The sequence below is a fragment of the Tenebrio molitor genome, chromosome 8 (assembly GCF_963966145.1).
Source record: "Tenebrio molitor chromosome 8, icTenMoli1.1, whole genome shotgun sequence".
NCBI classification, from domain to species: domain Eukaryota; kingdom Metazoa; phylum Arthropoda; class Insecta; order Coleoptera; family Tenebrionidae; genus Tenebrio; species Tenebrio molitor.
The window spans coordinates 7576452-7633963 of NC_091053.1; the positions used below are offsets into that span (position 1 = coordinate 7576452).

The following is a 57512-nucleotide window of genomic DNA, read 5'->3' on the forward strand; positions in this document are numbered from 1 at the left end:
TTAAGACTTGGGTGATTGCATTAATGGGATTTTATTCTTCACCGTCTAAAATATCAGCGTTTTAAATTTCACAAAAATCCGCTGGAAAATAACTGAGTTATTAGTCTCGAAAATCTTAGCTGAGACACCCTGTACATATGTCTTAATTAAAATCAATTACGAACGTCATAGAAGTTTTCACTTCTGTCGTGCGGTCTTAAGCACACACTCCTTTTTTATTTTGTTAATACGAGCTACAGCACCTTTGAGGGAAGTTGTATCGTTAGCACTCAAGTGTAAATATTTAGTTGAAATAAATGTAAGATAATGTGTGGTTTGATTCACCAGAAATTAATGAATTTTGTTGTTTGCTCGTGACAAATTTGAGAGATTCTAATTTTGTGTTGTCGCCGAACTGTGTGGCCAAAAAACCCCAACGAATCGGTATTTCTTGGCCCAGCAACAACCGAACAAATTTCCGAGACGGACTCCAAGCTAAATTACAAGATCTCGACGCAAATATATCTACACGACCCAAGCTATCCTGCCCACCCTATCACAAGTAGTCGTCGTCGTCGCCGGCACCGAGAACCCTCCGATCCCCCCCACGACGCTGACCCCAACGCCGGCCCCTTGGGGATCGGGGGGAGGCGCCGATCAGTCAGGGTCGTATTTACAGTCGATCCTCAGGAGCATGAAAACGGCGAGGAATGTGATGACGGAGAGCAACAACTCCACCGAGGCCAGGATCAGTAGATCGGTTTCTTCCTCGATGGGGTCCGCTTCGTTGATGCACACGTGGTCCTGGTAGCAGCTCAGCACTTTGGTCGATTGTAGCATCAGGATCGCCAGGAAGGAGCATGCCGTGGCCCAGAGGAACGTCAGAGGGATGGCGATCTTGACTGAGGGGCCGAGGAAGCGCAGGTGCGAGCCGGGCATACAAGTGGAGGTGCGGTAGCCGCCGAAGCCTTTGGTGGTGTGGATGCTGGCGGCTGGAAAACATAACAAAAATTATTTTTCAATTGTGAAACTATTACAAAATTATTAATTTGCAGATCTCTTAATTAAGGCTCTTAGGCCCATATTCACCAACGCCATTTAAAGTTAACTGTAGGTTAAAATGCTTTGTTACTTAGATACCTATTGTTGTAACAATGCTTTCGTATAATTTAACCTACAGTTAACTTTAACTGGCGTTGGTGAATACGGCCGTTTGAGGTGCAATAATGTAGGTACGGTTAAACTGTCACTTTTTTCAGAACGGAGTAGAAGTACTTCAAGTCCTAAGAGTAGAAGTCTCCCACAGACGGCTAGACCGGGTCAAATGTCAGGTCATTTGAAGTATTTGTCACAATTTCTTTATCAATTATACGAAATATTTAATAAATAAGTTATCCCCATTAAGATAAAGTCTCTAAAAAAGCGAAATAACGAAATGGATATCAGATCAGATGTCAAACAAATGTCAAAAATAGCCCAAGATTGTTCTTCACTGTTAATAGGTAAACAGTTGTGAGTTGTAATCGTTTGCTATTTACGTTTTGATAACTTTTGTTGTATTTAGCGACTATCTGAAGTAAGTGTGTACTGTTCTAAAACGAAATGCGCGGCGACGGCTCCAAAATTGATGCAGATCGCGGCAAACTCAATGTAGATCTAATCAGACCACAGTCCCGGACAAAAAGTGAACGATTTCTACGTAACTGCTCCTGATGCAAAGTTTCTGGCTACGTAGGTAAAATTTCTGAGTTCGCTAGAGGAAGAATTATAAATTATCATTGTAGGTTAGGTCTTACTTGTCACTAAGTGTGACCGCTTTCGATGCAATGAAATCACCAATTTGACACTGAAAGATATCGAAGATTTGGGCTCTGCTATCGTAGTAAAAGTTCAGGATACTAAAACTTACAAATCGCGATCATTCACTATTTTGGGAAAGTTTTACGTGTAAATTTGCAGAAAGTACATGGTATAGAATGGATAACATTGTAGACTTTACTAATATTTTCAAAACTTCAAGTACCAATAATAAGGGAAGTAGAAATTACTAGTGCCTTAAAATTTGAAGATTGTAACTGCAGGAAAAGAAAAATAAATAAGTGAGTTCATGTGATCCGCTTGAAGATAAAATAGTATACTCGTATCATTCAGAGTAGAAGTTCTTTTCGTGCTTCGCCTAGTTGTCGACCTCAACTACGTTTCGGTCTTCAATCTCTGGGCTTAACACAAAAAGAGATACTTCTACTCTTAATGATATTTCTAATCCTTATATACTATTTATTTACATTTCATTCATCACAATTAAAGTTGTAAAAAATGGTATCTGTAGGTAGCAGCTCAACAAATAGTAGAGATATTATTAACTTTAATGGGAGAATATCTTAGGGCGTCGACTATTTTGACATTTTTTCCTCAATAGTCCAGTCGTCAGCGAGGTCTAAAGCAGTTTATCCTACAAAGTGTGGTGGAGAAATGGTATTTGATAATTTTATTAGATTTGAACATGTGTATTCCTCAGAAATGGTGGATGCGCCGGAATATTTTTTAGCTAAAAATTATAATCCCTCCCTTGTTGTTTAACTTAAAGCAAATCTAAACACCGTGTTTTATCAACTTAATTAGGGCAAGCAGAATGCAAAAACCCGCATGATTTTATCTTTGTATTCCAGTTGCTAGGTTATTTTACTTAACAAAGTGTAGCCGAGAAATGATATTTGGTAGTTTTATAGACACAAATATGAATTTGAAGAGATATGAAGGTGCAACAGGAGTATTTTTGACAATAACCCTTTTAAGATTGTTCCTACGGTAAAAACTGCGCAGACCAATTTTGTAGCTTATTAAATTGTGAACGAAATCTTTTGTACAAAAGTTTCTGAACGACCGATAGTTCCTGAGATACGGTCGTTAATATGCTGGTTTGTTGACGACGAAGACGGCGCCCGTTGAATTCGCGTTACTATTGCTTTTATTAATTAATTTTTAACTACATGTTTTAAGATTCTTCTAGATGAAATCGTAAACATTTCATCAAGGAATCCAGACGGTATGTACGTTGTCGAAGAATTTCTTTAGTCGAAGGTATAAAATAACAAGACCTAATTTTTTTAATACATTTTTCAATTTTACGAAAACTTTTTGTTTTGATAATTTTACGAGTTGAATTTGGGCATTTTTATTCTTGTTAAAAATTTTCAAATATCAACGAGTAAAATTGTATAAAGCAAAAATGTTTAAGTGTAAATTGGAAAATGTATCAGATATAAAAAATTAAGTCGTGTTATTTTTCGCAAGATTAATTCCAGAATATGTACAAACTTTAACGTTAATTATTTATTTATAATATAGTTACTAAAAACAGAATTATTAAAACCAACTTGCGATTCCGACAGGAGTAGCATGCAATTTTAATCATTTTAGACAGGGGTAGTAGGACGTTTTTGTCGTGATAAGAATTTTTGATTTGATGAAAGCAAGCGCTCTGATTGGCTGAACACGCACATTTGATATATATGGAAATTAATCTCAGTTATTTTTCGAGCTTGTTATTAACAAATGATAAGTTTGTCATTGCAAACAAACATGTTATCTTCATAGTCATTGAGTTAAAAAATTTCCAAAGAAGATTCTTTTGGCAAAATTAATTTGCTACAAAACTAGATATATTTTGACTTATTATTATTGGAAAGCTCTAAACCTACCTAATGCAGTTTTACAGATGTCATCATATTAGTCACTCAAACATTAACAGGGACGAATATGATTTTAAATTCAATAATTTTTAAGTTCTAAACATCTAAGGACAACATGTTGATTATGATTTGTCTGACAAATTCTTCTTTGGTTGATTATTACTCAGAAAATAGTGGAGCCAAAAAAGTATTGAAATAAATTTTTTGTTCGAAACTGTCAGAATTTGAGAATTTTCTCCTGTGTGAACGGATTTTGATAAATTTGATAACTTGTCAAAACGAAACGTCAAGCTAACTTTAAACATTTTCAGCGATTTGGAGCCTTTAAGGGGCTCGTCGAACACAAAAACATTGTATTCAACTCGTTCTTGTGTAAATTGGGCTTTTTTGGCACCCGTTAAAACGAGTGTTTTAACTGGCCCACTCATGCCAAAAAAAGCCCAAATTACACACGAACTCGTTGAATAAACTACTATTTTAGCAACGTAGCATACCTTTTTCATTCCTTGACGGGTTTTTTCTCACTTACAACATTGTCGAAAGTGATTGTTAAATTGTTAAAAAAAAATTCCTAACTATAATACATTTTACCATTCTACAGGGTATTTCATGAGTGATAATGAGTCCGACGGAATTGAAAATGCAATACATTTGCAAAGTTAACGTGGATATTTGTTTTTTCATTTAAAAAACATAAAACTCTGTTAGATAGCTGTGCAGTTTTGTAAAGTTAGACATAAACGTCATTCGCTTGGTTAAATAAAATTGTGAAAAAACGAAGAGTTTTTGGAAAAATATTTATTGTCTGCATAAACGCGCACGGCAGGAGCATTTTTATTACATTCACCATAAATCAGGATCATTTCTGTTTTCTCATTGGTCGAATTTTAACTCTTTCATAAATGTCAACTGGATTCATAATTTCATTTTAAAACAATATGATATTTAAAAAAAACACCTTAACTTTGGTAATGTATTGTGGGTTGCATTTTCAATACCGCCGGGCTCATTATCACTCGTGAAATATCTTGTATACTTGTATCAAAACGTAATATCTTTTGTAATTTTTATGCAATTGTAATTTTAGAGGTATTATCCTAAATATCATTGTACAAGGTCATTATAAATGTTTCTTACATCTAGTTGGTGTAGCGGTGCACCAAAAACATAGCGCACAGCCACCTTCGATGTTAGAAACATTTATAATAATGACCTTGTATTTGGAAATAAAAATTGCATGTTGTTCAAAATTGATGAAAAATGCAACAGTAAGGCGAGAATACCAACGAAACAGAAACTATTGATGGTAAAGAAATTTTTATTACAGAGTTGTTCTAAATTTTATAAGAAAAAAAATGTGTAAGACAATTTTTACCGTAGGAATCATCCTAAATATATTATTGCTAAAAAATGTGTCCTTGCTCCTTCTCACCTGCATAATTCGTCAAATAGATATGTTTACGTATGTATGTACAGTCGCGAGCAATAAGTTTTGGTCGTCAAGGTCATTCGTTGACGACTTTTTGGAAGTCCCAACTGGGTTGCCACCCTAGCTTCTGACACATCTGTCTCAGTCGGCGAAATAATTTTTACTCTGTTAAATTACGATATTGGAGACATAATTTTCAATGTTTAGAATAAAGATTTGACAATTTTTTTTTTATTGACTTTTATTGACATTGCTCCTAATTAAGCAGGCAAAATTTTTAATTTGCGACAGTAAGTAGCGAAAAATTTCAAAATGACCTTCACGACCAAGATTTAATGCTTGCGACTGTACATCAGATTTACAAAATTGCTAAATATCATTATTTCTCGACTACACTTTGATCAGTAAAATTATCTAGCGACGCACAATTCGCCGAAATCCCAAAAACCTGGTCACGAAGGTTGTTCGCTGATTATTCGCGCTATGAATAGTTGGTTTTTGATGAAATCTTGTATGTTGAGGTTTTCAAGGTTGCTGGTTATGAATCTGCAATTTATTTTGCAAAAAAGCAAAATGGCGGACCCGAAATGGCGACAATTTTTTTTTTAAATTAACAGAATTTTATCAAAATCAGTATATGAGGATTTTCGAGGTCGCCCAATACGATTTGAATATTAACTTTTCGAAAAACAAAATGGCTGATCCAAAATGGCGAACCTTATTTTTTAAAAGTTAACAAAACGTCACCAAATTCGGTATTTGGGGTTTGCAATGTCGCTGAACACGAAATAAGCATCTACTTGTCAAGAAACAAAATAGCGGATTCAAAATGGCGTAGGTACATTTTTGTCCAAAAGTTAACCAAACCCCACCAAACTCAGTATTTGGGAGTTTTCAATGTCGTTTAATATTAATACGAAAAGAACATTAACTTCTTTTAAAAACAAAATGCCTACATTTTTTTAAAGTTAAGCAAATTCAGTTTATGGAGATAGGTATATAATGTGATCTATAGAATATACTGGTATTCCATTGACATATTCATTGTATTCTTAAATTGTATTTTACAAGCTTCTCGTTGTCTATTGTAAACTACTAAAAGTCAGTAAAATCGTATATTAAATCATTAGTTTACATTAAAAAAGGTTTCCTTCATCTCCTGCTCATTTCATTTTCAACAACTTTTTTCGCTTCATTGATTCAAACTATTTTTGAAAAGAAAAAAACTATCTTCTTTCCAAATAAACATCATCTCCCATAGTTTCTGTAATATCATACAAGTTATACAAAATATTAAAATGTTTTAAAAATAAAGTATTAAAAATAAACGGTGGATGTACTCGTAAGTATTTATTTATATAAAAAATTATCAAAATAAACAAATTATTATTCATTGTTTATGTAACACCGGGTTCCTGTTATCAGTATTTATTCAAAAATGCACTTTATATACACATACGATGTATATACATGCGAAAAATCATTTATATACATCGCCTGTTAAACGCACTTGAATATTCGTTTGTTACACGAGCGTGCAAAATTGTGGCTAGAAGGCAAAAAGGCAGATAAAGGCAGCGGCATTTTTGTATATCAAAAGGTAAACGTGTAATTAACATTAAGAAATTAGTTTGACCGTGGGACTCCGTGGGACTTTTGACTTAGCATCACATTTATCACAAGTACCTAACGCGCGCTCTCATCAAGTTACTGGACAGTGAATTGGTAATAACAAAATCTGTTCGGGTTAAACGTTTTTTTTTGTTACATAATATTATTCTACTTAACTTTAGGAGAAGAATCCATTTTACACGAAGTTCAAACAGTAATAATTAACAATTGTACGGCGTTTTTAAAACGTAATATTTTTGCGCGGCTAGCACACGAAATTCAGGGTGCTCGACGCTCACTGTCCAAATGGAATATAATAATAGAAACCCCAAATATTTGCACTGGTCAAAAGCTCAGAAAGATTCTAGGGGGGGCATTACATATATTCCATAAGTAAAAAGTTCATAAATGGGAAATTTTTTTTGGAGACCTGTGACCAGGTTTTCGGGATTTCGGCCCACTGTGCGACGGGAGTAAAGTTACCGCTAGAGAGTCATGCAGGTTTTTACATTCTGTCTGCCCTGATTAAGTCTATAAAACATTTTGTTTAGATTTGCCTTATGTTAGGAAGAGATCATTTAGGAAAAAAAAGGAAAACATTATCCCGGCGCATCCACCATTTCTGTGAATTTTTTCGATATACTCAAATGGTGTTAGATGTTAAGGGTATTTTGTATTCAATTCGTCACAACTACGACTGACATTATATCTTTCGGATTTAATAATAGGCATAATATACCGCGTCCCCACTCATATGAAAGCACTACAATGATTCGATCAGTTTGGATGAGAGACTGCCGAGGGAAATCGCATTCCGTTGTAACTTCAATACTTCATATTGAAAAAGCAATATCGCTTGACGAGGTACAATCTTTTTCATATAATGCAAATTACACTAGTCAAACCACACGATTTTCCGTAACATGCTATACACAATATATGATATAATTTCATTTACCTAAATTCTTATCTCTCATTCACTTTCTAAATAGTTCTTAAAATTCTTACAGCTTTATCAATATTTGACAAGCAACTTACAATTGAATGACTAATTAGTAATTATACAAATAATAATAAATTTTTTGTGCTGCCGTAGTTGCAATTGGCATTTTTATTGGACGATTAGCGTGCGGCAATGGAAATGAGAAAACTCTAGTGCTGCAATGAACAAACAAGAAATCTAAGGCAAGAAAAAATAAACTAATTGCGGCAAATCAAGTATTACTGAAAGACAATTATGTCTCTAATGTTATAAAACAAAAGGTGCTCGTAAATATTTAAAAAATGCTAAAATGTGTTAATTTTAGGTTTGGGGGGTTTATTTATAAAAATTTCGGTTGGTGACCTTGCAAGCTATAGAGTTGCGTTTGAATTTGAAATTCTAGCACTGACAGATTGACATTTGACATATTTAGTGCTAAATTGATTACCAACATAATTTTGTTTAAGTAATATTTATTATGTTAATGATTCAAAAATATGTTTTATTACAAAAGGCAGCACAAAAAATATTGTATGGTACTCTTGTGAAAACTCCATTGCTTTACTCACTCACATATAGCGCTCGACTGCGTCTCGCGCCATATTACCGTTCGTAAAGCAATGAATCGTTTTCAACACTTGTAACATAAATAACTATTATCTTCAAGCGGTCGAGAATCGCGCCTTTGCGTATCTCTGTAGAAACGGTTGAAGTGTTTTTTTTTTGTAAACCAAGTCAAATGTAAGGTAAGATAAATTAGTATACATCATTCAGAGTAGAAGGTTTTTTTGTGGTTCGCTCAGCGCCGCTCGACTTCGTCTCGATCTTCAATCTCTGGGCTCAGCACAAAAAGACTCACTTCTATTCTTAATAATATAATCTATATTGTTTTGACAGAAATTTGTTGTGAAATGGATTCTAATTCCGAATCAAAAACATCCTCAAATATTCAAGAATTTGACTGCAAGTGGTTTGACACCCGAAATGTCAAAACAACTTTACGAACGTGCTCTGTATAAGAAATTCGAAGATCGGTGTCAACGAAGTTAATGTTTATGTTGTTCATGAAAAGGTAACCTTGGCATATTTTAGAAATATGAAAGCATTGAAAAGTTTTGCGATATGGATTCTCGTTATGTAAAATGCCTACTGCAATAATCTTTTTGGCTGACAACTCGTTTTCTGAAATTTGAAATTTGTTGTAACCACTAATACATATTTGCAAAACCTGTCAAAGACTGACATTTGATAAATAAAATACCAGAAAGTTATCTATTATACCGATAACTGATATGCTTACGATTTATACCACAAGATGGCGCCATCAGAATTCACAATTTTTCAGAAGAAACGGATCAATGGTAGCGGTATCTCGACTTAGTATAAATGGACTTTATTTATGATAAGCTAACAGTTTTTTTGTAGGTTCCTGAAATTTTCGTGGTATTTTACACACTCAGTGCGGTAAAATGACAGATAGTTTGATTAGTGTGTAAAAATCAAGATACCGTAGCTGTTCAAAATGTGTAAACATGTCATTTAGAGTTGAGGAGGCCAAAAAGTCCATTTTTTAATTATATTCCAATGTACCTGTTAATTAAAAAGCAGAACAACTGTTATATTGCTATCTTTGTTCAACATAATGTAAAACAAGTTATTGAACTCTTGTACTTATTGTATTAAGTGATAGATCACAGAAATATATTATTAGCCAAAGCAATGTCTTGCTTTGAAGGCAACTATTTATGATACCTTTTTGTTCTCTTTAAAATTTGTAGCCAAATAAAAGCAACACATGTTCATTCTCTCAGAATTGATTCTGGTTCCAACGAGAAGCAATATATGTTTCAGTTCTCCCATAACTTACGAAAATTGTCATTAAATGGAAGGTGGCACAATTCTTTACATTGTCGGAAGCCAGCTTACAAACAGTATCACACCAGATTGGAAAGCACTTTTGTCCGTTTTCTCCAATTGTAGAAAAGTTCACTCGAGCCACAGCACATCAAAGTATTTTTTTAAACAACCGTATTATTATAGCGTAGAGAGGGCAACAATTTCCACATTTTCACTTTCCAGAAATTTTATTTCACCAATTCCAGCTTGTTTATATTTCGGTAACAGTTTTCCCTGTTATTTCAGGACTTCGCGATGACATTTCCATGCGGCGTAAATTCCGAACTTTGGGGTAGACAGAAAATTAGCACTGTTGGCTGCGTTACAACGTTCAAATTTCATTTCCTAACTCGGTAACTATGCTGATAGAAACCGAACGATAAGAGAATCCGTTTCCCACCTGATACCAACGGCTCACATTTCACATGAAATATAGAGATTTCGGTTTTTGTTCGTGCGGTACCGCAGAAGATTAACTCCAAATAGCAGAGGATGAGAGAGCGATGGGAAATCCGTTCGTGTGAGTTACAAACAGCCTAGTCCCGAAAATGCGAGATAAAAAAACGCAAGGAGGAAAGAAAGCTTTATTTCATTGTAATAAGGACATTTATAGCGAGGAGCAATAAATTGGCGTGGAGATGGAATAATCGCTTTCCAGGTTGACAGTTGTAGAAAGGAGGCGCAATTTATTCAGGATAAAAGAAGGATGAAGAATGACAATATCTGCCGTAATTAGAGCCACTTTTTAATCCTGCGGCGCCTTTGAGCGTCGCTGATTACATCAAACAAATAATCAAAGTTTTAGTTCTGTTGACAGAAATCAGCTTTCTTAGGCGATTTTGGCGGCGGGCTCGATAGACTGCTGACTGGAGAATCTGCTCTCGAGTGCAGTTTTATCGATAATTTGAGTCTTTTATGATTTGACGCTTTCTTTGCCCCAAACTTTCGTTCGGTTGTCGCAATTATCGGGACCCGAATATTCCGTTGGGAGAACGAGTCATGTTTTATTTAAGTCCTCCAAGAAAAATATTTGCGGCGCAGGTACGAAATTCACATTTAAATTGCCGATATTCAGTTAACGGAACGAAAAATTGTAGAGTTTTATGACTGCGTTACGGCTTTGACCTGAGGGAAATTTGTGAAGGAATGTATTGGGAAATTTATGATGCATTACTTTGGCTTTGTGAACGACATTTCTCCTAAATTAAATTTTTAACAAGAAAAACTAGGCAAGAAATTTAAAAGTAAAACGATGCTGGTTCAGTTTTTTATTTAGACAGGTTATAAATAATATGTAGATACAGGGTGAGCAACAATAACTGATTCAGTTGGCAAACAAATTTTTTACATAAAATGTTCAAGACTGTGAATTGTACCTATTTTGGTTTGTTTTATTGACATTATTGACAGCTGGTATACATTTCAAATTTAAAACTCTTGGTTTTTGTAATCGTTTATTAATAAAATGGTTTTCTCGTTGGAACATGACATAAAAGTCACCAAAAATCACCAGAATTTATTGCCAACTCAATCAGTATTTGTTGCTCACACGGTATTATATTGCTTAAGGGCCGGTTTCATCAACGCTAGTTAAAGTTAACTGTAGGTTAAAATATACAAAAACATTGTTATAACAATAGGTAACTAAGCAACGGATTTTAACCTACAGTTAACTTTAACTGGCGTTGGTGGAATCGGCCCTTAGTAAATTAATTAAACAAGGAATATTGGGAACAAATTTATTATAATTTGTACAAGGTAAAATAGACGAGCACGAGACGAGGACTTGTTCAATTTTGTTATTTTCAACAATATCTCCTTTATGCAAATCTAAATCCCAATAGGTCCTTTTTCATTAACGTTGGGTTAAAAAGTTGTTAAAAATGGTGATCTATGTTACTGCGTTTGTCTGATCACGTTATCTCTGATCACGTTTAAGAGGTTTATTGATTCAATGCTGACGAAACAAATGCAAAAACTCGCGTGAAACTAGCTCTATTATACAGACTGTCTATAAAAGAATGTAGGATCGCAGATGGCGCTGGAATTTAAATTTGCAACCTCGTTTAAATTCTTGAAATACTAATCGCAAACTGTCAAATATTCACAAGCTTTCATCACAAAGTCAGCTCATTTGCGCTTTCGAAGTCCTGCTTTGTTGTTTCTTGCGTTCCTGATCAGGTTGTTCTTAAAAATAAAGCATTTTCCAAAGATAGATAATTTCCAGTGATGTTACAAAGGTATTATCGAGAATAAATAAACCAGGAACGCAAGAAACAACAAAGCAGGAATTCGAATTCTAAAGCGGAAATGAGGTTAAGTTGACTTTTTGTTGACATGTTGTGAATATTTGCAATTAGTAATGGATGAATTTAAAGGGGGTGGTAAATTCAAATTCCAGAGCCCTCTGCGATCCCACATTCTTTTATAGACAGTCTGTACATGATTCTTCAGAAAATTAAAACATTTTATTTTATAAAGTTGGAATCTTTTTGTTGTTTGTGCTTTCACAATGACATTTTTGCTCCCAAATGACATTTTATACTATCATAGTTTATACAGAGTGAATACTCTAAGAAAATCATGGCCAACCCTTACGCATTTAGATAACCAATTACTTATTTCTTCTTTCTTTCATTATTCTGATTGCAAATTCTTATTCGTGACTTATCCTCTTTACAATCTTCTTCACTCTAGATGCACAAGTATAATTAAAACTCAGAGCTTAGATCGAGATGGCTTTGTGAATTGTCTTTTGGGTTGCATTTTTATCTAGTCAGGCTCGTCATCTTACGTGAATAATCCTGTATATGATTAAATGTCTGTGATAGCTTTGTCGTTTTATGACGAGCAATAATTTCAGCAAATTGCATAACGATTATATGAAGTAATTAGCAGGAATGAAAGCTTGTATATTGTTAAATAGTCAATGTCAGCTTCATTTAGTAGAAAAGTAATTAACTACAATGACGGCTGTTTGAAATTATCTACTCATACCCTATACATATAGAGGTGCTTTTCACAAAACCATTATTATCAGTGTTTAGCGAACATCCAGAAATAATACTCAAGAGTAATGCATATTGTACCTAAAATTCAACAAAAAAAATAATTTGAATTTGGTGCCTGCAGTGTTATAATAGCAGTAGATTACCGAAAAAATACGGTTTTCAAAAATAGCAAAGTCAGTAGCGACTGTTCATGGATTTAAATGTTCCTTATTGATTCATTCATTTTATTCTCTCGTTAAAGATAGATAGTGATATCATTAATAAACGATCATATGACTTGTAAAACCGGAGCAACCCATTTAATTCCTCCCGCCGTTTCGTTCGATGTACAATTACTGTACTGTTTAAACCAATTTTGCAGATTATGATATTTTGACTTTTTTTCCGTAAAAATTTCTATACGATCAGCGTCTGAGGCATCGCCAAATATAATACCTAATGTTTGCGCGATTGTACTCAATTTGATTGTTTACCACGTCTGTTTCCAAGACGGTAAGCTCTGTTTACTCAAAAAACCACCACTTGTTGCTTTAGGTTGGTAAAATTTAAAAAACCTTAGGTAGATATTTTTTCATGCTATGTTGGTAACTATAAATTATGACATTTATTTGATTCAAAATAAAATTCAATTGCTTTGAATTTAATTCATATTGTTTTATTAGCAGCACGTTTCATTTATTTATTGATTCTTATTATTTTTACTTAAACATGCCCAAAAAAACAAGACACTTAATAAACATTTAACCTCAAAATCACCAAATTTTACACTAGACAGCGTTGACGATAGTAATTATCGAGGAAAATGCAACGTTGGTAGTTTTTTGATTTTTGAATGGACTTTACTTACTATTTATTTTACACTTTACAGCATTAAAGCTACCAACAATAAATACACAAATATCATCCATCATATTGGCCACCTATTAATAACCTACCACAAAATTAGCTGCCTAATTTAATAAATTAATTATCTAATTTTAAGAGAACTGATCTTGCTAAAAGTATCGGTCTTGGAAATTTTCTTTAACTGAATTATTTTTTAAGTTCAGAACGTCAAAAAATAGCGTGTTGTTTACTTGTTCTAACAAATTCAGCTTTGATTAATTATAACTTGGAAAATATAGGTACAGGTAAAAAAATACCAAAGAAATTATTAGCAACATAATTAGGTATATTATGTATCCAGAACGTATCATAATTATGATACGTTCTGGATTTCTTCATGGAATTTTTGTGATCTCAATTATTAGAAGAATTGTTAAAATATCTAAATTTTTTTATACCGGTTATAACTTTTACAATTTTTAAACAGTAGTTTGCAGGTACAGTTAGGGACACGGAGTTTTGGGCATCATTTTTCTGTCACTTCAGAAAATTGCCATATAAATCACTCTTTATTGTCAACGTGACATTCAAAAGTCAAATTTTGAAATTTATTTTCTGTTCACGTCAATCGCATGTCAATCAAACTCGTCGCAAACGGTAAAATTGAGGTTAATAATGTAAAACCTATTTTACATATTTTGACAATATATCACAGACAGTGATGCCCGAAATTCCGTGTCTCGAACTGTACCATCGTAAAAAACATTGCCTTTAGATGCAAAAAAACATGTTCTGGAAAATTGATCAATAAATATTGGATGATTCAAAATGATTGTGGATAAGTATGGCATCTATGTACGGAAATTTATGTGGCAACTGTTGAGTTGATATTTCCTTGACAGTTCATAGTCGCGCAATTTGCAATGGTATAAAAAAATCAAATGCACGCTTATTGTTCTTATTGGGTGCTGCTACTTACTCCACATCACAAGACTCGTCGCTTTCAATGATGCCAAGCTAGACTCGAATGGGCTAAGAATAGAACTCTGTTTTAGTCACAAGTTCAGGTTTTGCTTGTGAGGTCGTGATGGCAGTATAAGAGGCAGGTGTTTCCGGGGTGAAACGGAATATAGAGAATATAGAATTACTACAGAGATTGCGGTTTGTAGGGCTATACATATTATTGTTTCCCTCCACCACCCGGCGGCACGGCAATTTTGTCGGACTACATACACTATTACAGAATTACTATCAAGTAATAGTGCAGTGCCAATCAACATAATTACCGGCGTCTCGCCTCCACATTTTGACTTTGTTGTGTATTATGTTCTGTGTCAATGTTAAGGAACTTCCTCACGATGTGACATGAGTATAATAATATACCTTTTTGAATTTCAACTACCAATGTGTTCCCTAAATCCAGAATTTATTAAATTTTGTGTTCATGTCTGTGTTATACTGTGTGAATTTGGAACAGCTATATCTAAAAGATATACTTGCTTTTGTTATTTATTTAAAATAATAATGTCTGGTCTATTATGTATAATATGAATGTCAGTTAAAACTGTTCGATCAAAATATAATTTGTAATTGTCATTTTCCAAACAACTTTCTGGTGTATAACTATAATGTGGTTGTGTATTCTTTAATAAATTGAATTTAACAGCTAAACGCATGTGTATAATTTTAGCGAATATATCATGACGTTTCTTATATTCGCTTTGAACCAAAACGGTGCAAGAAGAAATGATGTGTTCAATTGGTTCCCCTTCAGCTCCGCAAATCCTACATTTATCAATTATTATTATTGTTGACGGCTAACAGGCTAGACGCCCAATTAGAAACCCTGCCAAAAAGAAAATGATACACAAAACACTATCACTACACAACAACCATTACACACAGAGCATCCCAACACCCAGGCTACATTTGAAATTTTTTAGGTTATGTTTATTTAAACACAAATATATTTTAGGTTTGATAAATGTCCTGTAACGACAACTGGAAATTGTTTTAATAAAAGCAGTATTGATCAATTGAAATCAACTTGTTTGAGAAATATGTTTATACCCCTGTATACAGTGTGAACATAAAGTTTGGGACAAAGTTCATAATAGCCTTATGTAATGTTTTTAGGAAAATCGCTCGGACAGAGCGTAATGACGTCATCACCAATTTTTTTTAATGCCAAACCCCACTTTTTTCTTCTCTTTCGGATAGTCCTTCCTACTACCTAAACGATAAATAAAGCAATGTAGTAGCTTACATGACAATTTTTTTGAGAAAATGATAAATTTTACTTGCAAAATTTAATTCAATTTTTATTTTTTTTTGTGTTGTATTCATTTACTCCAACACTCTTTGGTAGAAGTAAGAGTTTGACCCAATTAAGAGCTTTTGTTATAAATTCGCCATTTTATGGCTTAATTAACCCAAACCACGAAATTTCACCAGGACGTTAGTGTCTCGGGTGGTAAAATTAATTCACCATCATAAGCCCTCCAGCCATAATGTTCCAGCACGTGAAGGTAAATTAGTGCCGAAGAAGGCAACAGTGCGTCGAATTTTAGTTAGCAAACCAATATTTCACCGGTTTATTTGAATATATGCATAGCTATTAATTTCCATTAAGAAAACGTGTGTTACGGCGCAAGGATAAATCTGTTCCCTTGCTAATTATAAATTGGGGTTTTATTGAATTCAGGTCGAACAAAGCTGAGCATTAATTATGAAAAGTCAACGTTTTGCCAACACTCCATTAGCAGCTGAACATGGCTATTAATTTAACTAGCAGTTTAATAAGTCAAAGTTAACAAGCCACCCAACAAAGGCAAAGTTTGTTTGTGTTGTGTTACTTAATCCATGCTTAAAGTTCCCCAACTAGGATAAATTCCCGAGGCTGCGGGATTTTTCCACAAGTTCATAAAAAAATTACGATTTATTTGCAAGTCGTAATTAGAAATTTGTGGATTTAAAGCGGGGATGACAATGATAAGCTTGAAGGGCGGACCTGAATTTCAGCAAACAGATCTCTGCTGTCGTATTTTATTGCCAAGTTTACGTCTAAAGTTGTTTTTCTTTAAAATACATCAAAATTTTCATATATGTCGGAAAGTTTGCTGATGTTAGTAAATCTTTTCACGGAGACACAGTTTTTCTTTCGAAGGCAGCTAAAAATATTCTGCCGGGAAAACTTGTACGAAATATAAACAGAACAGCTCTCCTTACATTTTTCCCGGTTGAGCACCTCTCATACTCCAATATTTCGTCGTCTTTGATTTTTATTCAAGAATCGATTCAACCAACCGGAGTGTTTGTCTTGTCCACGATATAATAGTGGATGTGGAGTGCATGTAGCAAGCAATATTTTCACACGACACTCTGCCGTTCCTATATTTTATTGAATTCTACATTTAAGTGTTCCATTAGATTTGTCTACAGATTTTAAGGTACTGACTAATGAATAATACAAGGAAAATTAATGGAAAAAATCGGATCGAAAACGTAAAGAACTGGGAACAGTATGCAGGAAGTACCTATGTGGGAAAAATGAATGGTGACTTGATTAGTTTATTGCTTGAATGATACAAAAATAGCTTGTATTTAATGCACATAAAAAGTAGAAGTGAGTCTTTTTGTGCTTCGCCCGGTGCCAAACCTCGACTTCGTCTCGGTCTCAATCTCTAGACTTAGCACAAAAAGACTCACTTCTACTCTTAATGATATAATCTACCATTTTATGTAACTATATTTTTATTTTATGGTATTTTTTGTCAAGCTGTATTGTTGAGTTACGACCTTTTTCGCATTTCGATCCAATTGTGAAGTTCCCAATAAAATTTATATGTGGAACTCTTTTGCTAGTTGTAGTCGCACAGTTGATCGCGCACTAATTCGCCACTCTTATTATTACTGTTCATGCATATGCATACCCAATTGAGTCTGATTTGGCGCCAACATCATTAACCCTTTCCAGACGGGCTCCCTGACCGGAAACAAATCCGCAGGTTAATAGGGTGCATTCACCCTGTCGCGCTGCATGCAAACTGCAAACTTTTCCCGCCAAGCGTTTGATGACGTTTCAATCGCAAGATCTCTGTATCAAACGCACTCGATTAAAACGTCAAATTTAAATTTAGATCAAAACGTCCTCCGGCTTTGTTCAAGCAAATTGAAATTTGCGCCATCGACGACAATCGTCATTTCCATCTCTTTCACGTCGAAATGAAATAATAAGACAATATTGTATTTCCTATTGAAACCGTATAATGAATGACATTCAACGGCGGACGACCTAAGGAGGGGGCGGCGGCAAATTGGGGTTTGTCAGAATAATTCGTTCCGAGTCGTTCGACTTAATATTACTGGTTTGGCGGCGGGACCGGTGGTGGGACCACCGTAGTTAGACAAAAAGTTCGGCGACGCAAATGTCATTGTCAGAAAAAGTGTTCAAGCTTTTTTGCAATTATTGTAGTAGCTCGGCTATGCTACGTTTCACCTCGCTATGCAAACAAATCACCCGTCAAAAAAAGTACCACTTTTAATCCTAATAACACAATCTACTATTTTTACAAATACTAATAATGAATGAAATATGTTTTATAAGACATGTTTCTTATGCAATTACGATATTAATAATAATAGTATTTTTAATATTTTTATCTACGATCATCGGATAAAAGTAACTGCAGCAACATAACCAAATACAAGAACGTAACCATGGTAACAAAACGAACATTATGATTTAAAAAAGTGAAAATATTGAACTAAGAATTTGTTTTATTATTTTTTTGTACATTTGATCGTAGATAAAGTAAGCATGTCCCAAAAGTATCGCCTTTACTTGAAGGTACGTCATTTAGGGATGTAGTAGTGTTGAAAAAATATTTAAAAAAAATTCTGACCTTTCATTTAGGAAATATATGCAATTTTAAAATATAAAAAACGCTGTAACCTGAGAATTACCTCTACATAGAAATACGTAATAGCATTGTACACTGACCGGCACAAAAAACGACTCACTTTGAATTTTATTAACATAATTAAGTAATTCATTGTCTTAGAAACATTTTTTGATATCATGTTGTATTGATAAGTGTTATTTAAGTTATTCTTTGCCAAAGAATATCCGACAAACAAAACATTAAACACAGCAAATAAAATTTTAATGAAAAAAAAAATAAAAGCAATTTTTCAGAAAAATTGTATGTTATGAAAAATTGCTAAAATTTGAACAGCATTTTGAATTAGTATCTCGTATTGTCACATTAAATCTTTTAACACGTAAATCAACCGACAAAAACACAACATGGAAGTAACGCAAATTTTCTAAACAATTCGGTTGCCATGGTGACCATAGCACTCCCGATGATTGAAAATATCCCAATTTAACTATAATAAAGAAAAATAAGCACAAATATAATTTCAAGATCATTTATTAAAGAAATCATAATGAGTCGTTTTTTGTGCCGGTGAGTGTATTCTTGAATACCTATGCAACCATTTTTATTAAAATAAATTTTCAAAATTTTGCTCATTTGCGTCTAAACATGCGTTGGCTCTTTTAACGATGTTGCTGTGAACGCGCTCAAGCATTTCAGGAGTCACCGTAGAAGTAGATATTGAATTTTTTAAACTATTTTTCAGTAGTCCATAACACTTCTAGATGACGCACCTTCAAGGAAAGGCGGTACTTTTGGGACACCTGTATAGTACAGGCTGTTTGAAAATTGCTAGTACAAAAAAAACCTGGTAATTGGTGATGGTGAGTTGAAGTCATCGGCAAAAGAAAATTCTAATAAAAATCCTCTAGTTTTCGAGATAAAAATTACTAAAAATTGGGTTAAAATTGTTAGTGCACCACTGAGTTAAGGTATTTTAAAAAGACACTTCACGTTGTTAAGCAATAACGAAATAAAAAATTTGATGTTCTTAAACTGTCAATCTGTGGTTGCCAAGATCTTGCAAAAAAATATAAATTTTTCATATTGTTGTATAGTCCTTCATTATCACGCTTGGTTACCAAGGTTTAAAAAATATTGCCCCGCCTGAGGCGTAGAATATGCAGGAATAGGGTTACTTTATCCCTTTTGTTTTAAAAAATTAAAAATTGGTTTCTTGGATTTCTTAGGGCTTCCAGATGCCACAGTTTTTTTTTGTACTAGCAATTTTCAAACACCCTGTATATTACTCGCAAGTAAAGGTTTTTATTCACTCAAATGATTACATGCACTCACTCGCCTTCGGCTCGTGCAGCAACCTTCACAATCGTGGATAAAAACTTTCTTTACTTGCTCATGTAATAATATATTATTACAACTAATCGTGAATTTTGAATCTTTTACTGGATTAATACAGAATTATAATGTACGGTGTTGCAAGTCAAACAACCAATCGATTTACCAACGTTGCGGTCATCAACTCATCAACAAACACAAACAAATTTTGTACGAACCTGCCTACTAAGCTGTTTTTATTTGAATTTATTACGACCGCCTTGTTTTATTGCTTTCACTCGCTGAGCTCTACAAAAATTACGAATTTATTTGTGCGAGATTAAACACTTTAAGTGGAGTCACACTTTTTCAATTTAATTAGATTTCTCTGCATTTTCAGATTTTAATTAAACTCCTTAACACAGTGGAACAATAAAAGAAGGAAGTCATTCACAATGTACTAATCAACGTCAACGCTATATCAGTCACACTATATACAGGGTGGGGCATCGTATACGCGCACGCGAGAAATCACGACTTCTAATTAAATAAAATTGTCGAAATTTGATTATTATTTGAGATTTTTTTTTGTTAATACATAAATAAGGTCGTAACAGTTTTATTAGTTTTCGGAAATTAACTGTTAATTTACCATAAAATTTTTACACTAAATGAATCTGTCTGTATCTGCTAGCGCATCAAACCCTGGTGGCACAATTACAAATTTTGACTTGGTTAGCTAAATACAGGGTGTTATTGAAAGTTGTACAGATATTTTAACCACGAGCTACTGGCTTCATGTAGAACTCGGAAAAAATATCTAAAAAATTCTGTCAAAAAATAAAATTAATTGATTTTAATCTTCTACGTTGTCAAACAACCTCGCAGGTAAAATTTCGGCACATTTAAAAAATACACCTGTATATCATATTTTATAAAACGTACACCACTGCGGTTTTCTTGTTTTAAAGCATATTTTCTATAAGTTACTTCGCATTAGCGTACATTTTATAAAACATGATATACAGGGTGTATTTTTAAAATGTGCCGAAATTTTACCTACGAGGTTGTAGGACAACGTAGAAAACTAAAAGCAATTTAAAAAAATTGTAGCTCAAAAAATAAATGTCATTTAATTTTTTGACATAAAATTTTTTAAATATTTTTTCTGAGTTCTACATGAAGCCAGTAGCTCGTGATTAAAATTCACGCACGCATTTCAAAAATTAAAATAATAATTAAAATATCTGTACAACTTTCAATAACACCCTGTAATTCGCTTTTTTATTTAAAGGCAAACCAGATGCGTGATTTATGGCCGAAATGCCAACAAAAGGACCATTCACTAGTAGCTGGCCGTTTTGAGCCTCTTGCTTACAGCTTTGCCATAAAAATGACAGGTTCCATTGTCACCTAAATTTACGACAGCACAAGTAGCAGAAGCAATTATTTTTAAAGTTGAAAAGTAAAACTGCGTTTAATTCAAAATCTAAGTGGTGTTTTTTTCGGCTGATTTCGTAAATAATTATAGGAAGTGAATCTGGGTAGGTCAGTATAAAAATCACTTGACTTTTTGGTTGAAATTTACATTTAATTTTTTTTTTGCTTTGTTTGTAAGTGAAAAATTATCAAAAAATTATGAAATGTACCTTACCAATAGTCAGGTAAGTGTGAAAATTTTCCACAATTTTATTTAATTAGAAGTCGCGATTTCTCGCGTGCGCGTATACGATGCCCCACCCTGTATATCGCTCGAAATGTACATTATTTACTCTCTAACAGTGTAGTGTAAATAATGCAAATATTAATTAAAGCGAAGTTGAAAGGGTTAGATCCGACTCTGTGTTTTAACGATTACCATAATGGAATTAAATTAAAAGGTTTAAACCGAGCGGGATTATCCTGGACAGGATATTTAGCTTCAATGTGGTCCAGGTGAATTATTTCCTGAACGTCCAGCTCGTCCGCAAAATGTGACAGAAATGTGCCCGATTTTCACTAGATCCTTTTCAGGACGTCTCTGTTAAATCGTAAAACATTCCTGGATTTTTTGTTTTGTTTGCACGCTTCGTTTGTTTTTCACAAAAGCTTGTCCCAATCAACTCGACGAATTAGGAGAAAGCTGTCTTACCTGCGGCCAGGATCGTCGCTCCTCCTGCGGGGATGCCCAATCCCAGATTCATTCGTCCTTTTTCCTCGATGAAGGCCACCGTGCCTATCACCAGAAAGGAGATGCCGCAAACGATCTGAGAAAAACCGAATAGATCATTAATTATTATGGGACGTTGGGAAAATTGAACGTGCGTTAAGAATAATATTTGCGTACGAAGTTAATTGCGTTGGAGTGAGTTGTGTATTTATGTTTTCGGGGATAAAATGAAAGTTTTGTTTTCTTGGCGGTGTTGTTTGGAAATTTGGGTTTTTCACAGAGTTGGAGTGTTTACATTAGCATGTTTGCCTGCAGAGGGGTAATTTTTGGTGCTTGTGAAGGGTTGAACCCCCAAAAATGTAAAATAAGTTTTTGTGGCGATGACAATTATTCAGGAATAACTACTTTTTTATCTGGTTGGGTTATGTGTTTGGATAACTATGACACACCTGTAATACTCTCAGCCTGAAAACCGTGGCGAAAGGATAATAGTCCAGGGACGTGCGCGTGTCAGGAGTCTTGTCTGAATCAGATGGAGCCACAGATTCCTTCAGCTTTGATAATCCAACCTGCAACAGAAATATTATTTCAGTTATGTTTTCAAATTATAAAAATACCACTGGTGAAAGAGTCGACTAACTTTCATCGCCTACTATGATCCCACATTAATCTATAGGCACTCTGTATACAGGCTGTTTTTGAAATGTGTGAAGAAATTTTAACCACGAGCTACTGGCTTCATACTCGGAAAAAATATTTAAAAAATTCTATGTCAAAAAATAAAATGACATTTATTTTTTGAGCTACAATTTTTTTTAATTGCTTTAGTCTTCTACGTTGTCAGACAACCTCGTAGGTAAAATTTCGGCACATTTTAAAAATACACCCTGTATATCATATTTTATAAAACGTACACCAATGCGGTTTCCTTGTTTTAAAGCATATTTCGTATAGGTTACTTCGCATTGGCGTACATTTTATAAAACATGATATACAGGCTGTATTTTTAAAATGTGCCGAAATTTTACCTACGGGGTTGTAGGACAACGTAGAAAACTAAAAGCAATTTAAAAAAATTGTAGCTCAAAAAATAAATGTCATTTTATTTTTTGACAGAATTTTTTAAATATTTTTTCCGAGTTCTACATGAAGCCAGTAGCTCGTGATTAAAATTTCTGCACGCATTTCAAAAACGCCCTGTATATAACAATACTGAAGGTTCTGTATTGCCCTGTATTAAGCAAATGAAACTACTTAGTTAGTTTCATATTTTTATAGTATTACCTAATTATCAGAAAAAAATTTGAAAAAGTCACACTCAGCACTTCCTGTCGCAAATTCTTAATTTATCAAAGCGGCTTACCCACATAACTTGATTTCCCCATTTAATATTCACATCCGCATTTGACCCAGAATCTGTAATAGCCTTAAAAAAAGAAGAATCGATGGTGAAACGCTTTCGGTGTTCTCCTCATCATTACTTCCCACAATGAGTGTTGGTTTCTTCGGCGGAAAGACAAATCACAATTGCCCCGCTGGAATATTAAGCTCGGACACGATTGTCGAGAAGTCGAGGATAATAAAAATAAAAAATATATCGAGGGTTGAGGCGTTTTTCGGCCACTTCTTTTGGCCTCGGTCTTATTGGGATTCGTCACTGGGATATAATAAGGAAGAGTAATTCAGCGTAGTCGCACAATGGGGCATTGTGCCATCAAATGGGGCGTAAAACATGGGAAAAGCGGCAAATGGGACATCTGTATGCTCTGCCGGCAACAGAGCTCGGTCGAAGACGCTCGTAAATAAACTGTATTTATTTAGAGATTATTTCTTGCGGGCTTTGTTTATTTTAGTAGAATTACAAAGAGGGGAACAGACGTTTTTAATAACAAATGACAGAAAGCAATTTTGGGCGTAATTACCAAACTTTTGTTATAATCGTCTCAATTTAAAATCAAATAGTATATTTTCCAAAAAGCGATAAATTTGATTGTCTATTTCCAGCTCGGAAAGCGCGTTGGCGTTTAAATAAACTTTGTGCGTGGGTTCGTTTTCCTAAATGTTTATAAACGGTTAGTGTTGAGTCAATATTCTGGAATATAATTGGGGAATAAATTAGAAATTTAAATCTGGACTTTCCAAATATTTAAACCCACTTTACGTCCCGCAAACTTTTCAAAGATAAGGGCTTGTACCATTAAGGCTCCTGCTGCAGAACCAATCGAGAATAAATCGAGGGAATTGACTTCTCTTGTTTACGTAAAACCGATAATATTTTTCATGAAAGTTTTCCATTATTGGGCATCAATTTTCTAAAATACTACGTCAAACTATTGAGTGTTCAAAAAATTTGTGGTCAAATAGGCCGTGGTTTACAAACGTAGGTCTCTTTTCAGCCGGTATGCTTTGACATTTCCTTCATAATCATACATTCTGTTTCATCAGTTTAGTCATACGTCAACGGAATCAACAGAAAGTACCAGACCACGTGACCACATGTTTTTTTGAACGCTCGATACGCGCATTTGTGATTTAAATTTTTCTACTGTTAGGTATTTTTTAAATTAATCAAATGTAAATTAATAGATAAAGCTATAACAACGCATCGATCAAAACGGAACACATCGGAGAGCTAATTACACTAAGAGTCGTCTCCCGACGCCACGTTTCAAATTCGATGCCAAAGCAAATCCTTTGTGGGCCTCGGTGCCTCAAGGCACCGCCTTTATTTCAGCAGAAATATTCCCAGAGTCGTAATTTTTGCTAAATCCTCGATAACGTACAGTTGAACGATTTCAGTCATACAAATGGTCCAATTCGTGTCGCTTGATAATGTAGAGATTTTTTAAATCCGCGAATTTTAAAGCTTTCGTCTCTCGTGAAACAGGAGCTTCTCCTTTAATGTGCTTTCTGTGAAACCCGAATCCACGTCAACTTAATTGTTAATAATGTTAAGACTCGTATTTTACGTGGCTAAGTTGGATCTTGATTTAAATTAAATTTTGCTTTGTTGTGTTTTTGTTTGGTTGGTATTAAAATTTCTGGATCTTGAGCGATATTTATTTGATGGAAGGTTCACCAAACTAAATTATGTGGATCAATGTGGGCGGCTTGATAAAGTTAAATTGACGGACGAATGCCAGAGATTATTTACTGCAAACAAGTCTAAAATTTCAAAATTAGTTTTAGAGAAACCTTACACTAGTTCGTACTCATAACTTACTCTAGCGTTCAGTCTGCGTTTTTCCATTCTTCAGAAAATCAATGTTTCATTTGAATAACGAAAACGAAAACTACACGAATCTCACAAATCTCATTATATTAATAATTGCAATAATTGCAACAACAAACATTTATCTTAAAATCTGTCATTTTTTAAAAGATTTTACTACTATTCATCCTATTCTCTATAAAAGTCATGATACGCAAGAACAAAGTAGGAGCAGAATAGGAGAGAGAAAATGGGGAGGCGATTTCAGGAGGAAAATGATGATGTTTGAGAGCATGATAGAGAGTATAGCATGATAGAGACCTGGGGATGGAAGGAAGAAGAAGAGGAAGTTAAAATGCAAGAAAAACGTTTGAGAGGGGTGCTAGGTGTGGACACACAAACGCCAGATTACGTAGTGAGGGAAGAGTGCAACAGAAATAGGCTGAGAGTGAAAGCGGGAAAAAGAACGGCAAGGTTTGAGGACAAATGGATGGAAGGGAAGAGTACAGGATACTAACGGAATGCTGGAGAGAAAAGGAAAAGAACAGGGAGAAGAAGCAGAGAGAGAGAGAGAGAGAGAGAGAGAGAGAAATACTACCGAGCAACGGTCAGTGAAGAGTGGAAAGATTGAGAATGAAAGGAAAATGGATGAAAGTAGAGCTGAGTGAAAGGGACAAAGACACAGACAAAGAGGAAAGAAGGGAAAGAATCAGGGAATCAAGATATAACAGGGAATGTTGTTGTATGTATATTTAATACCTATACAGGTTTATAAATTATCCGATTTTCGACATTTCCCACTAACTCAATAAAATACAATAAAATATAATATAATAACTAAAACTAACTAACTAAATAAGACAATAATTCAAAACAATAACAAATTAGCAGCTTTCCAAATACAATTATCCCTCCCCACATATTGTCCCTCTTCTCCACTCAACCTTCTTCATCCATTCGATCCCTCTTCCGTCCTCATTCAACATTTCTTCTCTACTTTCCTCTCTCTCTTTCAATTCTACGCATTTATTCAACATATGTTCTATCGTCTCCTTTTTTTCTCCACACATCCTGCACACTCTAATCCTATCCTCATTCCAATATTTATTCTCTCTCTCCTCATTTCCACACCTAAATCTTGCTATTATCACTCTCTCCTTTCTACTCTCTCTTCCTAGGTACTTTGGTAGTTCTTCCGTTATTATTTTTTCATACTTCCCATTGTACCTAGATTCCCTAATTCTCGTTCTTCTTTCCTGCACTTGCACATCTCTGTCTCTCTGCACCAATTCATAAGTCATTGCTCTGCCTCCCTCTCGCATTCTTTCTATCTCCGCTCCTGCATACCCATTTCTTTCGAAATATGCCTCCCTCTCTTTCCATACCCCTTTTCCTATTTCTTTCCTTTTTTCTTTCAGACACTCTTGCAAAATTCTACACTCTCCTCTCTCTATCAACCTCTCCTCAAATCTTATTGCTCTCTTTCCTGCTTCTATTCTTATTCCATCCCTTTTTGTTTCCTCCATCACTATATAGCCCGGTGTCTCTCTATCTACTCCTAGCACCCATTTCAAATATTTTCCTTGCACCCCTTCCAACCCTTCTTGCTCTCTCCATCCCCATATTTCCGCTCCATACATCATCACGCTTTTCACCAGACTATCAAACATCATTATTCTCCTTCTAAAGTCATGTCCAAATTTTCTCTCTCCTATCCCCCATACCGCTCCTATTATCTTATTCGCTTTTTTCACTAACTCTCTCACATGTGCTGCTGCTGTGTTTCTTTCATTCATCACATAACCTAAATACTTAAATTCTTTCACTTCTTCAATTTTATCCTTTTCACATCTCCACTCATTTATTTTTCTCCTACCACCCCCCTTTCTAAACACCATCATCTTGGATTTCTCTACATTCACCGTCAACTTTTTCCTCCTCATATATTTCTCCATGTTTCCCAACATTTCTTTCATACCTTTCTCCTCTTTCGCTAGCACCACCAAGTCATCCGCGTATGCCAAAGACCACACTTTTTCTTTGCCCACCACGACCCCCCCTGCCTGCCCCTTCCTGAACATCTCCTCTATATCTCCTATAAACGCTGCAAACAGGCTGGGGCTTAGTGGACAACCTTGTCTTACTCCCTTATACGTCTTGAAACATTCACTCACTCTTCCATCCACTCTCACTCTACTTATATATAACAGGGAATGTGAGAGGTGTATTAGCTGGGGAGAAAGAGTGCAAGAGAAAGAAAAATTATGATGATTCAGATGTGAGAACGAGGAGAGACAAAACAGATATTCGATTGAAGGGGAGGAAAGAAAGTGCAGAATGTGCTATGAAGAGAGAGAGACAATCGAGCACATGTGGAATAAATGTAGGGAAATGAGAGAGAAGGAAGGAAAGGAACAGCGAGAAATACTGAATGAAGACTGAAGGGAGATAAAATGTACGATAGAGTATGGAAGAGGAGGGAAATGATACAGAAGAAGAAGGGTGGAGACAGGAATTAAAAAGGTTTATTTTATTCGCCATATCTGCTAAGTATACCCATTATAAGATAAAATTTCAACAATAATTGTCCTTTTGGTTTGCAAAACACACCTGCATTAATTTCTTCCTATTCAATATTTCTTGAGTTCTTGAAGTTACCGAATCCTAAGCTACCAAATATAATGAGTATACCCAATCAAGGATAATTTATTAATTTTCTGGTGCTATTCTCTAAGCAAAAGTCGCCCACTGTAACTCTATAACTCTATAAGCTACAGTCTGTAACACAAAATGGTATTCTCTAAGAGAAATTGTCTCTGTAACATACATTCTATAGCTTACAGTCGCTGTAAATTTATGGTGAGACAAATCGTCACCATAAGCACTGTAAAGCCTCTGTAAGTCATCAATTCATCATAAATGTCAGTACATGTAATCTTGACGTTTGATTTCATGTTAATTCTGCCTGGTTCTACCGATTATACCGACTCACTATTACATCACTAAAATTAGTAGGTAAAGTAAAGACTTCTTTGCGGGATGCTTCTCGTTTATTTCTCGATTACAAGTGCCGTAGAGTATAGTCTATTCTATAACCCCCACCAGTGGTAGGGGCTAACGGCCTGAACAACTTCCAAATGTAATTTGAGGAAATATTTGGATTTAATTCGCCAGAACGAAAAATATCATCCGTTTCCATTAAGTTCGAATATTCTTCGTACTGCTCGGAAATTGTATTTTGACACCTTTTTCGTTTTGTAATTGTTCATTTTGACACTTTCCATTTTTGAAAGGTACGAAATTTGCATTGTTGACTTGGGAAAAGCTTGCTCCACTAATTTTCAAATGTATTAAATAGCTCTGTGAGGCAAATACTTACAGAGGTATTTAGAGAACACGAATTTTATGTATCTCTGTAAGGACGTTTCTTACATTGCTCTGTTAGCTACATACTGTAACTTTTTACATTATGTAGTGAAATTTTAGAGAATAGCACTATTAATTTCATTAGTCAACATTTCGTCCATAGTTAAAACAAGATCCAAAAAATTACTTCCTCAGTCACAGAAAGTGTTGTTACTCTCATTCGTAAACGACTGTCCATCAGACAATTTTTCATTGTCAATTCATGATACTCGATATGAAAAACATGTTCAGCCGACCGACCTCCATTTTCCCTTTTAAAATATTCAAACCCATTTTTACGGTGGCGAAGCAAGGAAATTAATCCTTTAACGTATTCAACATATCGCATTTACAATTAGGATAATCTTTTCAAAACGAAGCAATTTATTACCGAAGGACACTCAATTGTGCTTAAATCGAGATCTTTAATGTTTACTTTAAAAATTAGTAAAGGTTCTAGGCCAAATATAATATTTCTTGTTCTAGTCTAAAATGGTGGAGGCGCCGGGATAGCTTTTAATTAAAAGTTACACTGTTTGGAGTAGATTTGATTGTGATAAATTGAATGCAACAAACTGTAGGACTAAATCGGTGAATGACTTTATTCAATACAATTGGATGTAATTCCTTGTTACATAATTATGTAAAATATGTAAATATAGATGTTGACTTTTGTTCTTTTGAACATTTTGTAATATTATGTTTCTCAAGGGACTTTTAAGTTTCTTGTTAATACACTACTACTACAGTTGGCGTTGAAAACCACACAAATTTTGGATGCGCCGCCAGCCTCGCAACACGAGACAGACTAGTAGACAGATTTCCTGCGGTAAAAACAACCGCCAGTATCGCGATATTAGTCTGACTCAAGTTATGAAGCTTGCGGTACATTTAACTACGCCACCAACGCCTACTGCGATGGGACAATCATTTATAATAACCCTGTATAACTTTGACACATCAAGCCAAATTAACTATCATCTGGTGTGTTTCTACTCCCAACGGACTTATAGTGCCATTTACTTTCTCATATGAGGGACCAAAATTATACTTCACGCAAAGGTCGTGCAATCCTCTAGCGAGTCTAGCACAATTAATTCTTCAAAAATTCATAAAAGTAAGCGAAGAAAACACAAACTGCTTATAATATGCAAACGTAGTAATTCAATAGGTTTACACTGGTCTTCTCATTTTGAGCAAGCGTAATTGATATCTAAAGGTTTATTCTAAAAACTAAAAAGATGGTATAGTTTGGCCAGCGAGAGATTGGATGTCATAAAAATCATTAAATTCTACGCAGAGAAAGTACTACCTACCGTGAATTATTTATTTATTTACCTTCAAGCTGTAACATTTTTTGTCCTGAAATTATGCTCTAATTAATGTATTCTAGTGCATTTTGTAGTGTTGGATTAATTTAATACAATTTAAAATCTCCCACTCTCTCACTGGACGGAGTATAGTAGAATAAATTGTATTTAGAGTAAAGTGTCTTACTAAGTGTCATAGCTACCCTCGACTGCGACTCGGGCATTAAACTTCACCCGCAGAAGGAAATTGTGCACTTTCCTCCCTTGTCACGCAAATAACTTTTCTACAAAATATCGTGGCGTTTCATTTATCCCTCGATAAATGTCTTCACAAATGCTCACTGCATTAGTGAATGAAATTTGAATGAGAGATTTCCTGAAAGTTAATGGTTCTGAGAGATGCGTAGATGCTGACGTCACGTTGGCCACGCTGCTAACTTCTTCACCACAGATGTGAAACTGGATGGTCGAGTAATAAAAGGATAAACGATTTATTTCCTCCGCAAAGAGCAGGCTAATGAAGCGATCCTTTTGGTTTTTTAGTCACACACTTAGGAAATCGAAAGAGAAAAGAAAAATTATTGTTAATATGAACTGTCAATCATGTATTGCCATTTTAATTTTGTGACCTAGACGTTGCCAACGAAAAAACTTACAAGTAGAATCTTACAACAAATCGCAACTCCCAACTACTACTTAATTTTGTTTTTAATTCCATTGCGAGGGTTACATATCGTAGATCAGACATTATTCGATTTCTGGTGAAAGAGGCGGCAAACTTTCAACGCCTACTAGGATCCTACATTAATTTATAGACACTCTGTACATATTTACTATCGTTTACCTTAACATCATATTCTATAATTTATTAATTATGAATTATTATTTATTATTGATAGATTGTCGGTTATATACCATTTAAAATTATTAACAAAAGGCTGTGAAGAATATATTTTTCTTAGTTTTGATTTTACTTTTTTTTTTTGTAAAATTTAGAAACAAAAATATTACTATTGCTGTCATTGTTATTATTAATTAAAATCTCCAAACAGAAAAAGTCACAAACGGACCTCATATTAAAGAAACTTTTGTTTCATAAAACATATTAGATTTGTTAAAAGTTTGTAACTCTTGTTCTTTACTAGTTGTTAAAAGCTGATATTAGTTTTTCTTCAGACTTCCTGGATAGATCCGACTTTTTCTTGGAGCAATTCAGGGATTTGAGAATTGAGACAGTAAAACCAAACGCTTAATAACTTTTTATGAACGCTAAAATTTTTATCGTATCAATTTGCTAACGTTACTTTTGAAAACAATTGGAACAAAAGAAACGATCTGGAAAGATGGCAGCGAAAAATCGTGATTTCGCGCGGTCGAAAGAGAAAAATGACAAAAGCATCGGAAACAAAACAACTAAATTAGAAACGGTTCCGTTGTTAGAGAGATGCGTTTCCGATACACATCATTATCTGCTGGCGGCGACTCCTGTTGCAGCTTGTGAAATAAAAATTTTATGAAATCAAGCGAGTTGTTTATTCTTGAGTCTTATTTTGTTACCTCGGATGGACCAATCTATCTGACTTCATTAGCCACCAGTACCGATTCCATTTTCGGTGTTTTTCCACACGTTATCGAGTCACAAGAAGCTCGTTGCGATGTATTTACTCACCTATCCAAGACCCCGAAAAGTAAACGTCGAAACTGAAAAACGTCTCTCTCTACGAAATGGAAACGTAATTATTTTCAGGCTAACATGTTTTCGCGATGTGGAACAGTTTTCAACTATATTGAGTCGGGAATCTCGCAAAAAATGCAATAGATTTTTCCGAAGCATAAAATTTGACGTTTGGGGAATTAAATCAAAATTAGGTGCAGAGCGGTGCGATTCGAGATCGCTGAGGTATTGACATAATCAAATCAATCTTAGCGACGCGAGCAGGGGTCGTTAAAAGCAGCGGCCACGAAATTGGATTTCGCAGCCTGTACGCAAAGTTGGTTTCGCGTACGGTTGCACAAGAATATTTTCTTCTCAGATGAAATAGTGTCATAATTAAAATGTTATGTGAGGATACTAATTGTTAGTACTAAACAATGCACAAGATTATTTTGAGAATTAATCCCAAAAGTAGTTTTCTTTGTTGCTTAAAATTAAAATTTCAGGTGTTTTTTTAAGCTTAATTTGACCTCGTTTCCAACATCCAAAGGATTATTGTGAACAGTTGGAAATAATTCTAGTTTTTATGAAAGTCTAAATAAATGGAACATAAACTATTTGATTAAAATATATAATTTATTCATTTAATTATTCGCTAAAATCCAGACATTTTTTTACAAAGCGTAAATTTGTCCAAAACAAAATATTTTTAATTGAAAAAGTTAACTGAAACTGTTCAACTCGCATTGCATTTAATAATAATCGACGAAGCCGCTTAACATCCTGAAAACTGAACAAGCATCTTTTTGTCGGAGAAAAAAGCAACGAATTAGTCTAGCAGGGAGTCGCATAATGGTCTCCCAAGCTCAAATAAAAATATGCAGCTAAAATGTTTCTCGTGTATCATCCAAATGAATCCTCCCGTGTTTCCCCCTATTATAATAAAGTTTCCCGCAACTTTGCAAGGCATCTCCCGCAAAACCAACCGCAATACAGGAAACGTCCCTCCCACGTAAACAAATTCACCATCAATGACTCGATTAAAACCAGATCGCGTTCCGCTCGGAATAACGTTGATTCGTCTCAACTTTCATCAGAGTGAAAGGATGACCGGTCCCAGCAGGAAACCGGCAATTTTCCTCGTAGCGGAAAGGAAATCCTTACAGCAGTCCCGAGCTCGTCAACTTTGACTTTATGTATTTTACACCCACCCGAGCAGCTTACCTAGTCCTGTTTCTCATTAAGGTTCGACCTAAAACAACAATCGACGTTGACCGGTTCAGGATATCGTGTCCTGTCCAAAATGAGTTAAGTTCAGGGATCGGGTGTCGACACGGCTCTGTCCCGCGAGCCGGTGAACTTGAATCCACTTAAAATAAGTTTTCAAAGGACGAAAAAAGTTTCACAACATTGGGGTTGGATACCAGAGCTTTTACATAAAACGGATCAAAAATAGTCGATTTTATTTCCCGAAAAAATGTTGAATCGTTTATTTCTGGCGCTTATTTGGTACTTAATAAGAAAATAAACGTTCATATAGTCGATAGCAACAGCGACAAGAATGAAGAAATGTCTAATACAACAGCAAAAGTGATGAATAAATGTCACCGTAAATTATGTAAATAAGTAATTGTATTGCAAATAGTAAATTTCTAGTTTTGTTGGAAAGCTAATAAAAAATACTATAAAAAAATGTTTGATATGTATTAATAAATTTATTTAAAAAAAGTGTAGACACAAAATAAATTTGTAATTTTTTCAATGATGTCTAAAAAATTTAATTTAATGTGCACCTCGGCTGCGCCTCGGCCAGAACTCAGACTCACACTTTTTGGCCTTGATACACAAATAACTATTCTTTAAAACGTAGTAGTTTCGAAAAGTTGAACGCTTCGCTAACTTGCAAAGACTTACGTGACTTATACCCTTGTATAATCTTTGGCAACTGCGTTGTAATTAATTAAGGACTTATAGCGTGACATGTTTAAGGATTGCAGCCAAGACGTGAGGAGGATGAGTCCTTTGCTCTTATGTTACCGATCAGTCTCATCTGATAACGTTGTAATGTAATTAGTGTAAGATAGCTGCCTTCAAGGTAAATAGTGTTTATCATAATGGCTATGCTACTCAACTCGTGATTGCTCTTAACCTAGGTTCGAATTAAACTCCTTCTGTTCTCTTGTGCAAATTCTGTGAATCTGCTTGTCTCGTATATAATTTACGATTGGCAATATCTTTGTCTCGGCGCATTCACAATTTATTAATTAAAAAGTGTAAAGAAAATCTCTGGAAAAGAGATTTTCACGCTACACTAACTTCAGGTTTTTTCTATATTTCTTGGTTGTATCATTTGCAAACTGTCGCTTTTCAAAGCAATTCCACCGACTCTTTTACAGCAAAGTTTCAAGCCCCAGATTAAAATTTATTACTCCTTCTACTCAACAGCCATGAAAAAAAATCATTAGGTACCACATCCATGTCCTTAACCGCCTACATTGTATTTGTCACAGGGTCTTTGCCCGTTGTGAGATTAATGCTGTCTTAATCCTGTTCGTTGACGCAATTTAAGAAAATCCTCGGCAAGCACGTGTTATTTTTAGCAGTTGGTTTTCGAATCCGACGCAATTATTTTGTTGATTATTCTCTGCCGCAGACATTATTTATTTTAAACCCATATCTAAACAATTAAATGCCCTGTTGCTACATGTTTGCTCTCTGTGCGGACTATCGATCAGTTTGTGTTCTGGTGAAGCTCTAGTGCATCAAGTGATGCACTTGTAGAGGGTAGAGGCTTCACCAGGACGCTACCCTGATTGCTAAAATATTCAAGAGGTCACCCGGGTAGGAGATATAAGTTTTGAATTGTTCGTTCCTTCCAGTTTAATAAAATGGAACATGGAACGTAACATTTTAAAAGTACAAGAGAAGGAGATATGCAATTTTGATTCATGAAATCAATACGAAAAGTATTAATTCTGTTGAATCGTCATAATAAATGACAATTTCTACGTCGTAGAAAAAGTCTAGTATTCTACTCGCGTGTAATGGCTATTTGGTACTCATCATTACTCGCTCGTTGAATAACATATTATTGTTATAAATGGAAATGTGAAGCACCTTACTCCCCCCAGCAAATATTTTTTCTTCTTTAGATGTGTAGTTTAGAATCTACTGCCTTCACAAATAAAAAAAAATGAACAATAAAAATTTGGAAGTGACAAGTGACGCACAGTTGACTGTTTCTCGCTCGCTCCGTTAAACTCGATTTCCGAGATTTTAGCTTGCTGCGAACGATTTTAGCGTGTCGCATGAAACTAATTCACTGCCCGGAAACAAAATGTTTGTGGTGCGCCTAAAGAAGTTTTCACGAGTAGCAAAATGCACTTTTCTTTTTATCAGTGTCACTGCTTGGCCACATCTACACAATCAGTCTGGAAACTTTAATAAGTCACTGGCCCGGAATAATTCTCGTCGTTTTTCTAATCAAACTTTAAACTGGCTTAAATCTGGTCTTTCGGTGATGCACTGCATCCTCTTTCAGCCGGTTTAGATAAAATTGCATTTGCATCGAGGGAAATTCAAAATAAACTCGTCTCGCTTCTTCAACCTCTACCTCTTATTAAACTGCCAGTTTAAGTTTCCGCACATAGTTACAAAGCAGCGCTCTAACCTATAGTTTATTAATAAAGTTTTATGTTTACAGCATTATATTTCATCCCATTTGAAGTTTAGCTTTATGGCGGTGAGTTATGTACGTTCAGTGAAATTTTACGCTTGAAATGACTGCAATGTTATCGATTTGTAGTCAGATTATGTCAGGTGGATGGAGTCAAAGTCGGTAACAAATGGACCTTGATAAACAATTAAACTCCAAACAAAAAAAAAAACAGTCACAGACAAATTAATAAATGGAATGTCAATTTTTTTCGGCCTCGGTCTATAAAATACAGATTTTCCATTCGTCTAAAGCGTGATGAAAATGGCATTTCCCTTGGACTTGGCAAGAAAATCGAAACAGGAATTTTTAATTAAAGATTTTAGATTGGCAGCACTGAATGTTAATGTCAAGTGTGAAATATTGATATTGGACTAATTTGTATCTTTTATCGTAAGCTGTACATTGTGTATAGTCGAATCAGTAGAGGCCGAGGGGGATATCAGACTTACGGGCGGGTGGCCACCCTCATGGACAACTGGGAATAACAGAGAAGACGACAACGGTTTTGAATATTTGACGAATTGATTGACTTTTACGGTGTCAGAGTCGCTTCTTGGATCTTTCATCTTGCCAATGGAAGAAAAATAAATTTCTTATCTGGTAATATCTTAATAAAAATGATTACATTTTGCTTTAAATAAATAATAAATTGTCGGTCGAAAAATGTTTGTGTGCTTGCTGTTGTGCAGCCTCGGCCAACGCCTCTGCGCCTACAAATCGTGCTCGCACTTGCAAAATGACATTTTCTAGCCCTGTGAACCGAAAAGTGAAGTTCTAATAAGATAAGAAAACAAATCTGGGGAGAAGTTGTGGTATTTTTATAGTGGATGAAATGTGTGTCTGGTATTTTTACGATTCCATTTTATTAACGTTTTCGGACCACAGATCCTACAAACTTCCAAAATTTTCGCACTCAACACAATTAAACCCGCCACTAGAAGAATTTAATTGCTCCATTGGGATAACGAGATGATAAAGTAAGGGTAAAAGCTAAGCACTTTATTTTCAGAACCACGCCAACAAGAATTAACTGAGTTATCGGTTGAACAAACGTGGCTTAGTGCGGATTAGGATTTTTATGGCACCAACTGGCCAACCAAAATCCCACAAAATTAATTTAGATCCTTCTGCTTAAATTTAAAACAGGCGGGAGCAAAAAACAAATGGAGTTGCTGTTTGCCGAGTAATGTACAGCGTATAAAGTTGCGAAGTTGCTTTAATTTGCTCGGCTCATCTGCATCCTGTTGTGTTATCTCGAAAATTAGAAAGAATTTATTTTAATGAGCAACTTCGTCTCTCGCAAAATGTCGGCGTTATTTAAAATTAATTAATTAAAAAACTCAATTTGTTCCTTTTGGTAAAGATCAATCGAGGAGTATTTTTTGTTTCGTGAAATTAAGTTGGCTTTCAATTAATTGTTTCGAGTTCGGACTCTCTTTCCACTCGATGGATTCTTCTTGTTAAAAATTTCTAATTAAAAAGGGAAATGGATCTCGCCTCCAATATTCGACTGAAAGTGAATTTATGAAAGTTAAATATGGAATGCGGAGTGTATTTCGCGTTTTAACATCGCACTTGGAAGTTGATGAGTGTGACATCCATCTTCCTGTCACTCGATATCCGCGCCACTATTAGCTCTGGCAAATTTGCCACATCCGTTGCAAGTCGGAAGGTTGCAGTTCCTCCACAAATATTTATTATCGTATGAAAATTACACTCCTTTTGTCTCAAATTACAATGAAAGAGAAGTGGACGGGGCGTGGCTTGTCACGCCTTAAACCTGTGAAGACAATCACCACGTGACGTCCAGTTCTACTATTAATTCCATTTATTTTCGTTACTAAGCGTGTTTGCGATGCGCAAATCTCCCAAAATCAGATTAAAAAGGAATAGGACCCCGGTTCGTTTTTCCTAAATCCTGTTGATAATTCTTATCGGTTTCTCCAGCCCCGGGCCGCTTTATTGCACTCCCTTATTCAGGCTCTCAAATTTGTTGGTGTCCAGAGCTTCTGAATAATAAAGGAAACCTTCCATTATCAGAATTTTTCAGCCCGAATGAACCTAATTAAATCTGCTCGGATCCGGAGTATGACACAAAAAGATTTTATTTCTTTGTGACGCATCTCATGCATGCCGAATGCGGATTGTTCGGGACTTGTTTACCTGAATATGTTAAAAGAAAAAAAGCTCTTTGCTGAAATCACTCAACGACAGCAGTCTCCATGTTTGTCACAAATGAACGTTTCAAATGTGCTGTTTTCAAGTTTGCTTTGTATTTTTAATCCGACATGACAGGTGAAATTTTGCTTTTGACAAATAAGTGATTGGGGGTGGAGTTTTTTGTAAATTCTCTTGTAGGAGATAACCAATTCAGCAGCGCGGTCAGAATTTGTTCCGGGAGTTTCAGGATAACGGAAAATTGTTGTGCAAAGCGTCGAAAATGTTGATTTGCGAGGAGGGGTTGGAACATTATTAACCGGGTATGTTGCAGGAGTGCCAAAGATACTTGCATTGAGTTTTTAGTAGACAGATTGATGATTGTCTTTCTGGCATGTTTGGAATTTTGCTGCTGCTGTCTCTTCGTCTAGTCTCACTTTTTTGGAAAATTTTACATGAAGAAATTTTGAAATTTGGAAATTGAAATTCGCAGGATTTAATTTATGAAATGTACAAAGTCCTGACTGATTTCTCCTATTTGTAAATAAATGTTTTAATAATGTCAATTTGTTCTGTTTTTTAAGCAGTCTGATCCAATTCTCAAAATTTTGACGGCGTCGCTTAGAAACCAGTCTAACAATTTGCCAAAAAGTGTCAACTTCAAAATTCCAAAATCATGTAGGTGCTGTTACCACTGTGAGAGGAGAAAGTAAATATCCGCATTTTCAGGCGGTCCTCCTACGCTAACGGCGGCTGCTTCGGACTGCTCCTTGAAGCTCTTTTTGGGTGTTTACTTTGTTGTTGCGAACTCTACTGCCGAAGACTATAAATCACCCAATCTAAAGTAAGAAAATTCATTCAGACGAATCGCTATTGTATACCTGTTTCAGCAACTGAAAAATATTGTGGTGTGATCGATTAATCAAAAAGAATACTCTCGAGAACAGTCCATCAATACAAAAGCCTTCACAAGTTTAACTAGCACAGTGGGGAGAATGTTTTGGTAGTCTCTTATCACAAATTTTAATTAAGAAGAAACAATGACAACTAAAAATGGAAAACCTTATCCAAATCCTGATCCCTGTCCACTGTGTACAAAGTTAAAAAAACATTATTTAAAAATTCTGAGGAAGCTTCACATCGATCCGGCAGTTGCATCGATGTTGTTGGATTGCCTTTTCGGAGTACTAATCTGCTGCTGCAAAAGATATTAAATTTTTCCAATTAAAGCCGACTTTCAATGTTTTACAAATTGAAGAATATTAAAGAAGGGTAGTCGTGTACGGATTTGTTGGGGACTTAAGTCTCGAGAAGGATCAAAAGAGTCGCCTTTACTCATAAACCGAAAACGAGATTAGGAAAGTAGCGAGAATGCTTTTGACGCTCGAATGACAAATCTGCTGCAGGGAAACAATTTATGTCCTCACAAAATTGAAATTATTTTTTCATCAAATCGGAGCTGTCTGAATAATAAATTTGATCTTGAAGCAAGAGTCAAAAGGAAATGTATTGTTTTGCACCGATAAGGGCTAAAATTTATCATCAGCTTTAAATTTAGTTATTTTTGCATTCTTTCAAGAGTTTCGCGAGTGGGAGGCTTGTCTCAGGACATTTACTCCAGAATTATGGAGTCATAGCCGGCTACAGTGAAATCACTCGGTATTAATAAAGGGTGTCTACCATGAAACTTAATTAGTGGTGCAGTGTTGCTGATATACAATGTTGCCATTTTCCTTACACACTAAACGTAACACGAGATTTATGTTTGGTTTTATGACTCCCCGAGTTCAGTTTCCTTCCGGCAATAATTTGCGAACATAACGGAACGCATCTATCTATACAATTTCTAAATTTTGTTAATTACTGATAGTTTATTTTGCTCCGGAACCGCATTTTTGAATTAATCACCAAAAAAAAAAACCTGTAACCAGTACAATAAAAAAGTATTATTTGAGAATCCGGTCGATAGTATGAAAACACATCCACTTTGAATATTTGCACTGGATTTATTTCAGTAGTGGGCTGTTTGTTGTTTAAATAGAGTTGCAATAACTTACAAAAACAGCTGATATGTGGTATCAATAAACAAGGTAAAAATACACATATGTTGGAATAAATTTTAATCATGGGAGGATTAAAAGTGAAGTCCTTTCAACAAGTCCATTAGAACAGAAAGATCTCAACTAAGTGTGTAAGAAAAAAATAATAAAGTACAGTCGCGAGCAATAAATTTTGGACGTCACGGTCATTCTTTGACGCAATCGAAAATGTTCCATTGTAAAACAGTCGTAAATATCATGACCTATCATCATGTTGTACGACGTTAATTGTAATTTTTTTCTCATTTTTTTGACATTTTGTTGACATGCGCATAATCAGGCAGGGAAATTTTTTAAATTTGTGACCATCTAACCAAATTTTGAAATGACATTGACGACCAAAATTTATTGCTCGCGACAGTACCTATCAGAAAATTAATAGAAGAAGGAATTTGATACATTTGCAGCTTTTCAACTATAAACGAAGAGTTTTTATAATAGTTATTTGTGTATCAAGGTCAAAAAGTGCATCCTTTTTGTCCGAGAATGAGTTTTCTAGCCGAGGCACAGCCGAGGCTTGAAAACAGGCGAGGACAAAAGCCAAATACCCTATACATGAAAAAAAATCTATGAACACTATCGCCCAGTTTTAAAATGATTCTTTTTGCCTGGGTGAACAATATTTATTTATTTTTAATTTCAATTTTTCCCGATGTTTTTTAATGTAAAACATAAAAAATAAATTCTCTTTGAACTATTCGATACGGTATAAATCACATGAAGTGTCTATACGCCACAGAGGTCTTGGCAGAGTTCCATTTATAAAAATATGTGTTAATATTATCTGTCAACATTTGTCAAGATATTAATTGTGGCCATTCTGAAAAAATATGATTAAAGCTTAAAAAAAAATGTGTTCTTAAAACCGCATGACAGAAGTGAAAACTTCTATAACGCTCATAATTGATTTTATGTAATATAAGTATATTATATAAATTATATTATTATGGGCGAAAAAAGTGGGTTTTGCCATTTAAAAAAAATTGTAATGACGTCATAATTAGGAGATGACAAGCTGTCAACATAAGTAAAGTACTGAGGAATACGGACTTTTTAAAAACAAAGTTTACCTCTTCGAGGATTTTTCTCAGAAATTAAATACCGTGCGATCGAAAAAAAAAAATCGAGATGGCCATGATTAATACACTTCAGTTGGCAGCACGTAAAAATGTAATTCAAATGTCATCAAATGTCATTAATTGCAATAGTAACTGTCATTTCGGACTTTCAAGGCACTTACCAACAACTTGCCTTGATTATTTTGTTTTTCCAGACTTGAAAAACAACCAGACCTGGCACAATTCCCGAATTAATGCAAGTAATTACTGATAACTGCAATTTAATTGATGTCCCGACTTTGCGAAGGTCATTTGAAAATATGAAGCGAAGAGAGTAGCATTATGTTTGGAAGCTGAAGGCAGACATTTCGAACATTTACTCTAGTTCGTAAATACGATTGGAGCTCCTCATGATTCTTTTACAACCGACAGATCACACATAATGCACACCTTTATGAAAATCAAGATTTTAACGTTCTCAAAATCACTAACCTAACTTTCAAGACTGACATCTTATAATTGAAATTTTGACGAATTGCCAACTAAAATTTTTGGTCACAGTCAACTTTAATTTTTTGTTTCGATCTCACGGTATTTACAGTTTTATCGAATTTATTCTAAACTTTACGAACGCACTGTATATTTACTTCAAGACTTGTTTAAAGAAACTGTACATTACAACGAATACCCTGTATTATCCCGTTCAATAGCTCTCCCCATATTATCTGTCTCCGGATTTTTCCGCTTCATTTCTCTCATTTTTATCCGTGTAACGACCGCGAACCGGAGTTTGTTAACATCATCACTTAATAAATGATCTTTTTTATCATCTCTCGTCCCCCAGTGAAGTTGCGGCGTTAAACTCACTCTTCTTTATTAACTCCAATCTCGACAACACATCTTTGCAATTAAACGAGACAAAACGAGACCTACTCTAATTACGTTTTCGCATTACCATTTGAAATTTGCCGGTCCCTAGTTTGAATCTAAACAGTTGCAGAACTGCGCTAATTATGACATTCTCTATGATCACGGATGCAGCAAAACTTGCAGCCACGATAATTGCCTTAATCTTTTCATTTCAGACCGGAGATATGAACGTTAGGCGGAAGTGGTGTTTACATTTTGGGCTCACGTTCTCCCTTAATTGCTGAGTATTAGTTGATTAGCTAGTGGCACGTTAAGGGTGGGTCAGACTAGCGACTATCTCGTAATTAAATCAAACAACGAGATGCGAAGTGGGCGTAATTGGTCGTGCTGGACACAAGCGACGTCGTGTAAATTGGAAATTTCTAATTTTAACCGCTCCGCAACGGTTGTTTTTAATCATGAAATAAATCGCTAAATGATGACCTGAATCGATGCACCAGGAAAATACTTTGTCCCCAAATCGATTTTCAATCCCTCTGGAACTTTCAAAATTGAACTTGGCCTCAAGTTGAGCAAACTTGACAAATTTCCAAATCCTCAAGTAAAACCTGCACCGGTGAATATTTAATGGTGCTTGCGTTGCTCTCGAATCCTCCAATAAATTTACTAAGCAAATACACTAAACAATCCTGTGTGTCATGTCCTGAAACCTGGATTTCACCCGTCAGATCGAGCCATTTTCTGCATAACGCGCCACCCCTAAATCAGACAAGACGTTCCATGCTCTTCCTCTTCTCCAGGTTGTTTGTGTCGCGTTCGGTGAACTTTCGGACATCCATCGCAAAATAATTGCAAAAAGGAGTCGCCGTCTCGCTTTTAAGTGAGTCTCGTTGAAAGTAAGTGTCTGAAATAAATTCTGCGCCTGAAAGTATATTTCAGGGGGTCCCGAGCTCGTCCACTTTAATCTCGGAGATCGCGAAGAGTGGCAGGTTGTGAGCTCTTATCAATGGCTCCGAGGATAATAATGTATTCACGAGTCGGAGCGGCGTCGTGTAATTACTAGTACGTCGACTCTGAAGCAATGAACCGCAGTGGAGTGATGAGACACGTGCTGAAAGCACGCGGAATCCTGAAAACTTCACCGGTATTATGGGGCATTAGAGCGTATCGACCTGAAACGCACCAGGTTTACGTGATAGGGTTGATTTTTTTGCATTACGGGGACGAGAGGGGCTTCCTCATCATGAAAATGATAATCCCCCTAAACAATAAATTGTAGATTCTTTTTGACCCCACAGCGAAATAATATTATGTAGCACAGATCAAAGTGGTCAATAAGTCATTAATAAATATCAAAAAGTAAAGGGGCCAAAACACAACCCTGAGGTACGTCACTACCTTATTTTTTTGAAATAAAGATGTTCAATACATTTTTAACTCTTTTATGTATAATAGTAGGAAACGATATTTGGAACGACTTATGTAGGTTTTTGTAACGTTCTAATACTTTTAAGAGGGTTGGAACGGTTATGACAGCCCATTGCTGTCGGCCGTCATAAATTACTCAAATTATTGAAGGTTCAGAAATGGGCCGTATTTAAACATTTTTTACTGCGGTCCAGATTTAATAACCCTCCACACAGTAGATTTTGGAGTTACTTCTGCAATTTTTTTCAAGGGCCGTGGTTTACCATCGGCTTTTAATTTGTTGTCTACCCTCAAAATAAACATTTTCACTTAATAGGACACAATTTTTTGTTTGGGGGGTAATTAGCATTCCTAGAAGGGCCCAATAATCCATTTGTTATCGAAACTTTGGGTAAAATCATTTTCTATAAGTCTTCTCCATTTTACTCAAAAACCAAGAGGTTTACGACTCCGACTGTTATAAATTAAAAGAAGCACCTTGAAAACAGGTATCCAACGGTGTTAAGTTCAATGGAATGCGATATTTAGTTAGGGAGCAATGGTCAATTGAATCTTGAAATTTAAACTGACGGTAAAGTCTTCTTCCTTTTACTCAAAAACTAAGACGGCTACGACTCCGACTGTTAGAGATTAAAAGAAGCATCTTGAAGAGAGGAATCCAACACTGTAGTCCTTAATGGACTGCGATATTTAGTAAGGGAGGCGTGGCCAATTAAACCCTAAATTTTAATACAAAATTTTTTTTTAATTACTTCATTTTTCACCCAAACCAAGAGAGCTACGACTGTTATAAACTAAAAGAAGCACCTTGAAGAGAGGAATCCAACGGTGTTAAGTTCAATGTAATGCGATATTTAGTAAAGGAGCAATGGCCAATTGCTGTAGACCCTGTAGTTTCCTGCTACTATATCTGTTGGTTTATACAATTTAGCTGGGATTCAATATTGGTTTGTTTTTTGAATTGCTTGACTTAAGCATTTTTCTGAACGCAACTGAATTGAAATTCTTATGTTGATTGGTCAGAACACAAAAAAATGTGTGTTTTATTCAGTAATAAATCTCCAGAAAGATACATTGATGGTTTACCGAAGCCAGGCCATCCAGCTGTTGACGAGGATATTAAATTGAATATTTTACTGGCAATGAAAGAGAATTCACACAATAATGTTCGCCAGATTGGTCGAGATTATGATATTCCTTTTACGTCCGTCCACACAGAGTTAAAACTTGAAGAGTGATATCCTTGTAAGATACATTTTGTACAATAATTTTCTCACGAGCATCCAGACCGAAGAATAGAATTATGTCACAGATTAACAGATATGAGCAATCATTATGCCATTGAAATAATGGAAGATTATATCATCAAGACTAGAAGTGAGTCTTTGTGTGCTAAGCCCAGAGATTGAAACCGAGTCGAGGTCGACAACTGGGCGAAACACAAAAAGACTCACTTCTACTCTTAATCATAGCAGGAGAAATATGACATCATGGATACACAATATAACACAAAAGACATAGCAAATATAGTTCTATTATTTCGTCAAACTACATATTTAAAGGTTTAGTCTTTGAAACCTTAGGCCCTTGGTGCAAAGAAACAATCGATTTCATTAATGTCATTGGAGACCGACTTATCGCGGAATCAGGGGATTCAAAATATAAGAAATCTCTTGCCATTCAACGTGGAAACGCTGCAAGCATTCGGCGCACTTTTCCAGATTCCGCATTATTATCGGAAATTTTTGCATTGTAAATTAAAAATGTTATGTAATTACGTTTGTTAAATTAAACCTTAAATACCTAAAAAAGTCCCTGGAATTAAAAAAAATTTTTTTTTATTATTATACGTATTCTGAAATAGAGAAACTCTTCCGTACTTAACGTTCACACTGTATATTATTACAAAAAAAAAATAAGGCGACAAAATTGCCGAGAAACTTCATCTAAGTATTAACAGAGCATTTAACTTATAAAGAGGACGAAACGCCAACAATTTTGATTTACAACCTAAGATAAAAATACTTCCGTTAATGAGTGTTAACGAGTGTAGTTTTTGGAATTATTCGCATTTAGATGCGAGAAAATTAACTTACATCACACCCTTCGCTTATTTTTGTACCTACTAGTGATAAGATAGCGGGATATTATTATAGCCTATCTTACATCCGGATAAATAAGGTATCTACCAGTGAAAATCTCGTCGAAATCGATTTACTACTTAAAGCTATGCTGTAATAATGAGCCCGACGGAAGAAAATGCAACCCACAATACATTTGCAAAGTTAACCTGGATATTGTCTGCGTCCATTTCCAGGTTTGCTTTGTAAATATACAGGGTGTTATTGAAAGTTGTACAGATATTTTAACCACGAGCTACTGGCTTCATGTAGAACTCGGAAAAAATATCTAAAAAATCTGTCAAAAACTAAAATGCCAATTATTTTTTGAGCTACAATTTTTTTAATTGCTTTTAGTCTTCTACGTTGTCCTACAACCTCGTAGCTAAATTTTAGGCACATTTTAAAAATACACCCTGTATATGATGTTTTATAAAATGTACAGAGTTTCACTCTGCTCAGTGATCACTACTTCTGATTCTTTTGACAACTCATTAGTAAATATCAACAAATCAACCAAGACGGAATCCTGAGGTTCTTCGAAATTCACGAAATATGAAGATAATGAGAACAACAAGATTGAGTTACAACACAATGAAGAAGCTCACTAATCCAAATTTTAAACGGTTTGTTTATTTCTTTAGTTTTCCTCACAGCAAATGAAAAAAAGTCAAGATTATTGTAATTTATTTTTTAAATGAAAGACTAGGAATAAAAAAACACATTTTTATTTAAGAATATCTAATAGCATACCGTATGTGTAGGACGCAAAAGTGCTTCTGGGAATCGACGAAAGAAAATCTCGTCCAACGCCCCCAGTCACGAGGCTTCTCCACCACCTCCTCTGTCGCCCTCTAGCTTTCTGCTCTTTAATCCTAGCATATCTCTTTCTTTGGCTCTTTTTCTCAACCGAGTCATAGAGTTGTCTTCTTTATTTTCCTCCTTTGACCTCCAGGTGAAGTCCTAACTGAAAAGATGTTTCTCGAAGTATTTCCGAGATTTGACGGATGGATTCAGAAAGTACGAAAAGGTGACATGCTTGTTGTCATCACTGTGGAAGTCCTCGTAAATGTCTGGAGAAGGCGACGGTTTCTCTTTGACACCATCACGGCAATATCTGTGAATATTTCGTTTAATTCCTTTAGTTTGTTCTTCTGGTTGTCTTTCTTGATCTCGTGCTCTTCTTTAAATTTTCTGAGCTGTTCTAGTCGTTTCAAGAGTTGTTTGTTTCTTTCTTGTTGGTTGATACGGATGCTGCTTCTGAACTGTTTCAAACTGTTTTTGCTCTGAATTAATCTTAACTTGTTTCCTTCAATCGTTCTAGTAATCACCAGGTGTGGTTCTTCAAGGCGACAACTCATTAATAAATATCAGATATTTACAGGACCTAACACGGCAACCTGAGGTACACGACCTAGTTACAGTACAAGACTAAATTTGAAACAGTTATTTCAAACAACCTACTTCATAATAAGTAAAAAGAGCACAGTCAAGATACTTCAATTTTTTTTTAATAAGACCAGATATAAAAGAAGAGATTTACTTGAAAACATCTAACAGCACAATCTACATGTAAATGAGACAAGATAAAAGTATCACATAGGCGCAAAAGTGCTCCTGGAAATCGACGACGAGATTGACATCTCCTCCATCGCCGCCATCCGCGCGGCTTCAGCGGCTTCAGCCACCGCAAGCGCCTCTGCTGCTTCTCTAGCTTTCTGGTCTTTAATCTGAGCGTACCTCTTCCTGTGACTCTCCTTCTCAGCTGAGTCGTCGAGTTTCCTCCTCCTTTCTCGACCAGTTTTCAATACTGACCTCCAGCTGAAATCGTAACTGAAAGGATGCTCCTCGACGTAATCTTGCGCCCCGATTGATAGATTCTGGAAGTAGGAAAAATTGGCGTTCTTGTTGTCGTCGCTGTAGCAGTCTTCGTACGGATCGGGAGGCGGGGGAGGTTTCTCCTTGACAACATCTGGAAACAGCATTGCCACTGTATCTTTGAAAATCTTGTCCGATTCCTTGAGTTTATTCTTCTGCTTGCGCCTCTTGATTTCGTTCTCTTCTTCCAGTTTTCTGAGAGGTTCTCGGCGTTTCAGTAGTTCTTCTGTGTTTAGCTGCTTTTTGGTCAGAATTATACTTTTGATTCTTTCTTGTTCGTTGATGCGGTGCTGCTCTTGGACAGTTTCCAAATATCTTTGCCCCGGACTGATCCTGACAATCTTCTTTTTCTCTTCTTTCTTCTTGGTTTCCGCCGGTTCGGTGATCATCACATCAGGTTCTTCTTCGACTACTTGATGAGTGACGACGTGTCTCTGATTCCATTCCCTTTGCCATTTCAGAAATGCTTTTTTCCGTTGAATTTCGAGAGTCAAGAATCTACTCATATTCTCCTCTTTCGCTCTTACAACCAAAGGACTTGAGTGCGTTGTATAGAACAGCCGCAAGGAGCCGCGGTAGTCGCTCAGGCCGAACACGTTGTTTTTAAGTTTTCGGGGATGGCTACTGATTATATTGACAGCACCATTGGATGTCAGAGCAACTTGCAAAGGTGACTTGCTTTGGTAGAAGAGAGTCCAAATTTCAAGGTAACCATCCATTCGGATCAGCTTAATCGAGGCCTGCTCGAAGGTAAACCATGAACCATTGGTGTAAATTGATTTGCTTTTTCTCCACAAAACCGGCTGGTCTTTGAAATCTTCTCTCCACAAGGCAAACAGTTTACCTCCGACTGTCAAAATTGTGTCAAGCACCGGAGCATAATCGATGCTAACAATAGGACCATCGTGAAATTTACCACGATTGATGAACTGGCAGTCTTCGAAATTGACAATCTCGCCAGAATCAAACTCTTGTCCTTCCCAAGTCCCTTGGATAAAATCGCCTTCCATGGTACCAGCGTAAAATGTCTTTCTTGGAGAGCTGTTGTACAAGTTCAAGACGGGTTGGAATATCTGTCTATCTATCAGCTTGACCTTCTTACGACTTTCTCGAGTTGACGGTTCGTAAACAGTCTTGAAGAAGTTTGTGTGACACGACGCAATCCCGATCAATCTGTTATTCTCCACGGGATTGATCACATTGATCTTGTAGATAGGCTTCAGATTCAAATGCAACATTTTAAAAGGCGACTCGAGGACACTAAGAGCACTCGGTCTCTTCTTCAAGCGTCTCACCCTCCTGATCGCCTTGAACCCTCCAGGAGTGACGACTGGCTTTTTCCGCAAATCCCAAATCATCACAGTACCGTCTTCAGCCGACGTGATCAGTTGCAAAGAGTGAGGAGCGTCATCTTGCAATTGCTCGATCTTTCCAGTCTTGGACACGCTATGAAACGGAGACATCCACGAGATGGAGTTAACACAACCCTTGTGAGAGTACTTCAGATCGGAAATCGCCGTCGGTCTGACCAGCGCCGCGTCGGAGATGTTTTTCATCCAGTTCATCAGCGAGAACATGTACTCGCGGTACTTCTGTTGCTCGACTGTCAGAATCTCTTCGACCTCGACGTGTTCGAGCTTGTGGGTGATGTCCCAAAGGATGATCTGGCCGTTGATGCAACCCCCAATGATGAGATTGGCGTCGTAGGGGCAACACGACAACGAGTAGATTCGACGCGGGGTTTCCAAAATCAGTTTGGGTTTGAGGTCGTCGTCGAAGCTCCAAAACAAGACGGGGTTGGTGTCGTGGATCGCTTTGAGTACTTCGTCTGATGTCAGCTTCGTGGTGATGTACAAAGGAGGTGCTATGTCCACGTAAGACAAGATGAGACAACCGGTCCACATCGGGTGCCAGGCCACACTCGAAATCATCTTACCTCCGCACAAGTTCATCTCGATGAAGCAGAAGTACTCGCGGGCTTCAGGAGTTGCAACCTTCTTGGCGTACTTATCGTTGAGTACCAGATTCTCGTAGTCGTTGGAGTACAAGTCTATGCATCCGTTGACTTTGAGGATGTCGCAGAAGGACTCCATGTTTTCGGAAATGAAGTCCTTCACGTACTTTTCCGAGTCCTCCACGTCGACCTCAGGGAGTACGTACTCGTACTGGGTGTAGGAGTTTCTGGGGTAGGTACACACAGTTTGGGCTTCATTCGCCACAACACTCGGAGCCACCTGGACGAAGGCGTCGACCCGTCTCCTAAAAATAGTGGCGAGAGCTTCGTCAGAAGGACGCAGCTCCATGTACCCATCCCGCAAGTCCTCCGCTTTGATCAGCCTGAATTGTATCTTGAACGGCAGAATCGGGTACTTGCTCTCGATCTCCACTTCAATCAAAGACCTGTGGTCCTTGACAATCCCCTCTTCGACTTCCTTGTCCGACCCCAGCGGCTTCCACCGCTTGATCTTCCTGTGGATCGCGTTCTTGAGACGCTCTTCCTGGATTCGCTTCAACTTGTCGATTATCTCGTTCACAGTTTCTGTCGCCTCTTCGGTCAAGCAAATGTAGAACTCGTCGAAGTCGCGGGACTCGTCCGGGATGTACCCTATGAGGAACTCATTACCTGGGTACTCCATCACCTCGTTCTTGATCGGCAAAAACTCTGAACTGTCGGCGTGCAGATCCAGGTGGTCTACAATCACTTCTTTCTCGATGTTGGTCCAGGGTCGCTCGGCTGTCACGGTATCTCCGGCCACGCATCCGATGCTGTTCTGGGTGAACTCTTCCAGCACCAGCTTGCGGACGCCCGGGATGTCGAAATTCGGCTCGAAGCGTCTGTCCTTGCGCCGTCTTCGCCGCCTCGTCGGGGTGGTTTTTTTCGAAGGGACGGCTTCGCTCTCGCTCTCAGACACAATAGCGGTGTTTGGGTTTTCCACTAAATTCTTGTTCGATTCCATCACTAACTCAATTATTCGCGTTGTGCTCGTGACACGTAACAAATATATTTTTTGACACTTGAATGACACTCCACCTCGATTTATCGCCGCGACTTTCTCACTGTTGTTCTTCTAATGGGGCGGCGGCGGTGGGCGGATTGTTGACGTGAGGTATCGACAAAACTTTGCCGATTTACTCGCCTGCTTGCTGATAGTTTTCATAATGGTGGGGAGCTTTCTCGGACAGGTGTCCCATTGTGATGTCACGACACGGATATGACTTGTGAGAGTACAAAGGACAAATCCCGGGCCAGGATTCGGGATTTCACAACTCTCGTAATGGTCTATTTTTAATCGAACGGATGAAATGCAACTCCAGGATTTAATTTAATGAAATTGCTTCCGAAGCGAAGGTCCAATTAGTAAATGATCGGTTTTTTTGGCGGTTTTTGTTTTTTGGAAAACTGGTTTTATTTCAATTACCGACTTTCCGAGACACAATAAGCAATTACATTTTTTTCTCTCTTCGTACCTTGTCGATGATTTAACAATGGAATTAATGGAGCCCACGCTTGCTAATAATTTGCAACAGACTTCGTTTCTTTTCTTACATTTTTGTGAGTAGGTGTAAAGAGATTTTTTTAAATTCAAACTCAAACAAGTAAACAAGAGTTACTTTATGCTTTTAAATTCCCCTCCCCCGCCCCTTCCTGTCTAATCAAAAATATTTTCATATTCTACAATTTTTTTTGGAAGAATATTCACGAGTCCTGAGCCCAAATACGAACTGATAAGGCCGAAAACATATTTCTTTAACTGTACGACGCGACTCATTCCTTGGCAGCACCGAGATAACTTTTTATTGTCGTTTATGAGCCACCTGTGTGTTATGTTCAATAATTTATTGCGCATCTTTTATACCAGATAAGGACGCCAAAACGGGCCAAGTGTCAATTTTGACATCAGTTTATTTGAAATTAGTTGGTACAAAAATTGAGATAAAATTTTTAATGAGGTTAGATGACGCAAAGTTTCAAACAACTTTGGTAAATACATACCACTTCGGTCTCCTCCATTCTCGCCGAACAAATATGTGCTTGATCTTCTTACAACACAAAAAACTGACAAATATTTACTGAGTAATCAAGCGTACGAACGACAGCTTCGTTGCACGAAAGCTCGCTGTGCTTTCGTTGAGAGAGCGGCGCGCACTACAGGTTGGAGCTGGGGCAAACAGAGTCGGCATTTGGCAGACGCGAGGATCCTCCTCTCTCTGTGTTATTTAGCTTGGTGGTCTTTGTCTCCGGAAGGTAATGATCGCCAAAAATTAATGATGGATACAGTGTAAATTTTCGGCTTGACGAAGAAACTGTGAAGTGAAAGGTTTTCGCTGTTTCATTGATACAACAAATGATTTGTGTTTCTTGATTGGTTCTAATCGATGCTTCATTCATACAACAATAGTTGTTTGTATATCAAAGATGTGAAATCGTACTTTGACGGACCGAGAGAAAAATTGTCGTCAAGGCCGCTTTGCGGCCGAGGCAAGACAATCTCGAGGTCGTCAAAGGATTTCGTAGCCAAGGTGTACACAACATTTTTCCTACAATCGATGTAGAAAGTAGGTCTTTGCGCTTGCATTTGACAACGCAAAGTTGACGTTTTCCGAGGACTGTCACTTTGTCGCTCACGCGCGAAAAAATGTACAAAACGCTCGCTCTTCGAATTTTTTTGTTAAAATCAGATGTCCAGTGATTATTGTAACTAGTGACAACGAATAAACAGAAATTAAATATTTAAAGGTTTAGCCTTTGAAACCTTAGGTCCTTGATGCAAAGAAGCCATCGATTTCATTAATGTCATCGGAGAGCGACTTATTGCGCAATCAGGCGATTCAAAATCAAAGAAATTCCTTTTCGAGAGGATTTCCCTTGCTATTCAACGTGGAAACGCTGCAAGCATTCGGGGCACATTTCCAGATTCCGCATTATTATCGAATTTTTTTATTGTAAACCAAAAATGTTATGTACTTAAGAAAACAATAATAACAATTACGATAATAAAAATTGCTGTTGTAGCTTATTTATGTTTTCGACCAGATATTATTAAACAAGAAAATTGTGTCAAGTTTATAACTCGCGACTTCACCCCAGTGAAATTTCTCACCAAGAGAGAGACGAAACTCCTCCCCAAAATATGTCTCCTAAAAATAAAACCGAATTGCTGGCTCGCTTTAATTAAATAGTTGTCAGAAGAGCGAGAGAACACCCAACCTGACGTTTTAATTTTGTTTCGTAAATTAAGCCTCTTCGCGACTTCTCTTCTCTTCAGGGATGTCTCTCACCTCTTTTAATTGTGAATTAATCGCCGCATAAATGGTCTTTGCTTGTTGGCCCATTAAGCCTGACAAACAAGCCCTCCTCTAATTGGAATTAAAAAGGCTTCGTTTAGAAAATGTTAGTAAATGTGCCGTTGGTGAGGTCGCAAAGCGGCGATTAATTTCATTTTGTAACTGCACAGATGAAGCTCCGGTACAATAAAAAACAAACTCGAGAAAACAAAAGATATTTCAGTCTGCATGTTATTAAAATCACTTTTAAACATGCAGCCAATTTCTGGTTTTATTTTTCTTGAAGTTGTTTTCTTTGTTTGCAGGAGGGGTCTCATTTCCTGCTGGAAAACTTCCTGCCAGACGCTTTTTTCGTCGAAAATATCCAATAACGAGAAGTGAGGTGCTACTTTGCTCTTTGTTTCGAATCAACGAAAATTAAAATGTATCCAATGTCTTATGCCTATTCTCTTGTGTAATTATTCTGGTGATAATTGCACTTTAAAGTAAAAGAAAAACTACAACATGTCAAAGAAACGTCAACGGGTGCTGTTGTTAACCTAGAAAATAACTTTTCCGATTTCGGCAAAGTTTACAGATGTTTACTGTACCTAATTGTAAGCAACAATTATCCGAGAATAATTAGTAAAATGAGTTTTACCATTAAAGATAAAGCATTAATAATTATATAACAATTAATTAATTTTTAATAGATTCTTCGAGAGCTAGGCAACCAAAGAAACGACTGTGTATAGCAAGACAAACTTTTCGATAAAACAAAAGATGAGGAAAACAACAAAAGCAAAAATTATTCCGCTTTAAGGATATGTTATCTCTATCTGTAACTTAAAACTTTCACACTAAAAATATTCTACTTAGAGTTCTAAATTAAATGATCTCTCTTGAATGGCTTGATCTTAACACAAACTTAACCTAAACCTGTCGAACGAGTAATAAATCCTTCTCAAACGTGTCTTGCCTTAATTTCCGACAATAACAGGATTACGGCAGTCTCATTTGCTACATACTACTGCATAAATTTGTCCTTAAAGCTCCATAATGTAGACACTTGCAAAAGCGTGTTAAATCCTTTCCGCTGTTTTCATTACATAATGTTTATTATTCTACGGCATGAGAATTGTATAAAATCTGGAGAAATTTAATTCGTGACAAGCAAAGATTTTTCTTTAGTATGTTTGAAAGATGAGATAAGAGGTTAATGATGGAAGGTTCGGCCAGCCATATCAGTTATTTAATCTAAATAAAACTCTGTCCAAATAACAGTATTATAAACTCCTTGTGATCATGCAACCAGCAATACACAATTGCAAGCAAGCCGATAATGTTAGGTATGGCTAGCCGTATCGAACATGATGGAAGTTGTCTTTGGTCCTCTCGTGTTTCCTTTCTTTTTATTTGTTGAGCAACTATTGTTCACAAATGTCCCAAACCCCACCATCTGCGAACACTCTTGCTCTGCGAGGATCCCATCTGGTGGGACTAGAGCCTCAGCCGAGATGCTGCACGTCTGCAGGTCTGGACCCAATATGAAACAGAAGCTTAGTAACGATTATTAAATGGCCGGTTGCGTTTATATTAGCTCGTATTTCATCTGGAAAGACGGGAAACAAATCTCCGCTTAGACTGAGAAATTCGCATTTTATGAAGAGTCATAAATCAGAATTAGAGTGAAATCGGGGGTTGAAACCGCGAAACATTTAATTCAGGGTTTTTAACTCGGACGACCTCGGATAAATTTAATATTCGGCAGGTTATTCGAAGAGGAAACGAGTGTTTGTCGAGTTTAAGAAATCGAAAATGTTCGGGTTCGCTCTGATATCGATTTGACAATCCCAGAGATTATTTGATATAGGTAAATGTAATTAATTCTTTGTGAAGTACGTCTTGGAATGGCGAGTTTATATTGTGTCTTGTAACGGGATCTGTTTGTTGATGAGGATGTCTGTCTGACCTCTGCGAAGTTATTAATAGTAAGATCCTGGTATAGGAGTGATGCCTAACTTTGTAGCAAAATTAGGAAACAAGGAGCTTACAACTATGTTCTAGATTTAATTAGAACGCCTGATATTGACATTGGTTATCATAACTTCTTGTTTTCACTTCCGGCCAAATTCCAGCTCAACTCCAATCCTCAATTAAACAGAATGTGCTAACAAATTCAAAGGGAAACACGGTACATAGTTAAAAGAAATGAACATGGACGTTTCTGAAATTTGTAGTATGACTACCGGTGAAAGTAGATACAAACTTTTTGCTTAGGTAGGTAAAAGTAGTAAAACATTAAACCTCAACTTCTTCCATCACAAAACACAAAAGGACCTATCTGCACTAAAAATGAAAGATTCGAAAATGACAACAGAAGTGAAAAAATTTAAAAATACATCCAAATGCCAAATTTGTGCTTAAGTTTATTCATATTTTTTGTTCCTGAGTTGAATAATTTTCATTTCCGACTTTTTAAACGATCTCATCACAAATTCGAAAGAGCAACTCTTTCTCCTTCTCACCTGACAATTTCAATTCTTAATCGGCTGAATCACAACTTCATTTCACTTGTGAGAATTGTAAATTGTTTGTCATATACCATTATCGAAAGAAACAATTTTGTTATCACATTCTCGTGCATACTGACTCACACATCACAGACTCGTGTGTGCTCACAAACTCATCACAATCCGTATATTAGTCTTCAACCTTGATAAAAACAATTTAAAATCAAAATCACAAACGCGTCTTTTTTCTATTTATTGTGGCAAATTAATCTGTAACCAATTTGGTTTAAATTAGCCAAACGTCAAGTCTTCTTCTTCTGTTTATTTGTCTTGATTACATGTTTTCTACGTCATTATTTACTCACATCGATCCTCCATGACGTTATCTCACTAATCCCAGCGTTGCTATTTTATTTCCTTGAATCTGTTTACTCCAGTTAACAGCAACTCACTCGAGGGATGATACAATTTGTTCGAAAAAAATGAGAGTTTGTTTATACGAATTATCCGCCATCTTTGCCAATTTAGTCGAGCTTTTTTAGGAAACTCTCCAATAAAACGTAATGTTGTTAATTGTGTGTATTAAGGCCGACTCGTGATTGATGATCTGCGCTGAAGTTATTTTTGCTCCATTTATTTCAATTAAGCGACAGACCAATCGAATTTTTTTTATCGAACGTTCCCGGTCCATTAATTTTTTTATTTCATGCTTTGCACTTTAAATAATTTTGTTCTTGTTAATTGTTACTTTATCACATACCAGAGTAGAGAGATAAATAAATCTATAAAGCTTAGTGTTGTTTTTCGAGATTCGAAACATGTAGAGATTACGACGTTTAAATAATTTACTTTAAAAAAGGAACTGGATATTTACACAGCAGTGCATCATTTTAACGAAGCGAACCGCCTAACAAACAAGCACACAAGTATTGCTTAGGTTTAACATTTTTTAGTTTTTCAAGCAAACATGAAAAGCGTAGCTTCTTTTATTCCTTCAAAAAGCATATTTTTGTAAGATAAAAACCTGGTATTTAAAAGATTTTTTTAAGTTGATAAAACATTTCTCTCTTAAATTTTATAATCAATTCATAGTTATTTTCGCTCCCATAAGTACAATAATAATGTAATGTAATGTAATGCCTTACCAAACTTATACAAACAGTAAAATTTAGAACAGAAAATGAGTTCTTTAGACAAGATCTGATTTTAGACATAGGTATATGAATTAGCTTGCTTAATTTTTATCATTATTTACTTTATCGTAAGCGTGCGATAAAACTGTATTATTGCACGTCCTGTAGTAATAGATATTTACGATACAAGTGTAATCGCACAAGTTTGTTAACGATCCGTTATCAGACGTGTATTGTAGGTACTAATAACCAAGAATTTAATATAGTAGGTAAAAATTCACAACAACTGTCTTCATTGGGAGTTAATTTCAAAAATTGTGTAATTAATATTTATAAAAAATAGTAATACCAATTGTTCTTGTAGTTAAATGTTTATTAAAATTAAACTTTGACTAATTGGTTGTTATTATAAAAAAAGCGTGCGGTAATAAAAATCCGTGCGGTAATGAAGTTCTTATCTCATGCAAAATGGATGGGAGAAGTGTCACTTATCCCACGCGCGTAGAAAAAATGTATTACAGCACGGCTTGGGGTAAGGTAAATCATCATCTGTTTGGAAGAAGTAAACTAGGATTTACCAGGCGGTCGTAGATTTAAAACATGTCTTCGCCAGTTTGTTTTTTATTTTTCCCTTCTAATTTTTATGTCTTCCAAACTTCCCGACTTGACAAACAATATACATCGTAAATGTCGCCACCACCCTTGTGTCGCTATCAAAAACGTGTAGAAAAATCCCCGACACCTCGTTCTCGTTAAACGCGATACTCGCACAATTTTTAACCCTCATCCCCATTCACCCCAGACACTCACTAAGAAGAAATACGACGTGAAATTGCCACTCGGGTGTAATGTCTACCTTCTTATTCATTTCTCTTTGGTCGTTCCACATTTCCAGGAGTTAACACACGAATTTTTATCGTAAGTCCTGCAATTTAGGAATCATCGTGTTAATTCCGTTGGGAATTTGAAATATGGTTGAATATTTCATTAGTTAACTAGAGGGAAGATATCTGCGGAGGTTCGCCGGGATAATGGACACATCTAACGTAGTTATCCGGTCTTGATAGACCGGAGTTCATCCGGTTTTAACATATTATCGATCTAATCCGGTGTGTACGAAATAATTGTGTGAGTGCTAGCTACTAAAACGTTTAAAGAGTGTTTTGGTTGAGGAACTTTAAAAGTAATTTGAGGCCAACCCCTTGATGGAGATTTTATGAAATTTTCTCGTCAACTCGGAAGCTTCAGCGTTTATTAAACGTGGAAATGCGGAAATTAAAAAGTGATTTTTTTCTATTTTGGCATTGATATTAGATTCCAGTTTGACTTTAAGATGTCTTAATAAGAAACAGAGAAACAAAATAAGAAATGTATCCATGAAATATGGATGGTTGTAGAAAGACTTTTTTTTATATTTGAAATAAGATTTATATATTTTATGAAGTCTACACTGTTAACAGCTTTAACTTTTATTTAACAAATATCCGCAGTCCAGAAACAGTTTTACGAGTAATCGCATTTTGAGGCCTCGGCTATCGCCTCGGCGATATATTTTAGAAATTGTTTTTCGTAGTCTGTATATTATTCTTGTTGTTGCTGGTTGTTGTTGTTCTGGTGTTATTATGTTATTTTTAAATAAAGTAAACACACTGAAAGTAAAGTTTGAAGCTAATCTAAATATCAAAACACTAAACCTAGCGGGACTACATTCGGTTTAAATTTAGTCTTCGAGAACTGGGTTCAGAGCAAGACAGCTAGTTTTAATCTGAAATTGAATATTAAAATTCACCCGAAGGGCAAATTCGTTCGTTAGGCAAGTTACAAACATCGCTCTTGGAACTTCTCTGAATAAAAAGTCTGATAATTTTTTATTATTTTTTTAAACGTGAGATGTCTGAAGCGAA

At 36.0% G+C, this 57512-nt stretch overlaps 2 protein-coding genes and 1 long non-coding RNA gene across 4 annotated transcripts; 1 reads left to right on the forward strand and 2 right to left on the reverse strand.

The window, feature by feature from the left end:
- Positions 1-243: 243 nt before the first annotated feature.
- LOC138136877 (uncharacterized) lies at positions 244-50855 on the reverse strand. 2 transcript variants are annotated; one of them, XM_069056196.1, is made up of 4 exons: positions 50692-50855; positions 22239-22358; positions 21772-21886; positions 244-971 (listed from the first exon to the last, which is right to left on the reverse strand). In XM_069056196.1, the coding sequence occupies exons 1-4, from the start codon at positions 50707-50709 to the stop codon at positions 637-639; spliced, it is 588 nt and encodes a 195-aa protein (XP_068912297.1). In that variant the 5' UTR covers positions 50710-50855; the 3' UTR covers positions 244-636. The 2 variants fall into 2 exon arrangements, with proteins under 2 accessions (XP_068912297.1, XP_068912298.1); XM_069056197.1 differs by lacking the exon at positions 50692-50855 and adding an exon at positions 23153-23416.
- LOC138137435 (uncharacterized) lies at positions 37362-38473 on the forward strand. Its single transcript, XR_011161732.1, has 4 exons — positions 37362-37529; positions 37579-37922; positions 37974-38088; positions 38135-38473. It is a non-coding gene; the product is annotated as an uncharacterized lncRNA (long non-coding RNA).
- mmm (missing minor mitochondria) lies at positions 46314-50077 on the reverse strand. Its single transcript, XM_069056611.1, has one exon. The coding sequence runs from the start codon at positions 49652-49654 to the stop codon at positions 46415-46417; it is 3240 nt and encodes a 1079-aa protein (XP_068912712.1). The 5' UTR covers positions 49655-50077; the 3' UTR covers positions 46314-46414.
- Positions 50856-57512: the final 6657 nt, after the last annotated feature.

Excerpts from the sequence above, each read along its gene's own strand:
- mmm (XM_069056611.1), bottom strand. The coding sequence starts at position 49,654 with ATGGAATCGAACAAGAATTTAGTGGAAAACCCAAACACCGCTATTGTG.
- LOC138136877 (XM_069056196.1), bottom strand. Across the intron at positions 21,887-22,238 it reads TCAGGCTGAGAGTATTACAG|ATCGTTTGCGGCATCTCCTT; the intron begins GTGTGTCATAGT and ends GGTTTTTCTCAG. Across the intron at positions 972-21,771 it reads AGCGACGATCCTGGCCGCAG|CCGCCAGCATCCACACCACC; the intron begins GTAAGACAGCTT and ends TATGTTTTCCAG.